General features: G+C 49.5%; 1 protein-coding gene and 1 pseudogene across 1 annotated transcript; one reads left to right on the top strand and one right to left on the bottom strand.

Annotated features, from left to right (window-relative positions):
• The first annotated feature begins 6,125 nt into the window (after positions 1-6,125).
• On the top strand, positions 6,126-38,966 carry CUNH1orf198 (chromosome unknown C1orf198 homolog). Its single transcript, XM_025850885.2, has 4 exons — positions 6,126-6,502; positions 21,351-21,401; positions 32,184-32,732; positions 36,015-38,966. The coding sequence occupies exons 1-4, from the start codon at positions 6,161-6,163 to the stop codon at positions 36,069-36,071; spliced, it is 999 nt and encodes a 332-aa protein (XP_025706670.1). The 5' UTR covers positions 6,126-6,160; the 3' UTR covers positions 36,072-38,966.
• A 7,255-nt stretch (positions 38,967-46,221) lies between these two features.
• Positions 46,222-57,562, bottom strand: LOC141370317 (ATP synthase peripheral stalk subunit d, mitochondrial pseudogene; annotated as a pseudogene).
• Positions 57,563-60,277: the final 2,715 nt, after the last annotated feature.

Below are 60,277 nucleotides of genomic sequence, written 5' to 3' on the forward strand. Positions count from 1 at the left end.
TATGTGGGGCTTGATCCCAGGACCCTGGGATCATGACCTGAGCTGAAGCCAGACGCTTAACCGACTGAGCCACCCAGGCGCTCCTGCCAGGCACTCTTTTTAAGGACTTTATGTACGTGGTTTCTCTCTTTTAACCCGAATACAAAGTTTCTGAAGTAGCTGATTCAGAATCATTATCTTCCCTGAACACATTTAGAAACTGAGGCACAGGGAGGAGATTGTCTGCATCACCCCATGTGTACAGTGATTTGAGCATTGGAATGCAGGCGGTCTGACTCCAGAGCCCACACCTGCCTCTGCAGAAACTCTTTCCCTCCCAGCCGGAGGGATGCACAGCCTTCTACCTGGGGAAAGATTGCCACCAAGGACGGGCAGCTCCCGCAGAACAAAAGCTCACTTGTCTTTCTCAATGCATTCAAAACTCCTAGGAAAAGCAGACAAGTTGATAACCAAGACGCTCTGGGTTTATTAGTACCAGGCTCCGTGTGTCTAGATGAGAAAGAGTTTTTGTTTGGTTCTGCGTCAGAAGTTTAGCTCTGCATGTTAGGAGGCCAACACTATGTACAGAGCTCGCGCTACAAGCCCAAGCATTGTCCCATGGCACTCTCCTTGGAGTCTCTTGGCTGTCCCTGGAGCCACTTGACCGTTGTCCTTATGCAGCAGTTACACCTACAGTATGCTTTCTACTATGCCAGTGGCCATGGATGCCAAAGCCACTAGTGTAGAGCGGATGTGGTGACCGCCATCCAGATGGCATTTAAGCCAAACGTTCAAGAGTCAGTAGAATTTGGATGGGTGGACACGAGGAAGAAGAGCTTTCCAACCGAATGGACTCAGGGACACAGAGCTAGAAGGGAGGACGGACCTGCTTATCTTTGGTGATGGCCTGGGAGGGAGGGAGGCCAGTGAAGGCCAGAGAGACTTTAGGCCTCAAGTGGTAACAAAAGGGGAGACTCCCAAGCAGGGGGTTTGTGAGGGAGGAGGAGGCTGGCAGGGACATGCAGGGTGGTTCGCAGGGAGTGGCCTGGAGGTGGGAAGGGCCGCCGCGCCAGGATGGACCGGAAGACCTGGCGTTGTATGGCGGCAGTGGTGGAAATGGACAACAGAGATTGTGAAGAGTATTACAAACATGATACAACTTGTTTCTCGCGTAGTCCTATAGCGGGAAGTGGTGAGCTGGATCACAACATGAAATGTGAAGGCCAAGTTATCGGCAAGAATCCCCCCTCCATCCACCTCTCATTTAAGAAGTATTTATTAAGGGCTCCCCTTGGGCGCTGGCCAGTGACTTTCATTTACTCAGAAGCGGGAGCCCTCGGAAGAGGTGCGAGCCCCCCTCCCTTCCCATCTGGAATTAGATAGGTGGCAGGTTCACTGACACCAACACACACAGTTTGTATTTTCAGTGTGCTGTAGCATCTCACCCTCTGGAGATGTGAATGACTCATGGCACTTGCCAATTTTAATGTTTCTATATTTTCACAGAATTTAAATCAATATTTTCACAGAAATTAAAACATAAAATACAATCGCAGAAATTTAACAGACAACTGTTTTCACTTTTCCATATTTGTTTCCATTTTTTTAGAGCATCTCGGTATTTCGATGGCATTTCAGGTTTGAGGGATTCAAGGACATAGATTCAATCCCGGCAGGGACCGTATAGTGAAAATATTACAGTAACCAGAAGCCTGTCTTTTTTATTGCACGAAGTTTTCACCAAGTCCCTGAGCTCTGGCTAATGATGAAAGAGGGAGCAGACTCGTGTCTCCTGCCAAGCAGAGAGCTCTAGTGGATTCCACTAAACTCCCCAAGACAGCTGGGATGACCATCTACATTCATAAAGTCAAGAGCCAAGAGCCCACTTAACAAATGTCAGGGCAGCCTGAAGAGAGGGACAGAAGGCAGGAAAATGCATTCCTCATCAAGGCGTGCTTAGAAGTCGAGAAGTGTTGAGAGGAGAGAGGAATTCCCTTGACTTCTCAGTCAATAAATCGTTGCCCATTTTTTCACACTCTCCTCTCCAGCGGCCACTTTTATCTGCGCCCCTTCCCATTCTCTCTCCCTCTAGCTACATTTATACACTCTTATTAAACCAAAGACTCGATATGAATTTGATGCCTTTTTGCAGATGGCTGCCTCCTCCCTCATGGGGTGAAGAGCAACAAGAGAGGCACACGATCTCCCATCTTCGTATGAAGGCCATGTACCATCGTGGGGGCCCCACCCTCATGACCTACTCACCTCCCAAGGGCCCTACCTCCAAGTGCCAGAGACTGGAGATTAGGGTTTTAACACATGAACTTGGTGGTAGTGGTAGAGGGGTGGGGGATGCAACATGTGGTCCATTGCACGCATGTGTAGTGCTAAAAATGTTGGCATCGTTCTTCCTGGGACACCGAAGTCTATCTGAGATCAAGTTATAAAGGAGATGAACTGTCTCTTTTGTGTCTACCTACTTCTTTTGAGCACGGGCAATCACAAGGACTTCATGGAGAAGGAGGCATTTGAGTTTTTAGGATGAGATTTCTATTTTTGGAGCTAGTGGGGTGGAAATTTCAGATGAAGGGAAAAAAGAATGAACAATTGCTTTTAGACTTACTCAGATTCTTATAGAGGGCTAGAAATCTCAGAGGCTTTTCTCCAAGTAAGTCTTCAGGCAAGTAGATGAGTTTCGGTGTTGTTTTCAAGAGGCCTTTTAGCATTTTTCACAGAGCAGTTAAGCCGGTTGTCTTTGCTACGTAAAATATGATGTCAACAGAGAAAGACCTACTTTTGAGTCTCATGTGGGTCATGTGGCTCTGCCCAGGAGTGCCTCACACCTGCCCCGACTTGGTGACAGACCATGGCTGTCTCAGCGAAAGTGCTTCCTCCCATTGGAAAAAAGAGCCCCTCCCCTCAAAATATTCAAAGCACATTTTCTGCCAAGAGAAGATTTGTAAATTCATCTCCTTCTCTTTCCCTGCTTTCTCTCTTGTCTTCGTCATGAACGCTGCCCTTCAATGGCCAGGGTCCCAGCCTTCTAAATAAACCAGGCTCACCCCTGGCCCATTGCCCAATCTCTCTGGGTGTGGGAGTGAATGGCAGAGAACAATCCTCTCGCAAGGCCGCAGCTGGAATAACCAGTAACAGATGTAGGAATGAATCATCGTGCTCAGGAAGCCTGCCTGCGTCCAGCTGAAAGCATCTGTAAGGACGGCCGGCTTTGTCCACCAGTACACTGGCCCATCGTGTTGTCAAAAGGATCCCTTCCCTAAACGGTCATCTGTTTGCCACAGTGTCTGGAATTTCACTATTAGGTTTGGCAACCGACTCACAAAATGTTACAGCTGGTCAATCAACTCTTAGAAGGAGGACTAGAACTCTTGCCCTGTGGTTTTCCAGTACCTTGCGGGGTATCTCTGTGGGGTGATTGCCCGCACAAATTACTTGTTTGGGACAACAAATTTCATTCAACAGACACTGTACTGAGAGCCTACTCGACATTCAGCTGTGTAGGAGGTACTTTGGGATGGGTGACAGAAACCAGCCCTGCCCTTACCCTCAAGTTAGATCAAAGTCCTGAAATAGCCATACATAAACACCAACGGAGCTTCTAGTTAGGTAAATGTGACAAATATAGCCATATATATATATGTGTATATATATATATATATATATAGAGAGAGAGAGAGAGAGAGAGAGAAAAATCAATCCCCCCCAATTTCAGTCAAGTCTCTGTCAGAGTGCTTTAATTCCCATGAGTTTCTTCTTATAATCTGGAAGAAGTTTTCTTTTAGTTACCCCTGATCACCCAGATCATGGACTTTACATACTTTGGCTGATGTCTCTGATTTATCTCATGTCATATTTAGGTTATGACTTCTCTGGCAATAAGTTATATTCGATCTGAAATATACTTAATCAGGTTGTGCTTTTTTAAAAGCAACATTTATTTTTGCAACTGCTTGGAAAACCACGTGGGACCAAGTTTCTAATAACACAGCACCCTTCCTTTGTGAATTTCAAAGCAAGTTAGAAGATGTTAGCTAAATTTCCAGAAGACATCTTTAAACAGGACCCATACCCATTATGAAACGAGGATTAAAAGGATAATAATGCAAACTACGTAACATTCATTTATTTATTCATGACTCATTCAACAGAGTCACTGAGCACTTACTCTGAACCAGGCACTCTTGTTCCCAGCCGGTAAACAAGACAGGTAAGGTTCAGGTTAGTGTCCTGAGCATATGTATAAGCATCGACTTAAATAGAGAATAATAATAAAAAACTCTTCTCAATGTGGTGGCTTCATAAATAGTCCTTCATACTGTGCAACCCAGGCTATTATCTGGTGGCTTTTCCCACTGCTTCAATATATTATGCTGATAACACTCTTGATAGCAGTATCTTTTCTTGTAGATCTTGTCACATTCATGACATTCCAAAAATATTTTCTTAGGATTTCTGGGCCAGAATATGAAAGGCTATCTCACATTTAAAACAAGTTACTCGCAAGTTATTTCTAGGACTGTGTTCAGAATTATCCAAGTGTTGCTTTAGAGGCAAAGACCGTAAGTAAAAGCTTGAAAGGCAAATTTTTTAAGAGCGGACATTCTCAACTGAGACCTAAAGAGCCTTGTTCAAAACAGCCAGATAGGGGCGCCTGGGTGGTTCAGTCGGTTAGGCGTCTGCCTTCAGCTGGGGTCATGATCCAGGAGTCCTGGGATGGAGCCCCCTGTGGGGGGGGGGGGTCTGCTTCTCCCTCTGCCCCTGCCCTCTCTCTCTTAAATAAATATATAAATGAAATTTTTTTTTAAAAAAACCAGCCTGATAGCAAGCAGATGGCTCTGTGTAGTTTTAATTTTTGTGGTCCGGGACATTCTTCAAAACGACAAACCTGGCCCCACTATTGTTGGGATGTTTCTTCTCTGCCTATTGAAAACTTTCTGCCCCTCTTCCGTTTGTTTGCAAACATCGAGCTGCTGAGAGAGTTCTTGTGATTTTTGAGATTCCAGAGTAAATCTTGTCGTTTCGTCTGCGGTTTGTGAGAAAGCCTAAGACCACGCAGTTGGCTTGGGGAAAACCTCTTCCCGTGCGCTGGCAAAACCAAGTCCGGGTGTGCGGGCCGCCGGCCCCTACGCCTGTCCTGCAGATCGTTTAGGGAAAAGCACTGTGAGCCACCCTGCACTTCATTTTACTCCTCTGTCCCTTTAGGAGGAGCGGGACTAATTTTCTGTGCACGGTCCCGACGTTAGTTCTCTCTCCCCACGCTCATCGGGGAAAGGGACAGGACGGGAATGAGGCGGCCGGTGGCTCGGTCCTGAAATCGGGCTTTCTCAGGCGCATCGGAGGGAGAAAAGTTTCCTTTGTCAAACAAGTGACCGCGTGGCGCTATGGCGGTCAGCACCAGCAACCCCGTCAGACCGCCGGGAGCGGACTTGGGGGCGCGCCCGCCACCTCCTGAGCCACCCAAGGGGAACCCTGAAAAGTGGGGGAGCGGATGGAACGCAAGAGAGCGACCAGGACGCGGGAGAGGAGCGTGGACGGTGGGGTTCTCGGCAGTGGGCGGGCTCGGGGGGCGGGATTCCAAGCGTGGGGGGCGCGGAGGGTGGGGTTACCGAGAGTGGGCGGGCTCTGAGTTGGGGGGGAGGGTTCCCGGGAGTGGGCGGGTTCGGGGGCGGGGTTCCCGTGGTTAGGCTCACTCGGTGGGCCGGATTCTCGGGGGTCGGGGTGCGGAGGGCAGGGTCGCGGGAGTACAGGCCGCGGGACTCCCTGGGGTGGGGAGGTTGCGGAGGGCGGGGTACTCGGGGTCGGGGTGCGCCGGGTTCCCGGAGTTGGGCGGGCGCGGAGGGCGGGGTTCCCGGGGTCGGGGTGCGGAGGGCGGAGTTCCCGGGGGTGGGCAGGCCCGGGAGGCAGGGTCCTCGGAGGTGTGGGGGAGGGCGGGGGTGCGGGCACGGAGGGTGATTCCCGGGGCCGTGGGGCGCGGGTCGGGCGGGCGTGGGGGCGGGGCTCGGGGGCGGAAGGGCGCCGCGCTCGGGGGCGGGGTGGGGGCGGGGCTCGCCGGGCGGGGCTTCGGGCTGCCGGGGGCGGAGCGGCGAGGGGAGCGGCGAGGGGAGGGGCGCGGGGAGGGGTGCGGGGAGGGGCGCGGGGAGGGGGAGCGGCGGGCAGGCCGGGCATGGCGTCGATGGCGGCGGCGATCGCGGCCTCGCGCTCGGCGGTCATGAGCGGGAACCGGCCTCTGGACGACCGGGAGCGGAAGCGCTTCACCTACTTCTCGTCGCTGAGCCCCATGGCCAGAAAGATCATGCAGGACAAAGAGAAGATCCGCGAGAAGTACGGGCCCGAGTGGGCGCGGCTGCCGCCCGCGCAGCAGGACGAGATCATCGACCGGTGCCTGGTGGGGCCGGGCGCCCCCGCGCCCCGCGCCCCCGGGGACTCGGGGGACTCCGAGGAGCTGGCGCGCTTCCCCGGCCTGCGCGGGCCCACGGGCCAGAAGGTGGTGCGCTTCGGGGACGAGGTAAGTGCGGGCGCGGCCGGCGACTCTCACCTCCCCGCGCCCCGAGGCGGCCCGGCCGGGTGGCCCCTGCTCGCGTGTAGTCGCCCCCGCCGCTCGCGGGGTGTAGAGGCTGGGAAGGAGAAGGCGCGGGGATGAGAGTGGGCGGGAGGGGCGTCCCGGGGCCGCCGCCGCGGGGCTAGGGGCTCCCCAGAGGGAGTTTGAGAATCGCCGTGAGGAGGAGGTCTTTAAAGACCCTCCATCTAGAGCTGCTCCGTTGCGCCGCACCGGAGCCAGAGAGTTCCCCCGCCGCTGAAGGCGGCTGCCCTCAAGCGAGGCCGAGCGGGGTGGAAACCGCAAGGGATTTTAAGCCAGCCAAGCCTAAATTCTAATCCACTCTGCCCCTTAGCTGTACGGCCACGGGTGACTTAACCTCTTAGAGCCTAAGTTTCTCTCCCGGCCCCTCTCCCCCGTCCCGGTGTAAACCGGAGATAATACTTCTCACCCCGTGCCTGCCCGGGAAGGCACTCAGAAAATTCTATGTATTAATAGTAATATTTGTGATGAACTGTATGGGACCAGTGAAATTGTCAAGAGAGAAGGAAGAGGTGTCTTCCAAGGTTAGGATGTTTCCCTAAGATGTTTTCCAGGTGAGCACGATGTGCAGCTTTGGTTTGGGGGTGAGCATGGAGCCCCGTTTTTCCATCAAAAAACTAATGGATGAATTTAAATGGGCGCCAGCACGCCTTTGCTACATATAAGGGCATGTCTGGATCTCTGATCTAGACGCCGTGCCCACACTTCTAGAGGGGAGAAACGCTGGAACTCTACAAGAAAAAACTCAGGGATGTCCCCTTATAAGTCACAAAGCCCTGAGTGTTCAGTACTGCTCAGAAACTTGGTCCTTTTCTCTTTTTTTGTTTCCCTGACACCCATTTGGTGCCATTAGAATCTGGTCTTTCACGCTTAACTTTCACTGTTGAAAGGGCAAAGTCAAAAGGAGCAAGAAGTCTACAGATGAAGTATACAGATGAAGGCTGCCCTCTGTTAACCCTGGGAGCCTGCAGGAGGGAGCTGGGCTTGGCGAGTTTTTCCCAGGGTCTTGTGGATTGTGGAAGGGATTCTAGTTAACCCTGAGTTTTTAAAGCTGATTTTCAGGCTTGGGTGTGCTGACACATTTATTAATACACAATGTTTGTGGTCATAAACCCACTTAAATGTGAGGGGTGTGTGAAGGACAGAAATATGCTGCCAACATCACCTTATTCTGACAGAATTCAAAGAAAAGTCTCTATTGGACTTTAAACTCTGAAGGCTCCGCCAGGAAAAACAAGGGTGTGGTAAACCAGGGGTGGTGGGGATGAAAATATAGGTTCAAAATGTACTTAAGAGCCAAAGCATTTTCAGTGTGAAAATCCGCATCTGTATAAAGACATTTGCACTGTTTGTGCTCAGATTTGGGTGCTGAAAAAGCAAGCAGTTCCTCTTTGGAAAAGTCATGAGTAAGTAAATGGGAGAGGAAGTAAACCTGTAAGTACTTACAGATGTTGGAGAGTGACTGTCATTTTTCCTTAGCTTGGTGTCCAGCTAAGAATATCCACATGCCTGCTCATCATCAGAAAGCTCTTGCCATATAAGGGCTCAGTATCACTGATAAGGAAAGATGTGGCCAAGTTAATTTTGTACTCAAATTCCTGAACTGGGTGCCAGACTGAGCTGTTTCTGGATCTGTAAGTCTGATGTGATTTAAAAGCAAATGGGACTCTTCACCTGCGGTACCTGCATGCCGTTCCAGGAGCAGACCAGCCCCGTTTTTCAGAACTGAACTCAGCTTTCCAAGAGGGCTGAGAGCATGTCTTGGGGTGCCTCTGGCCAACTTTAGCACAGATGGCAGAGAGGGGCCGAGGGCACTGCATTCGGGGAGAGGTACTTAGGAACATGGCCCGTGGTCTGTTTTTGCCTGAAGTGGCTGTGTGGTTTAATGGCATGAGGGAGTTTAAAATGCATTGCCCCAGACCTGGCAAGAGGTGGCACTGGAGTAGTTGGTGATCTCGTGCCCAGGGCTGTTCATGGAGGAGGGCTCGCTTCTGGACACAAGGTGATGGGTAAGGGCAGGGTGGGGGGTGACCCCCAGCGAGGCTGCTGGACAGAGTGACCCAGATAGGTGGCCCAGGTTTGTCCAAAAGGGCCCTAAGCCAGATGGAGTAGGGCCCTCTGTCCCTTCCTATGAGATCTGTCTTCTGATGTCCCAGGGGCCTCCACTGCCAATCATGGCATGGAGAATGCTCTCTGGGGGCCCTCCAGCTTGCCCACCCCCAGCAGCTACAGACAGACAGACCTCTGACGCCTGGGTGCTTCGGGTGAATCAGCTGTCTCTGGAGCCACTGTCTGATTCTAGAGGACGAGCAGGCGGCAGCCTCTTAAGTACTTCCAAGAAAGACCACCCCGTATCCTGGATCCTGAGGGCCTTTCCTAAGGCTATAGTAGGAGGAACCTGGGCTCTGTAGTCGCTCTTGGGTTTGAGTTTTGGCTCTGCCATCTACTGGCCTTTCGGCTGTGGCTAAATCACAAACCGCTCTGAGCTTCGGTTTTCTGGCCTCTGCGATGGGAATAGCATTAACAGGCTGCTGGTCGAGGGGCGCCTGGGTGGCTCAGTTGTTAAGCGTCTGCCTTCGGCTCAGGCCATGGTCCCATGGTCCCAGGGTCCTGGGATCAAGCCCCGCATCGGGCTCCCTGCTTGGCGGGAAGCCTGCTTCTCCCTCTCCCACTTCCCCTGTTCGTGTTCCTTCTCTCGCTGTCTCTCTCCCTCTCTCTGTCAAATAAATAAATAAAATCTTTAAAAAAAACCCAAAAAACAAAAAAAATAGGACACTGGTTGAGATCACATCCATGAGGGGCCTATGGGCTTAAAAGACGGTTATAGCCACTCCGGGTTAAGAATACCATTGACCCTTGAACAACACGGGTTTGAAGTGCACGAGTCCACTTATATGCAGATTTTTGGGGTGAGATATTGTACTGTCAATGTGTTTTCTCTTCCTTATGATTTTCTTTATAACATCTTCTTTTCTCTTGCTTACTTTATTGTAAGAATACAGTGAATACACATAACATACAAAATATGTGTTAATTGATTGCTTATCTTACTGGTAAGGCTTCTGGTCGACAGTAAGCTGTCAGTAAAGTTTCTGGGGAGCCCGAAGTGACATGTGGATTTTCAAGTGCACAGGTGTCCCTAACCCCTGTGTCGTTCAGGCGTCAAGTGCGTTATAAACTAATCTCTTCGTTTCCACTTGCAAAAATCATGATCATGAAATAAATACATTTCTGCTGTTGCTAAGCCTGGAGTTGGCCCGTCAGAGTTGTCCACGTGAGAAGGAACTCTGTCCTGGTGGCCTCTGGTGATGTGCCTTGGGGCACGTATTTGAAGCTTCGGTTTGTTCTGTCCACATTGTGGCCATGATGTGGCCTGTCTCCAGATCAGCAGTCTCATCAGCCTCAGATTATGTCCCCCCCCCGCCCCTTCAGCTACCCTGAAGGACAAGGACATCACTGTTTCTTTGAATACCCTCTCCCCCATCACCAGTAACATTTTTGTATCCCACATTTTAAGTCAGATCATGAAAATATAGCCTCCAAATGTGACCAGCATTTAGTCGTTCTTACGTGTTAAGGAACAAATAAGTAGAAACCTGATTGCATGTTGATGCTCATCCATCTTGTTGGCCATGAGCGTGGTCAGGGCTCCGTTCGCACATCACACTTGCCTCTGGTGGGACTGCTCTGCGTAGACAGGTGCGACATTGTGGCATCAGTGTTCATTTGTACCCTCGCTGTCTGTACAGCCAGAAGATCAAGGCGAAAAGATCAGACCCCCCCCCCTTGCTGGGATGACCAGCCTGGTGTGGAGGGAGACTGGCTTCCTTTGTACCATGAAGCCACAAGAGGACCTGTCCGTTTTCGGTTTTTACTTCCTTGGGAATCAATTCAGCGAATATCTCTCAAAGCCTATTACATTAGAAACTAGAGGCCTCCTAGCTTTAGGGCTACCTAGGCTGTCATAATCGTCACCAGCTCCTTTAATAATCACTGCCCCCCCATGAACATATGATCTTATTACAGATTCAACACAAGGCCACCAACCCCTCCTGCCCCCCATCATGTCCCCAAGCAACTCCTATGCAGAGAATCTGGAGCAGCTGCTGATGGAATATTTCTCTCTTAGTGAAAGAAGAGGAGCACCTGGGGTCCCCAGACCTGGCCTCCATTCCTGGCTGTGCCACCAGCAAGGCGCCACCTGCTCAGGGCGTAGGTCTCCCTCCGTGAAATGAGTGGCCCAGGAGGTTTCTCTGGTATTTGGTATGAACATGGAGGCATGTTTGCAAACAGATGCCTTTAGCGGTCTGAATTTCCCTGCCTTCTTCCTTCAGCAGTAAAGGTTTGGGAATGGCCTGCTCTGGGAGATGAGAGATTTTCTTTCTTTTTTTTTTTTTAATTAATTATTATTATCTTTTTTGAGATTTTCATTTTAGAAGGTTTTAGAGATCACTCCGTCTGCTTCTGCTGCTACCTGTTACCAAATAGGAAAAAAACCAACAACCCAAAGCTGAATTTTTAGGGATGTGTTACAGGCCATAAGCAGGTATCCCCAGAAATTCGGTGTGTTTACTTCTTACGGACCCACGCATCTCTCCCACCTCCCATAAAGTAGGTGAAGCTGGGCAGGAAGGGGGTTGCCATGTGCCATATGCCAGCCCCCAGGGACCCTGATCCGGATCTGGCATGCCACAGAACACGGAGTTTTTGGGCCTTGGAGCCAGACAGCTCCGCCCCCTCTTCAACAGCTTAGCATGACCAGCTGCTGTCGGAAGGCAGTGTCCCTCCTCAGGCGCCCTCCGCCTGCTGCAGGGATCTGGGGGCTGGCTGGCTGCCCCCTTGCTCCTCTCTACCTTCACCTCCTCCTCTGGGGCTGAGCCTCGGCCTCCCTGACTCCCCGACACCCTCTGCATGGCCTGAAGCCGGCCCTTCTTTCAGCAGGCCTCTGAGGGCCCGTGCCTTGGCCCAACCCCCACTGCCCGTCTGGCTCTTCCGGCTGAAGTGCCTTTCCCTGAGGTGATCTCAGGGTGCTCAGGAGGCTGGGGGGTCAGGTTGGAATTGCCCAGCTCCGCAAACCTTGCTAAGGTGCTGCCTCCGCTCAGCGCCCTTGGGGCTGCCTGCAAACCCCCTGCCTTTACCTCTCCCTCCGTAGGGCCCATGCCGGCCAGCCTAGATTTTTTTTTTTTAAGTTTAGTATTATTTTTTTTAGTAACCTCTACACCCAACATGAGGCTGGAACTCAATGATCCTGTGATCAAGAGTCCCACGCTCTTCTGACTGAGCCAGCCAGGCGCCCCTAGATTTTTTTGTTTTTTAATATTTTATTTATTTGACAGAGAGAGACAGCAAGAGAGGAAACACAAGCAGGGGGAGTGGGAGAGGGAGAAGCAGCCTTCCTGCAGGGCAGGGAGCCTGATGTGGGACCCTGGGATCATGACCTGAGCTGAAGGCAGACGCTTAACGACTGAGCCACCCAGGTGCCCCAAGATGTTTGTTTTTTAAAAATAAACTAATTAAATTGCTATAAGGTATATAACATAATACATCTGTATGTTACTGCTAAAAGATCCAAACAGTGCAGAAGCAGTATTGTGATGCAGTTGGTCATATCTTTCTGGAACTTTTCCTCCAGTGTTAATTCTTCGTTAGATTTGAGTTTGGTTGGCTTCATGGTGTCCTGACACAGGACCTGTCACACGTGAGGTCAGTTCTTCCCCTTCCATGGAAGCAGCTTGGCCTTCCCTTTCTTGAGCCCTTGGCAAGAAAATAAGGAGGGAATCTGAGAGTTACTTTCTCAGTATTTTGGATTTGTTTTTTAAGGAAAGTGGAATGTGTAATTACGAGTCCCACCTTCTGTCTGGTAGAGCCCTGCAGTTTTTAGAACAGATGAGTGGGTTCACGTGGCTTTTTGTGTCCTTTCATCTGGCCAGGAGTTGAGAACATGGCCACGAGCCCAGATCTGCTTCCACGGGCCTCGATGGGGAGGCTGCAGGGCCTCTCCCACAGGCTTCTCCTTTGGGACCAATGGTTCTTTGCCCAGAGTAGCACCTGGCCTGCTACCGCACATGGAGGATGAAGGGTGTTGGACAGGTGAGCCCTGGGAGCTCGGGCAGCCACACAAGCCCTCTCCCTGGCCCCTCTGGCGGGGGGGTGGTGGGGGGCGGTGACCCTGGGGCTGCCACGGAATGGGTTTTGGAAAGAAGTTTAATGATTTAGTCACTGTCACTCAGGGAGGGATGAGGCAGAGCTGAGAAGCATGTTGGCAGATCTGGGGCCCTTTCGTTGACGAGAATCACTTTCACACTCTTAAGCAAGAGTTCCCTGAATACCAGAGGAAAAAAATCCATTTTTCAAAAAAAAAATCAAATGAAGGCCAGGTCTGTTTAAACGTCCCACTCGTTTTCTGTTTGTTTTGGTAGAAGTCTCTTCCGCCTTCCCCCCTGCTCCTGTTAGTGGTGGCTTCCGCCGTGGCCTGGGGGCCAGGGCTCCTGAATTTGTACTCACGGTGGAACCTGCCCACTAGTTCAGTCCTAGCTGTTTTTCTCTTGTCGGTTTGCAGTTTTGTCCTTGCATTTATGGAAACCCTCCTAGCTCAGCAGAGTTAAATATATTACAAGTCAGAGGGAGAAGCATCGATTCCATAAATATATAAATAAAAGTCCCTAAAAAGAAGCAGTTGGTAAAAAAATAAAAAGGCATATTTTAATCATTCTTTTTCCTCACTTCCCTGCTTTATTTTTCAGTGAACTTTGGTTTTTAGAGCAGTTTTAGGTTAATAGCAAAACGGAGCAGAAAGTACAGAGATTTCTTGTATACTCCCTGTCCCCTAACACACACCGCCTCCCCCGCTACCCCCCCCCCCCGGCCCCAGAGTGGTGTATCCGTTAGAGTGGATGAAGCTACACTGGCACATCAGCCTCACCCAGAGTCCAAGGCCTGCATTAGGGTTCCCTCTTGGTGTGCGCATTCAGTGGGTCTGGACAAATGCATAACGATAGTATCCACCATTAGAATAGTTCACTGCCCTAAAAATTCTCTGTGCTCTGCGTCTTCATCCCTCCCATCCCCCACCCCTGGCAACTGCTGATCTACGTATTGTCTCCACAGTTGTGCCTTTTCCAGAATGCCATATAGTCGGAGCCGTGGAGTATGTAGCCTTTTCAGATTGGCTTCTGTCAGTTCGTAGTATGCACTCTTCTGTGTCTTTCCAGGGCTCGATGGCTCTTTCTTTCTAGTGCTGAATCATGCTCCGTTGTCTGTGTCTCCCGTCGTTTATTTATCCATTCACCTGCTGAAGGACATCTCGGTTGCTTCTAAGTCTTGGCAATTACGAGTGCTGTAAACATCAGGGTTTGGGGTGGATGTAAATTTTCAACTCGTTTGGTTAAGTACCAAGGTGTGGGATTGCCTCGCCTCTTCTTACTGCGCCACCGCATCTTCAAGGTAGAGACTTAACACCAAACAGCTCCCCAGGAAGAATGTGCTCCGTGCTGGATGGGCGGGGGAGTCCGAGTCACCTGACATCACTAGAGGGTCGGACAGTCAGCAACACAGGGGCCTTTTTCTCCCCTTTCCCAGGCTCTGCTGTCTGAGCCTGGTTTCTCTTACTTAACAGTATTCCCAATTTAAATTTCTTACCTTTTTTTTTTTTTTATTTTTAAAGTTTTTATGAGAGAGAGAGAGAGAGAGAGAGAGAGCACTAGCCAGGGGGAGGGGGAGGGCAGAGGCAGAAGGAGAAGCAGACTCCTTGCTGACGTGGGGCTTGATCCCAGGACCCTGGGATCACGACCTGAGCTGAAGGTCGTGAGCTGAAGGCAGATGCTTCACCAACTGAGCCACCAGGCACCCCTTAAGTTTCTGACCTTTAAGTCAAGATGCCACCATCTGTCAACTGGAAAGTCCTGTAATTTATGGACTTCAGGAGTACAGTGACAACTTAGGGTTCCAGTGAGCACCTTGCATTGTTCCAGGAACCTGACACTGCTTCTGAATTACTCAGATCTATGGCTGGGAGTGCTCCATGGTTGGGATTCCAACTGTTGTCAGCATTGAAATTTAGCAAACCGCACACTGTGTTCCGACATTCGGAGCACGTTGTGACCCTAGCAGGTAAGAATGTTGACTGTTCACGGTCGCATACTTATTGTAGTTCGGCAGCAGTGTTAGGAGAAATGCAGCTACGGCTGTCTTGTATGTAATCTTTGAATGGTGGGAGGAGTAAAGAAATAAACGTTTTGGGGCGCCTGGGCAGCTCCGTCAGTGAAGCGCCTGCCTTCGGCTCAGGTCACAATCCCAGGGTCCTGGGATGGAGCCCCTGTCGGGCTCCCTGCTCAGCAGGAAGCCTGCTTCTCCCTCTCCCTCTGCCTCTCCTCACTGCTCGTGCTCTCTCTCTCACAAATAAATAAATAAGATCTTAAAAAAAAAAAACAAAACGATTTTAAATGTGCTTCTCCTTATGCTGGAGCCTTGCAGCCTATTAGGAGACCGCGAATCCGCCTTGGCGGGTTATACTAATGCACAGAGCCGTGATCTTGCCCGCTCCAAAGTGGGGGAGAGTTGGCCCTGAAAACCTGGGGCTTCTCGTGAGAGCAGCCTGAACACTGCGTTGCTTTTCGTAGGAGTCCGTGTTTGGGGATGACGGGAGCCATCGAGCAGTATTGACCGAGGGCGCCTCTGCACGGGGGTTGGTTGGGCCGGACAGGCAGAGGTGGGTCCACGGGCGCAGGCAGCCCCAGTGTGGCCGTGTGGCCCCGTGCTCACTGCGTGCGGGGGGGGGGGGGCTGGCGTCGTGTGAGGGGCTGAGCTAGGGAAGCTGCCCAGAGGAAGGGCTACATCAGAATCACCCAGGGGGCTGTTGGTGCTGTAAAGCTAGGTCCGGTGGGGCCCACGGGTTCTGCCTGTTACCACCGCAGCCCAGGTGTTGCCGATGTACGGGCCCTCCCGAGAGAGCCTTGAGCCTGGTGTCCGGGAGCGGTGCCTGCGTGCACCCTGGACCAGTAAGCGCCCGGGAAGGGGCCATTCCCGTTGAATACCTGGGACAGGTGTGCCACAGAGAGGGCATCCACAGGGTAGGTACGATTTGTTCAGGCCAAGGTGGCGGGCGGGCCCGCAGCCTTCGGAGAGGCCCGGAGTGTAGGCTGGCCTTCCCACACGCTGCGGGGTCTCCCAGGGAAGTGCCTCAGATGTTGGCTGCTAGTGGCCTGGCTTTGGGTAGTGGGCGGTCAGAGGTCACCTCAGAAAGCCCATGCCTCTGGGTTGGCTTCTTTTCTGGGGCAGACCTGTGGGGGACCTATGGGGCAGACAGTGCTGTCCACGGGGGCTCTTGGTCCCCACTTGAGACGCAACCAAAAAATTCACTGGCTGGGCCTTGAAAGCGGAAAGAAAGTTATAAAAGAATAAATGCTCAGTAGTCTCCAATCCAGTTCATGAAGAGGGAAGGTTAGTATTTGTTAAATTTCACCATCTTTGAAATCAATTTGAAGTCCAGAGTTTCTCACTTTAGACTAAGTTTGGAAGAGTCATGACTGGTACAGAGGAACCGTAACCCATTACAGAGGAAGTTGCTTGTAACTAAATAATTTCAAAAGCAAAATGACCGAAATCACTTTAAAATTTAATTGCAACATTTACATGTAATGCCGAATGTGGTGAATTTCATTGTGTTCGATATTGGTCGCAGCCCTGGGTAACTGTTGAACATCTGGTTCCGGGGAGTGAGGCGAGCAGCCCTGACGGGGATCACTAGCTGATTACCTAGGGGCCCGTGGAGGAGCAGTTCTAGGTTCTCAGAAAACCCGAGCGGCAAACCCCTACCTCCACACGTGCCCAGCTTCCCCCCCTGTCAACATCGACCCCCAGAGTGGGACCTTTGTTACGGGGGATGAACCCGACTTTGACACATGGCTATTGCCCAAAGTCCATGGCTGACACTGGGGTTTACTCTTGATGTTGTACGTTCTGTGGGTTTTGAGAAAAGTGTCCATCACTACAGGAGGGTACAGAGTATTTTCATTGTCCTGAAATCCTCTGTGCTCTGCCCTCCCTTCAACTCTGGCAACCGCTGATCTTTGTACGGTCTCTATAATTTTGCCTTTTCCAGAATGTCGTACAGTTGGGCTCATGCAGTGTGTTGCCTTTTCAGATTCCTTTATTGTGGGAAAATATATATAACATGATATATACCATTCTAAGCAGTCTTTTTTTTTTTTAAAGATTTTATTTATCCATTTATTTGACAGAGAGAGACAGCGAGAGAGGGAACACAAGCAGGGGAAGTGGGCGAGGGAGAAGCAGGCTTCCCGCGGAGCAGGGAATCCGAAGCGGACTCGATCCCAGGACCCTGGGACCATGACCCGAGCCGAAGGCAGACGCTCAACGACTGCCAGGTGCCCCCCATTCTAAGCATTCTTAAGTAGACATCTAGTACATTCCCACTGCTGTGCAGCCATTACCATTGTCCGTTTCTAGAACTTTTCCATCACCTCAGCCGGAAACTCTGAATCCATTACACAGTAACTTCCCATTTCTCCCTCCCTGGTAAGCTCTATTCTGCTTTCTGTCTCCATGAATTTGCCTTAGTCTAGGCACCTCGGATAAGTGGAATCACATAATATTTGCCTGTTAGTGGCTGGCGTGTTCATTTAGCATGATGTCCTCAAGGTTCATTCCGGTTGTAGCTGCTGTCAGAATTCCCTTCCTTTTGAAGGCTGAGTAGGAGTCCATTGTATGGATTTGCCACTTTTGTTTATTCATCTGTTGATGGATGCCAGTGTCATTTTCACGTCTCTTCCAGTGCCGGCTTTCACTTCATATGGCTGCAGGTCCAGGAATGGAATTTCTGGATCAAATGGCAATTCTGTGTTTAATTTTTTTTTTGAGAAAATGCCACCCTGTTTCCCACATTCCCACCAGCCCCGCAGGAGGGCTCCAGGGGCTCCGATTTCCCCACATCCCTGCATAATAATAACTACCCTTGTGGGTATGGAGTGTATTACTTTTGTTCTTAAGACGTGTGTGTGTGTGTGTGTGTGTGTGTGTGTGTGTGTGTTTTAAAGATTTTATTTATTTATTTTGTTTGGGTGGGGGAGAGGGAGAGAGAGAATCTCAAGCAGATTCTGTGCTCAATGCACAGCCCCATGCGGGACTTGATCTCACGACCCTGAGATCATGACCTGAGCTGAAACCAAGAGTCTTAACCAACTGAGCCACCCAGGTGCCCCTAATGCAGTGTGTTTTAGTTGTGCTTATGTAACTTAATTTCTAACAATGGCTGTGTTTAACAGCAGGTTCAAAAAATGCCTAAACATTTCACAGTCCGCTTCCGAGAGTTGGTGCGAGCCCGATGCAGCACACCACTGGCTGCAGCCCCCCCACCAGAAGTACAAATTTCTGGGCCCCCAGAGATCTGAGAACACTCGGGCATCCGTTCTTTACCAAACAGTAAAGTAAATGCTGGAGATTTTGTGTGAATATGCATTCTGGTACTAGGGGCAGAGAACAGACTTTTTTTTTTTTTCTTTTTTAAGTACTTTTTCTGCTAGGAGGTGAACATATTTGTGTTGGGTGAGCATTTTCCAGCAAGAGGGAGTCAAGGTGTCCGGAATGTTAGAGGAAAGAAGACGTGGTGCCTGTCCACCCTGGAGTCCTTGGAGCCAGGGAAGAGCAGAGCCTCCCCCATGCTGTGCTGGCCTCTGCTGATTTCCAGGGGCTGTGTGTCCTGTGACTCTGCTTTTTGTCCTGCTCTGTTGGGATCTAGTGACTTCTCGGCTTCTTTCTGTGCTGGGCTCCAGAGAACAAATAATTTCCAGAGAGGTGCAGCATTGTCTCTGGTAGAGACGTCCCTTATGGAGAGGAGTTTGACTGGGAGGACTCTTGACCGAATCAGAGCCCACTCCCTGACATCCTATGGTCTCAGTAGCAGATGTGTTTTGGTGCCTCGACAGTTTCAGATCGTGGGCACCAGGACGGCAGGTGGGGGAGCCTTTCAGACCACCCTACAGAAAGCAGATGTGAGCATCCACAAGCATGTGCCTGGCCACGTTTTGGTTGCCTTCCGGTCATTGTGGGAGAAGGAGAAAGAGAACACTGTGTGTGCACGCTCTGCCACTTTGCAGTTCTGGTCCCAGTTTGCCTCCAGCTGCCTGGAGAGCCTGTTCCCAATGCTGGGGTGTGTGGCCACGGCTGACATCAGCACTCCAATAACATTTTTGCTTGGCATGTTTATTTTTGTTAAGTGTTTTATTATTTTTTATGAGCTCAGAATTGCAGAAATCTAAGGAATTTGCCCCTTGACTGAGTTTCTTGCTGGAGCAAACAAAAGACTATTGACTTGACACCAAGTTGGGGAGAAATCACAGTGTGACCCTCTCTCTGTTGGCGACCCCCTTGGAATGTTAGCGACTGTGGGTTGCCACCGCTGGTGACGTGCTCCAGACTCAGTCTCTGGTCCTCTGGGTCTCACACTCATTTTCCTTGCAAAGCCAAAAGCCTTAATTTAATTTTTGCCGATTTCAGCCATATAACTAATATTTAAGGACAGATCATATCACATGATAAGGGGATCCAGCTCCAGTGTGCCGTGGCCACTGGGTCTGCCCCCTCCCCTGTCTCCACCTGCCCAGTTAATCTCCACACACCTCTTCTGCCCACTGAGGTGGCCACTGGGCTGTCCCATGTCTGGATAGAAGGAGCACAGGGGCGCCTGGGTGGCCCAGTCGGTTAAGGTCATGATCTTAGGGTCCTGGGCTCGAGCCCCATGTCGGGCTCCCTGTTCAGTGGGGAGTCTGCTTCTCCCTCTCCCTCTGCTTCTCCCCCTGCTTGTGTGCATGCGTGCTCTCTCTTTTCAATAAATTAATAAAATATTTTTTTTGTTTCTTTTTTTAAATGTTTTTTTTTAAGATTTTATTTATTTGAGAGAGAGAGAATGAGAGATAGAGAGCACGAGAGGGAAGAGGGTCAGAGGGAGAAGCAGACTCCCTGCTGAGCAAGGAACCTGATGTGGGACTCGATCCCGGGACTCCAGGATCATGACCTGAGCCGAAGGCAGTCGCTCAACCAACTGAGCCACCCAGGCGCCCCTGTTTCTTTTTTTTTTTAAAGATTTTATTTATCTGACAGAGACAGCAAGAGAGGGAACACAAGCAAGGCGAGTGGGAGAGGGGGAAACAGGCTTCCTGTGGAGCAGGTAGCCGGATTCGAGGCTCCATCCCAGGACCCTGGGATCATGACCTGAGCCGAAGGCAGACACTTAACGACTGAGCCACCCAGGCACCCCAATACAATCTTTTTTAAGAGGGCACATTTGCCAGTTGATTTCTCTTTTTCCCCACAGATCCAAATCTAGAATAAATGATACATATATGTCATTAGGCTCCCTCACTTTCCCCACGTGGAAACAAAGTCCTTCTTGTTTTATGATTCTGAAAGGAACTTAGAGGGCCCTGAGCTCATAGAGTTTTAGAGACTCTCAGGTCATTTAGCCTGGCGCTCTGCCCCCACGTCCCCCAGCACACACACGGCCCGGACAGGACCCAGGAGCCCCCACAGCTGAGGCTGGGCCGATGGCCTCCCTCTTGTCACAAGGGCTCCTTGGCTCACATTCCTGCAGGCAGCGCACATCCCTTCCATTTTTGGAGGGACAGAGATTGTAAATTGAGAAGTACCTTGGGTTTAGCTGGAATTCCTAACGGGAGGGTGATGGCCCACATTCCCTCTCGTTTGTAGGGTTTCCAAGCAGCCAGGAGCAAAGGGGCCGAGGCAGGCAGTTCAAAGGCTAAGGTGGGGCCTGCGTGGGCTCTGAGAGCCGGCCTTCTGCAGCCCCGGGTGCCTTACAGAGGAGGGCAGAGCCTGATCCCCTTCCTCTGGGGACGGGGAGCACCTCTGAAGGGAGGACCTCACTTCCCCGGGCTGCTCTGTGGAAGGACCGTCTCAGTTCAAAATACCTTAACCCGTGTTCAGTCCATGTCGTCCAGTATGTCCCAACTGTGGGTTCAGAAAATATCCCCAGTAGAAGCGAGGCACAGCTGAGAGACATTTGCTGGCACAGGGCGACGGCTGGGGGCTTGGAGTTGGTAGCCAAGAAGAGGCGATTTTCCCCGTCATCGTTCAGGCCAGTGAGCACAACGTAGCAGAGCGGCGGTCAGATGCCTGGTTACCATTGGAAGGGCTCTTCCCATCGCGTTCTGGCGCGATGTTAGAGCTCTTGCTCTAAGTGGGCACTAGCATTAAATGGCTGTTCTTCAGTGACTTCACCAGCAGCACCTTTCAGATCTCTGGGGGGCTCGCGGAGCCGGGGGGGCTCCACTGCCTTGGCATTGGCTGGAGGATTATCACCTGACATTCTCTTCGTTCCTTCACTTAACCGTCACCACAGCCCTGCAAGGGAAGTACGATTCTCCTCTTACAGATCAGGGAAACTGAGGCTTGGAGGGCTGCGTCCTCCTCCCATGAGGGCCTCCCGTGCAGTCGCTGGTAGAGCTGAGGCCCAGGCCTGGAAAGCCCCTTTCCCTTTCTGCTCACATCCCCGCCATCAAGTCCCTGCGGGGCCTCCCACACGGTCACTGAGTGTCCTTCTGGCCGGGACGCCTCCGCTGGAAAGGTGAGGGCGAAGCCAGACTGAGGAGGTCAGCACGTTCTACGCGGAGCAAGCATCAGGCTTGCTCCGAGCCAGGAGCCGGGATGAGTTCTAAGTTCGGGTTCCCCCGTGGCCTTGGGTGGATGTTTGTATGGGGTATGTTTGGGTTTGGGTTTCACATTTATTCTTGAATTTTTATTTCAGGACATAACTTGGCAAGATGAGCACTCTGCCCCTTTCTCCTGGGAAACAAGGGTAAGTTGGATTAAATTTAGATTTGTTTGTCCTTTTAAAAAGGAATTGCGTGGTTCTTTTTCTTGCAGCACTTGATGGACTTCTGAGTTTACTTCTGAGTTTACTGTCATCATCATCATCATCATCATTATTGATTATTATTATTGCCAGAGTTGCATAACAGTATCAAGCTTGACTGATTTTAATTCATTTCCCTTAGCCTCCCTAGTTGCAAAGGTGCAGAAGGACCAAAAGGCAGGCGTCTGTCACCCAAGGAAAAGAAGGAAAAAGACCACAATTCTAGAACATGCCCTGCTGTCGGAGGGCTCTTCCCGTAATAGGGGGGATGAAGACAGCAGTGTACCTGGAATAGGGCTTCAACTTGAGGTCAGATTAGGGGTTTGAAGGGCCAAGGCTTGCACTTGGTTTTCCACTGAGCCCACATCGTTCGTCCCAGCGGAAGTGGGCATCCGGGGGGCCTGTGGGGACGGTGGGTCCGAGTGAGGGCAAAGCAGTGAGGGGGTCTGCAAGACACCTGAGACACCCTCACATGGGGGCCTTTGTCTTAAAATGAAATATTTGACAAGGTTCAGATGGATGAGGGCCGTGCTTGGTGAGTAACTGCTGATGGCACCAAGTGACCCGAGCTGTCCTGGGGACAGGGAAGGGCATGACATGGTCCTCACGGGAGAGCTGGGAGGTGGCTTTGAGAGAATGCGGCATTAATGCAGATGCACATGTTTATCGGGCGGGCACGGATTCCTCCTGCATCCAGTGTGCCGTCACGTGGGGTCCTGAACACCCTACAGTGAAGATGCAAACACCTTGTTGCACACGTGTCATTTTTTATCTGGGTCTGTGCAGAGGGCAGGGTGAGAGAAATGGTGTGCCTGGAAGCTGGGGTTTCCCTGGGGATCTGGATGCTGCTGAAGGTTATCAAGGAAATATAGGAGCCCCTACAACCAACAAGGACCCCCCCCATCCCCAGTCTAGCCACCCCGGAAGGGAAGCTGTGGGTGGTTAGGGAGAACGTCAGCATGCTGGCAGTCAGCAGGGGCCTCAGGCTTCTTAGATGGGCTGCCAGAGGGTAACTGAGAAGCACTAACCCTGTAGGTGATCCCTAGTGGTAAGAGGCAGATAGACCCTCTGCAGGTTGGGACCGAACAGGCTGGGATGCAGTGTACCAGAAAGTGGCACAGATTTTCCTGGCCTGGGTCCTCTGTTTGATGGTATCACAGTGATAAAGCCACGGAGGTCAAAAGAGTTAGAACGTCCTAAGCTCTAAATCCATCTTGTGCCCCATGAGAATATCTGCTCTATTAAGAATTTACCTTGTGAAATGTTCCTGGAGCTGCTATTTGTGAGATGGGACATTCCATCTATTATTAACTTTCTGCAGATGACATTCTGGGACAAGGATGGGCAGTGGCTGGGGTGGGTGCCGAGACGGGGCTCAGCCACTTGGGGCCAGCTTTGGGCACAGGTGTCTCTAGAACAAGGACAGCTAACAGGATCAAGGATCACACCTGTGCTGGTGCTAGGTGTCTGCGGTTGCGAACCGCATCCCTTAGGGACTGGGTCAGTTGAGAAGCCTCCAGAAGTTAATAGGTGTTGCCCACTTAGCAGAGAACCAACTTACTTCACCAACTGGCAGGCTCACTCGGGGTCCTCACCTTTTAGGTTGATCTCTTGAGGTCGGACTTACGTAGTTGAGAGTTAGAACCTTGTAGAGGCAAAATAGCATTCGAGAGAGCAGAGAGGCTTGTCCCTAGTCTGTCTTTACAAGTCAAGGTCGAGTTCTAGAAGGAACCACCGCTCGCCTCCCCAGCCGTGACTCAGAGTGCCCTGCCTCCCTGGCTCTGTCACACTCTGCCCGAGGACCTCCAGACTGGTGAGAACCTCTTTGGAGAGCTGCAAACAGGAGGTGGCTTTAGGCAGGGCGGGGCGGCCCTGATGTCCAGGTGCAGGATTCGGGGCCAGACACGGATTCTTGCTGTCCCCCGTTTGACACCTTCGCCTCTGCGTCGGTTATCTGTTGATGCATAACAGACCACCCCACAGCTTCATGATTCTGGGGCTCAGCGGTGTGGGCAGGGCTCAGCAGCTGTTCTTCGGCTGGCCTTGGCTGGGATGGCTCACCTGTCACCTGACGGCGTCTGGTGGGAGCTGGCAGCTCTAGGATAACCTCCCTTCTCTGTGCAGCTGGTACTGGCTGTCGACGGGGCCCCGAGTTGCCAGCGAGCCAGCCTGGGCTGCTTCATGTGGTGGTGGGGGAGTCCCCTGGGGCGAGGGCAGAAGCCTGCAGGGCTTCCTGAGGCTTAGGCTAGGAGATCGCCCTGTGTCCCTTCTGCTTTGTTCTGCTGGTCATATCGAGGCACGGTCCAGCCTGCATTCAAGGTGTGAGGAAATGGATCGCAGCTCTTGATGGTGAGTTGCAGAGAATTTGTAGCTGTTTATTTATTATTTTAACAGTTTTTGAATTTGAGTGTAGTTGACATGTAGGCATTTTCCAGCTAGGATTTTATACCCTGGCAGCCGTGACACTGGGTCCTTTCATTCAGTTGTTGATCCATTGTCTATTTTTTTATTTTTAATTTTTAATTGTAAACTACACAGAACATTTACCATCTTAGCCATTTTTTGGTGGACAGTTCCGTGGCATTAAGTACACTCACATTGTCGTGCAACTGTCACCACCCTCTAGCCACGGAACGCTTCCGTCTTGCAAAAGTGAAACTCTGTCCCCTTTAAGCAGCCCCTCTTCCCTCCCCCAGCCCCTGGCAGCCTCCGTTCTCCAGTCTCTATGACATCATTCATTGATTTTTCCGAAATTCAGAGGACATTTATTATACATCTCATCTTTGTCAGACATCTACTTAAGGCTCAGAGATGAGTAAACACTTCTGCACTCAAAAAACAGTCCAGTGAGTGGATGGCTTCCTTTGGTGGCAAAACTCATGCAGGAGAAAAGCTTTAGCACCACATTCCTTCTGTCATTTTTCCCCGTTCCCGTAACATGTATGTGTACACGTGTTGGTAGGTACAAGCTCCTGCCTTCCTCTGTCTGTTCAGTTCAACTGTCTTTCCTCCCTCCCTCCCAGCCTCCCTTCCTAAGATTTATTTATTTTAGAGAGAGAGCACACACGCGCTTGAGCAGAGGGAAGGGCAGAGGCCAGGGGAGGGGAAGGAGCAGGTTCCCTGCTGAACTGAAGCCCACGGTGGGGCTCGATCCCACAACCCTGAGATCGTGACCTGAGCTGACGTCAAGAGTCAGACACTCAACCCGCTGAGCCAGCCGTGTGCTCCCAGTTCATCGGACGTTCAGCGTGTGCCTGCTAAGTGCCGAGCTCTTCCTCTGCTCTGACTTCTTAGCCCCCGAGAGATCAACTGAGGCCAGGGTACGCCTGACCCAAGGTCATGACTGTTGGCAGAACCGCGAATGCCAGGGATTTGGGGGTTCTTGGCTGATTCTTGTACCTCTGTGTGGGCTCCTTCCTTTAGGCCAGCTCACGGTGGTCCCGCCTACAGACAATGAGCTGGCACTGTGCTTGGGACCTGGGGCCGCTGCCCCAGCGAGACGCAGCAGCTCTGATCAGGAGAGCCCCCGAGGGCTCTGTAACAGCTGTTCACCCACTTCTCCGAATCCTGCTTCGTTTTCCAGCCCAGCCCTCCCCACCTGGGTCACCTCCGTCGGAGGCTGACCTGCCCGGAGCCCCTGTCTCTCTGCCCTCTTCCATCACGGGAGGGAGGCTCAGAGGGACAGCTGCCCACCCCAGCTGGGGGGGAGTGGTGGTCATCTTTCCCACTCATCTATCAGCTTAGTGGGTGAGCTGGGGGTGGGGGGCGCGGTGCCTGTGGGCCCCACGGTGGATTCCTCTCTCATGCTACTGATGTTTCAGGAGGAAAAAACTCAGCACTTGGAATGCTCCAGAGAGGGAGGCAGGGAGCAGGGAGGATTCTTGACATTCCCCAGTGGGTCTGGGCTGGGGAATTTAGAGGAGATGCCTGCAGAGGCAGGTCAGGCCCTGGCTCTCACTGGGTCACTGGGCTCTAGGGACACCCTCCCCCCCGACTGTGCCTCCCCTTCCCCTGCCTGGGCGGTCTGGCTTCTTTCTGTCCCTCTTGCCCTCCTCCCAGTGCGCACTGCCTATTTGGGGATGGCAAGTTGGCTGGTGGGGATCGGTTCCTTGATTCCTTTCATATCACAAGGTCTCTGAGGGCCAATATAGACCATTCCCAGAGTAGGGAGGCCTTCCAGCCCCTCCCAGCCTCTTCCAGCCCCTTCCAGCCCCTTCCTTCGGAAGAAGAGTAAGCACTTTTGAGCCTTTGTGTTGAATTTTTGAAAAATCAACGAACGATGTCACACCTCCTGTGCACTGTACCCTGAGTCAGGCATTGGCACACACGTCAAATTCTTCCAGCCCTGGGAGTTGGTGTCACTGGTCCTGCTGTGGGTCAGGATTCTGGTAGGGGCTCAGAGAAGACAGTAACTGGCAGGCAGCTTGAATCAACGGAGAGAGAGTGGAGCTCGGGTCTGGCCGGCTTGCAGGTGGCTCCTGCCCGTGGTGGGACAGAAGCGCATTCCGTCAGAATGTTCTGTGCATGGGGAAGGCCCTGGCTTCCAAACTATGGCTCTGCTTGGCTGTCTCTCCTCACTGCTGGCCAGAGTTGGAGAAGCACGGTCACACAGAGCCACCCCATGCCCCCATCACCGCCTAACTCCTCCTCAACCCCCACCCCCTGTGTTGTCCCTAGCTCACCTTCCCAAGACCCAGAGCTGATCCCTGTGGCGCCCTGACCTTTCCCAGGTCTCTGTGTGGAGTGATGTGTCTGTTCCCTCAGCCCAGCGGCCCCAGCCCTGTGCCTCTGGCCCCTGGGGTCTTTCCTGCTCCTATGGCCTATGCCCCTCAGCCCTGTCCCCCAGGCACTGTGCTCTCCTGCCTCAGCTCAACCCCCACCCCAACCATTTGTGAAGATCCAGCCTGGTCTCCAGACCTGCTGCAAACTCAGGCTCCTACAAATTTCCCCATCATAGTGGTGGGGAGCGGCTCCCATGCCCGCATGTGTGCTGGGCACCTTTGGTGCCTTCCCACGTGTGAGCCTCCCTGCAGCCCTGTTTTACCGATGAGGAAATCAAGGCGTGAGGCGAGGGGTGTGGACTAGGCATCCGAACCCGTGTGCATCACTTGTGTTGTAGCCCCCACACTGCCTCTTCAATGAAACACAGCATAACTGTTGTCCCTGTGAGAGAACAAACCCCTGGAGGGCAGAGGCCACGATTCGTCCCTGAACCTTATAACCTCGGCCCCTGGGGCCCCTGTGCACCCACCACCTGTTGGGCCTCCGTGGGGTTTTCCCCAGGCTCCCTCTCCCAGACATACGGTCACTGTGGACCCGAGCAGGATCCTTCCACGTGTCTGTAGGTCCCCCTTGCTCCCTGGGAAGAGTATAGGAGGATGTTACTTAGCCCCTGGTCCAAGCCGGTGCCTTGGGATTGAGGGCAGGGAGCCCACCGGGCCCTGCCACCCCCCGCTTGCCTGGAGGGTCTGACATTCCCAGTGTCCGGTGGCCAAGTCATGCTGTGTCTTTCCTCTCAGGCTGTCACTTCTACGAGTTTTGTGATTCAAAAAGGTTTGCGTATCTTCCCCTTCGCGTCCTTTTTTGGAGGAGGAAGTGGGGAGATTAGATGCTAAATGGGTTGTGGATTTATTCAGATTTGCTCCAGTAAACTATTACATTTCCTGACAACGTTTCTGTAGGCTTTGTCTCAACAATTTAGATGTGTCGGAGGCTGCCAAGCCAAACAGTTAGTTTTGGCGGCCTGCACTCCCCCTTTACTGAAATATTACACATTCCTGTCCAGTGAGTGGGGTGTAAAAATAGATACTGGGCTCGGTTGTGGTCTTTCTGTTTTTAGAACGGACGTGGCCAGCTGAGACCCAGTTCCCCACACGGGGTGACTGACGCCCAGTCCCCGCTTGGCGCGTCCGCCCCAGGGCTTTGGCTGGTGCCGGGGACGCTGGGGTGGGCTGTCGCCATGACTCCCCCACGTCCCCGTCTCAAGGATTGTGTGAGACTGCGGAGTCGGATTCCCCCACCCCGACTTCCTGTCTGAGCCCTCCGCGGCCCTTCACACACAGCGCCCTTCTGCTGGGCCCCAGCTCAGTGTCGCTCAGCGCCGGGGGATGGGGCTGGCACCACCTCCCTTCCCAAGAGCGCTTTCAGCCTTTTTTCTAGAAAGGAGAAAACGGGATCTGGACCTCCATTGTCTTTTCACTTTGCAGTGCTCATTGCAGGGTCCAGAAGTGGCCCCCCACTAGACCTGTCGGTTCGTGAGGCAGGGCTGTCCCCATCCCCGCTCACTGATCTCTCCCAGAGTCAGAAGGACACCCCTCACACCCGTCTCTCAGGGCCTCTGGTGTGGCGTGACCTTCACGGACATGGTGGCTGGCCAGGGGGACGGAGTCTCCACAGTCCCAGAACCGTGGGACGGGACAGGGGCTTGGCCATAATACTTGTAGGGAGCTTTGCAGCCCCGACTCCGTGGCCTGACACTGGGCACTCAACATGGGGGCTCCCAAGCAGCATTCACCCCGGCTCTGCTATTCCGGCATAGACGCTACCTGCAGCTCTGGGCAACAGGCACCACAGCCCGTGCCCCTGGCGACCAGAGGAAGGCGTGAGAGGATCCAGAGCCCGGAGGGGACCCACTGGGACTATTGCTGACGCCCCACGCAGGACTGAGAAGGGCAAAGGAGCTTGTGTTTACTGAGCACTTACTGTGCACCAGGTGCTCGTCTAAGATGCAAACCCTCACGGGCATCTGCTTGTTTAATCTCCCTGGCAGTCTAGCAAGGCAAGGATGGTGATTTTCCCCTTTTTACCGATAAAGAAAAAAGCCCGGGTTCAGGGTTAGGGAGCTGGCGGGTGGTTTTGGCGTGTCCTGAGGAGGAGCAGGTTGGAGGGCAGGTGACCGCTTTAGGATGGGGGTGGGGGGGTGGGCAGTGCCCGTCAGCGTCTTGGTTGGGTGTCCGGCCACAGCACGACTTTGGAGTCCAGAAGCATTGTTCCCTCTGTCTCGGAGCCCCATTGGCAACTAAGCCCCAGGGCAGGATGAGCAACCCCGGAGGGGGACCCGGTCCTGGGAGGAACGGCCGTGTTCTCCCCTACACCCCGATCCGCTCCAGTCTCGCCGGAGTCCCTGGAGTTTTGGAGTCAAGTGAGATGAGGTCTGGACTGGCGGGAGGCGGGGGGAGACCCTTTGCTCCTTTCCTCTTTTCCGCCCTGCCCCTTCCCAACAGATGTGGGTTTGGAATATAAACAAGGAACCTTTTTCCCGCTGGGTGAAGACCCAGCCCCAGGGCCGTTGATCAGGGAGGACTGTTTTTTAGAAGGAGAATGTAGTCCTGTTTTCTTTGCAAAACTAAAAACAGTGTATACCCGGGAAAAAAGGCTTGGAAGCAAATGTGCTAGAAGTTTTTTTCCCTCTATGTTGTTTTCCCCATTTCGCCCCAAAACCCCTAAACCAAGCAGCCGCTAATGTCAGCATAGCCATCTCTTCTGACCAGACGACACTGTCCCCTGAGGAGTGCCACATGGCCTCCGATTGCCCAAGGAGCCGCGGCACAGCCTCTGTGGTTTCAGTCTGTTCAGGGCTGTCGCGTCCGGCCACTGCTGCTTGGGGGCCCTGCCAGCGATGGCCCAAAGCAGCCTGGGAACCACTGGGACCGCCTCCTCTCCGCAGCACCCCTGGCTCAGTCCATGGCTGCCCTCCACGTCCACAAGTGCTCAGCCTGGCCTTCCAGAGGCTTCTGAGCAGAGATCCCACTGGAGAAATTGCTGATCCTAAAAAAGCTGGGGCTTGACAAAGTGCTCAGTTTTAAGTGCCTTCCTTACATTGCAATTTCCAGATCAAAGTCAGCTCCGTTCTAAGCCTTGGTCTCCACTTCCGTGGTATCTTTAGCAACTTGCTTATTTAAAGAAAGCATCATCTCTTATGCCCGCGATCCCCTTGTGTTCTGTTGTGGAATCTGGAAATATACAGAGTACGGAGAGTGGCTCATTCAGAAACAGCCCTTTAAAAATCAAATCAGATCATTAACGTACTTACCCAAATCCTGCCATGTACAGGATGTTCTGGTGTTTATGTGGATGTCGTCCCTGGTGGCCAGTGGTTTTTATACGTGGCCTGATGCCCAGCACAGCTTCAGGCCTGGAATCACTGGATCTAGTGGAAATCCAGCTGCATCTAATGGGCTAGTGACCTAGGACAGTTTGCTCGGATTGCTCCAGATCTCCATTTCCTCATTTGTAAGAGCGAACATTTTTCTATAAAACCCGGCCCAGCAGCAAGGGAAAGTGCCCGATGCGTGAGATGCACTCAGGATGCCACGGTCCGCGGAGACGGACCTATGATGTCTTCTCCCTGGTGTTGTCTTTACAACAGCGAGCAGACTGTGCCCAGGATTTGAACTTAGTGTCTCGTGCTCCCATCCCATCCTGTCTTCTGAGCCTTGAGGAGAGACCTCCGGCCGTCAGGGTCCAGGCTTTAGGAGAAGTCTCAGGCTGAGAGCACGTCCCGCTCTCTGGGTTCAGGGCCTGCAGTTTGCTCGGGAAAAGCCATGTTTTCATCCTCCCCTAACAAACACGTCTTTGCCCATCGGTGAGTCTGGGCAAGCGCTCTGTGTAAAACGGAGTGAAGGAATATGCATTAAAGTCATAAAGAACCATGTTTTGTATATTAAGTTAGCACAGTTTTTGAAACAGTAACTGAAAATACACTCTGCTCTATCGCTGGTGGTGGTAGAAAATGGGGCAGCTCTGGAGAACAGATCGGCTAGTATGCATCTAGAACCATAAAAAAGGAAAGGTTTTAAACTTTGCATTTTGACATTTCACTTCTGGAAAGATACCTGAAGAAATTAGTTCCACACAGGGAAGAGCTGTATGCAGGAAGACGGTGGCGGCAGCCTTAATTAGAACAGCACAGAGTAGAAACAGCCGATTATTTGTTAGGAAGATGATGGGTTAAGGAGCTGGTGGGACAGCTCCTCGATGAACTAGCTTGTACCCAGGACAGGTGATTGTTCTAAAGACCATGTAACACCATGGATGGTGCTTAGGACTAAGTGAAAAAAACAATACCCCAAATTATTTACTGATTTATTTGGTTCTTTAGAGAGAGAGGGGAGAAGGGGGCGGGAGGGGCAGAGGGAGAGAGAGAATCTTGAGCAGACTCCATGCTCAGTGTGGAGCCCGACACAGGCCTGGATCCCTAGCATCGTGACCTGTGACCTGAGCCGAAATCAAGGGTCGGATGCTCGACCAACTACACCACCGAGGCCCCCCAGCATTACTCCAAATTATATGCCTAACAGAATCGCAACCTCGTAAAATATGTGTATGAAAACAGCGACACAAAAATACAAAGGTAGTGGTTACGGAAGAAGGAAAGCTAATGAATGACTTCTTTTCTAATTCCCAAACTCTCTGTATTGTAGTTTTATTACTTTTCTTTAAAAAAGAAGAAGAAGAAGGGGGTCTGAGGGAGAGGTAGGAGAGGAACGTTCAAGAGGGGTGGTAGAAGTGGTTGCAGCCACGCATCGCTTGCCGTGCAGAGCCTGGGAGACGGCATCCCCCAGCGTGCTCTGCACTGGAGCAGGGACCGAGGTGTCCTTCCCTGTCCCGATGTGTCCTCCGGCACAGCACAGCGCTGGCCTTCTTGGAGGTCGCCGCGCTGAGCAGCCTGAGATCGAGCAAAGCATTTCTGGGACACTCGGGCGTGGTGTGGGTCCTGCGCTGGCCTTGGAGCCTGCGGTCTCCCGTGGGGGACGGCATCTGGGCTTTGGGACTGGGGTCAAGGTCAGAGGTGCCGAGCACTACTGAGTGGGAGCGTTGTCTCCCCCGAGTACCCCTCCGCATGACACAGTGTCTTGCTCAGCCTGTGCTGCCGTAACAAAGACCACAGACTGGGGGGTTAAACAACACACATTCATTTCTCACAGTTGTGCAGGCTGGAAAGTCAGGGTGCTGCGGTTCCCGGCTGCAGGCGGCCTCCCGCTGACCGTGTTCTTGGATGGTGGGAGAGAGATCATTGCTCCTGTGTCTCTCATGAGGACTCTAGTCCCATCTTGGTGGCCCCACTGTCATGACCTGACCCCTCCCAGAGGCCCCACCTCCTCGTACATCACTCCGGGAGGTAGGGCTTCCACGTGTGAATTCGAGGGGCACACAGACACGCAGCTGTGAAGATGGTGTGTCCGGCAGGGGTGGGTGGGTAGGTCGGGTCTCCATGGCTGTTTAGTCCAGGAAACAGGCTCTGGCTCCGTTGGCTTCATTCACCCTTGTCCACCACCCGCCGCCGTAGGTGGGGAGCGATGGGCCTGGGTGCTGGGGCTGGGTGCCGACCCTCACTGCAGGGCGGTGTTGTGCGGAGCCGTGCACCTTCTTCATCACCTTCCAGGGAGGGTGGTCACCGCCAGACAGCCCCTTCTCCGGAAGGTGCTGGATTCACTCTTGAGGAGACAGGTGGGTGCTCTGCTTACCAGGCAGAGGCCAGAGTCCTCAGCGAGTCCGCGTCTCTGCACTGTTGGTGGCCTGGAGTGTGGCAGGGCCTTCGTGTCCGAGCTTCTGCTGTGGTGGGTGCGTGGACCGCCGTCCTGAAGATAAGCCCTCAGGACAGAAAGTTGCAGCAAATGGATGACAGCCGGTGTTACCACTGTCAGGCGGGCGGAGGTGTGACCTGCACGCCCGTTGCGGTGGATTGTAAGGCTTCTTCTTTTCTCCTCTGTGTCCCTGCTGTAGAGTCAGATGGAGTTCAGTGTCTGTTCTTTATCCATCCAAGAGCCAGGCAGCGGCATGGCCAGCGAGCCGAGACAGCTGTCGAAAGCCTCCCAGGGCTCACAGGCCCTCCGGCCCTCCCAGGGCAGCAAGTCCTCCAGCCTCGACGCCCTGGGTCCTGCTCGGAAGGAAGAGGAAGCTTCCTTCTGGAAGATCAATGCAGAGCGGTCCCGGGGAGAGGGGCCCGAGGCTGAGTTCCAGTCGCTGACCCCCAGCCAGATCAAGTCCATGGAGAAAGGTGAAAAGGTCCTGCCCGCCTGTTATCGGCAGGACCCTGCCCTGAAGGACAGGGAGGCCAAGGTGGAAAGGCCCAGCACCCTCCGCCAGGAGCAGCGTGCCCTTCCCTGCGTCAGCGTCGAGCACGAGAGACCCCAGCCTGTCCAGGCCTGCACCAGCACGGTGAAGGAAGCCACCCCGTCCGAGCCCGTGGGGAAGCTGCCCTCTCCTGAGGACCAGCAGGAGGATGTGGAGGATGTGGAGGACCCTCTGTTCTCGGAACCCATGCCGACACAGGTGGGTGGCCCCTCCCTCCAGGAGTGACCCGGGGAGACCTCCCACAAGATGGGTGGTCCACGGATGCCCTCGCTTTCTTCTTCTCCTTCCCCTTCTTTCTCTTGCCCATTCCTTGGGGGGACTTTGGAGATCAGGAGAGCTGGGTTGCTCCCCAGCTCAGCGACTGACACATGTGCAAGGAGAAACGTCTCATGGTTCTGTCTCAGTGCCATGATTTGTTTGCCTGTTACACGTAGATGTCGCAGATGCCCGCTGCCCTTCCCCAGGTGTGTGAGGGCAGGTAAGCGAGGGCCGGTAGCGGGGCAGTGAGCGCAGGAACTCGCAGGGAGAGGGCAGTCAGTTTGGGAGGGATGTGGGGGCCCACTCAACCGATAGGTCCGTAAATTCGGGCTGGGGTGTTGGGGAGGAAGGAAGCAGGCGGGACCGCCGAGCCTCCTCCAGGAGCGGCCATGCTCGTTCTCAGGGACCACAGGAGACTCTGGCTTCAAGGAGTGATTGGCAGCTACTCGTTTCCAAACAGGATAGCGTTACGTGTCTGGGAGGAATCCTAAGAAAGGAGTTCTTTTTGGGGGGAAGCAAAAGAAAGATCTGAAAGGTTCACTGGGTGAAGAGGAATGCATCCTGAAGAAAGGGACGGTGCCGGAGAATAGGGTGCGTGGCTTCTGAGTGCTTTCCCATTTCTTTGTGGGAGCCTCGACCATCGTCTGTGCCAGTTGGTCTGCATTGCTTTTAAGAGACTAAGACAGTGAAAAGAAAACAAAATGCTTGGTAATGAATTTAAATGGAACCAGTGTTGGAGGATTGCATGAAAACAAAATAAACCAGCTCAAAAGTCATTATAGTTCAGAGGGAGGCCTTGGTTTTGAGACATTGCTTTATGATGAAGAAAGCAGTAGTTTGGATACAGGCATGTCAGAGCACCATTTCTGGAGGAGATCGTGGATTGCTCTTGCACCTGGGTGAGAACGTGAACAAGGTCCATCTTAGAGTCGGACGGCCCTTCCCTGAATGCTTCCTGACATTCAGCCATTTTCTGCGTGGCTGGGAGGGATGAGTCCTGAGGCGGGGAGGGAAGGAGGGATGGAGAGGGGCCACCTGCTCACAAAAGAGGATGGCCAGAGGGAGGAAAAATGGGGTCTTTAGGTTTGGGTCTGGGTTTTGGAGCCCGGGCAAGTTACCTATTGGCAAGGCCGGCAGGCACACTTGAGGGGTACTGCCCACCCCCCACACTCCTCTGTGTGTGTCTTGCTGGTTTTCTCCACGTTAGCACCATCCAGACTTTCTGGTTGTGCTTTTTTTTTTTTTTTTTTTCCTTTTAACACATATTTTAAAAAGTGTGTGTTGTGGTTAAATATATATAACATAAAATGTGCCTCCATACTGAGTATACAGCCCTGTGGTAGTAGATCCGTTCAGTGTTATGCAACCATCACCACCATCCATCCACAGAATTCTTTCATCTTGAAAAATGAAATCTATGCCCATTAAACAACTCTCTGTTCTCCCCCCCGACTCCTGGCAGCCACCATCCTACTTGTCATCTCTGTGCATTTAACGCTCTTAATATCTCATATAAGTAGAATCCTGCAGGTCTCCATCTTTTCATGTCTGGCTTCTCTCACTCGGCTTAATGTCCTCAGGTTCATCCACTGGTAGCATGTGGCAGAATTGCCTTCCTTTTTGAGGCTGAATAATAATACTCCACTGTATGGATTTACCACATTTCGTTTATCCGTCCACCTGTTGGTGGCCACGTGGGTGACTTCCACTTCTCAGCTCCTGTGACCAATGCTGCCGTGAGCAAGGCTGTACAAAAACCTGTTCGGGTCCCTGCTTTCCGTTCTTGGGGATATGCAGCCGGCAGAGGAATGTTTGCATCACATGGTGATTCTGTGTCTAACTTTCTGAGGAACCGCCATACTGTTTCCATTTTACGTTCCCTCAGCAGCGCGCAAGAGGGCCAGTTTCTCCACATCCTGCCAACTCTGGTTTTCTTTCTTCTTTGATCATAGCCATCCTGATGGCTGGGAGACAATACCTTAGGTCTCATCGCGGTTTCGATTTGCTGGTCTCCAGTGGTTAGGGATGTTGACTGTCTTTTCATGTTGTTTATCGACCACTTGTACATCTTTTTTGGACGAATGTCTGTTCGGATCCCTTGTCCAGTTTTAACAGTTGAGTTTTGTGTTGTTGAGCTGTGGTCATCGTCTGGGCATCTCCTGGAATGGGGTTCCGGGTGCTTCCACTCCTCTCCCAGCAGATGACCTCGTGAGTTGTCCTCCTGAAGAAGGGGAGCCCTGTGACAGGAACTCCATCTGCCCCCCATCAGCGGCCCCGCGGCTTTCCAGCCTGTCCTTGGCGCCTCCCTGTCCTGCCCTCGGTGGCCCCCTGCCCCGTGTCTTTGCTCTCTTCTGTGTCTCTAACCTTCCCGTCCACCTGCTCCTTCTTACAGACCTGCCAGGCTCGCCGATGAGCCTCCCTAGTGATCTTTCTCCGCTACTTGGCACCTGGGTCTTCCTCTGAAGGAAGCTGTTACATAAATCACGTGAGAGTCCTGATTGTAAAGAGACACAGGCAAGTGTGTGTAGGGGGAGTGGGCAGTCGGAGAGAGCACATGAACTCCTCTGAGAGAACAGATTTCCAGGTGCAGAGCAGAGCGAAATGCCAGCCTCATTGAAGAAACCCGTAGAGAAGCCGAGAGAGGACCGCTTGCCTGACTTTGGGTCTTCCTGTTTTGGCTCACCAGCTTCGAGGGAACTTGCTTTAGTCTGTGGGTGTCATCGTCTCCACGGAAGGGTTTTTGCCCTTTGCCAGCTCCGTGGAGGGCGGGGCGTCAGAGCCTCCTTCCCGAAGGCTGCAGCCTGCCAGGTGGATGCGCCAGGTGGATGCACGTGCTGGTGTGAGAGAGCCGCAGAAAGACTTTGTTCTTTGTTCTCTTCCTGTGATGACTGCATTTCAGCACGCCTGTCGGTGCACACATAGAAGAGATACATTTGTTTCCTTTTCTCTGTGAGCTGCTTGCAGACTTGCCCGGGGACAGAGCGGGGAAAGCGCGGGATCCTGGCAGAGTGTGGCTCTCAGTGAAGTCTCTTTCATTTTCTGGTTCCAGGCACCGAGGCAAATTGAGGTCAGGGAGCCTCCAACATGGAAGCGAGCGATTTCATTTGGGTCAATTTAAATGAGATGCTGTTTTTAGATTATGCGTAACTGGAAAAAAAAAAAAAAAGAAAGAAAAGAAAGAAAGAAACCCGTGTCTTACTTTGGTGTTTGTCTCTTCTACAGGTCACCTCAAGTAATGTCGTCTTGAAGACAGGATTTGATTTTCTGGACAACTGGTAAAATGTATTAGACCAAAAAAAATATTAAAACCAAGAACCCCTAAGTGTTTTCCAAAGTGGTGTGGCGGAGGAGGATAAAATGGGCAATATTTCCCTGTGTATTTTCCTGGTTTCTGTACACTTTTTTCTTAATCATTTGGAAACTGGTAAATATTGCCTTGTCCAGATTTCCAGATTTTTCTCTTTTTGGTAAGGCCAGATATATATATGCTATTTTCAATGATTTGATAACAGAAGTTTTGCATTTGGAATTTTTTAAGACTTAAGGAATTCCGTTGATCTTGTACATAAAGCTTCTGTTCCCAGTTCCACCCAATTCTCCCTCCACTCAGAGAAGGAGGTTTCTCATCGTGTCACAAAAATCGTAAAAACGACTTCCATCTCTTTCCCCTTTAGCCTCTCCCCTTTTTATTAATCAGGTGGGTTTTGTTGGGTGGCTGTTGGTGATTCCTCAGCAGTAGTGACATCAGCACTCTGGCTGGCTGTGACCACAGAAACATGACCCCCTCCCCCCCCCGCCCCCAATTCCCACCCAGCGTTCCCAGCTGTCCAGGGCTTCCTGAAGCCACCCTTCTCTCATCGTGTGCCACCCTCCACCCTCACGACGTTTCCAGGAAACAGACTGTTGGCACATAGCAGAGATGCTCTTTCAGCCGCCCTGTTACGTATTCAAACTATTCATCATTGTTTAAGAAGAGTTGCATGTTTTAAAAAGTTTTGTATTAACTTTTCATTATTTTGTATCTAGATAGAGACGTTGTAGGGCTACCACTTTCCTTGGGTGTGTACTGGTTTCTTTTTGGAAGTTCTTTGCTACTTATGTGGCCTGGTGGATGTTTCCTATCCCGGGCATCTATCTGCAGAAGTTAAGGGCGGATGGCAGGATGGCAACTAATCTTCTCCTGATTAGTTGTGCTAGAACCTCGCAGCATGAGACTGGGAGGGGCAGTGGGCGTCCTTCGTCCCGAGGACTGGTCAAACTCTCCGGGTGGATCTCCCTCTGCATTCCTGACCACCAGCGGAAGTGGGAGAGTCAAGCTTCTGCAGCGCCCCGCAGCGCCCCCTGGAGACCTTTGTGGTCATAGCCATGGCATCTCGGAGGGAGACTTGGCTTCCCACTCTGCTGCTCAGGTGGAGGCAGCTCCCAGGCTACCCAGGGGAGCGAGGTGGCCCATGCCCCCGAGGTGTGTGGGGCAGGGCGAGGAGGAGCGGGGGCCTTAGCCTGGGAAGCCTGTGCCCTGACCCGTGGCCCTGAGCTGCGAGAGCCTGCCGGACATGCCCACGTGTGATCTACACATTGCCTCTCACTATGTTCTCACCCGAAGCCTTAACCCCTACGAGTCCGACCAGTGAGCGCCTGGTTTCAGTATCAAAGTGTGTCTTTTTAGAAATGCATTTCTGTTTCGTACGACCTTAAGTGATTTCCAGAGTATCTTATCTGGCTCCAAGGTGAAGCACATGGCAACTTTTTTTTTTTTTTTTTTTTTCTGAGAACGTTTCTGCCAAAGTTGTGGCCTAGCCAACTTTTGATTTGGTTTCTGCCAATTGCATTATGTCCCTAAACCTCATTTGGCCCCTTAGGGTGGTGGATATGACCTTCCTGCTTTGGTGACTGTATTATGGCAAATATAGGTTCTTCTTGTACCCTTTAAGGATAGTTGACACATGCCAGGGAAAAAAGGTTTCTAGCATGGTGGGGAGGGAAAAGAGCAATCCCAGCTGAAACAGCACAGCAAGGTGCCAGCTCCTCGGGTCAGCCGCTGAGCCTCCGAGCCTGGCTTACCACCTGCCCCCCCTTTTAGCCTGGAGGGCAGTGGGCTGTTCTAGAACCCGTGCTTGAAAACAGGGTTTCTTAAAAGAGAGGGAGATGTACAGGTGTGAGTTTGTATTCCTTGGTGCTGAGGTAGCAGGGAGGACTGAACGACATCCGGGAACAGTTAGCCCAAGGTGATCTGCCTGTTCTCCGGGGAGATGGTTCTCATTTCTTGCCGACTTTCTCATAAAGCCCAGTTATTCCTTTCATGTCCTTCTGGCAGCTGAGGGGGTGCGGGGATGGTTGAAAGTCTGCCTCCCCGGGTGTCACCTGGGGTCCTCCCCTAGAGGTGGTCGGTTATCTCTCAGGACAGCGTTTAAGGTTTCGTAACCGAGGGCCTCCTGAGATTAAATGTAAAGTCAAAACTTGGGAAATCCTAGAGTCGTGTTGCTTGGCCCTGCTTTCAGAAGTAAGGGACTGTGCGAGGGAGAAGTGAAGGGCTGGAGGACACAGGCTGGTGGTGGGTGTCCATCCTGCCTGACCAGCAGATCCTCTTCACCCCGAGGTCTGTGTAAGAGATGGTTCCGGCCCTGCCCTCTGGGGAGCCTGTGTTTGGTGTGTCCAAGTACGGACAAATGAAGCTCTTAGGTTTGCTGCCTCACTCCCCCCGCCCCCCCCGCCAGTGTATCAGGGTAGAGTTTCTAGAACCAGAAGTTTGTATTTATTATTTTTAAAAATACACACTTTTCAACTGAAGCCTGTATTTGGTTTTGGGGGTCTCCCCCACCCCACCCCCGTTCTGTGCACCTGGGATTCAGCTCAAGGATTTAGTGTCTTACTTTGGGTGACTGTGTTTTGCAAACTCCCCCAGGAAGTCAGAAACCAGTTTCAGTTCTTTCCTTCGGGGGTCCCTGCCCCGCTGTCTGGGTTTGGGAGTGCTGCCCCCTTGGGGACAGCTGGGGTCTGTCATCCAGCCCTCGCTGTGCACCCCACGGGGATGTCAGAGCCACCTGCCTTTCTTTGCGCCTCCCTTTCTTTGATACACGTTTTCCAAAAAAAAAAAAAAAAGAAACATTCTTACTGACGACTTGTAACTTGGTTGTATTTTATATTAATAGCCTTTAATAAAGCCGTTTAAAATATGCCAGGTGTGTCTATTTGGGGCCTCTGCTGGAGTCGGGAAGCCCATCAGGATGATTGCTGTTGAGCACAGAGGAGAAGGATTTGTACTAGTTAAGCAAGTGTGAAACCTTCTGGAAGCCTGCTCTGCGTGGGCCTGACTTTGCGCCCCATGCAGGTTTGGGGGGGTGGTGGCCCAGGTGCCCGGGGCCCCAGCAGGAGGGGTGGGACGGATCCTGGAGGGCACTTCTTCCCAGAGACAAGCTTATTGCATCTAGTGACTGACTCAGAAGAGCAGATACAATCTCCCTGAAAGCTTTCACCTTGAATCTGGGTGAAGTGGATTTTTCTTGGAAGAAATACAAGCTTAAGTATGGCCGGTCAGTCCTGTTCCATCCATTAAAGTGCAGGTGGTAAGTTACCAGCCATGGATGGAAGGGAATTTGTAGATGTCAATTTTCCATATCAAAAAAGCTTTTAAAACTAATACCTCTCAGGACAATGGTGGTTCAGACTGACAGACTTCTAACTTCTCAGCCTGCACAGTGGGACCTTGCTGCCTTGGGCACCGAAGATTCCTGGGTGAGCAAGTGATGGTACTTGCTGACTTGCTGGTGTGCAGCGGTTGTGAGGAAGGTTCTGAGACCACAAGCATTTGGATTAATGTATTGACACATTATGAGAGGAGGCAGAATAGCTCCCAAGCTCATAGGTTTAACAACTTATGGTCTCTCAGTATGTGGTACAAATACACACATATATCTATGCATAGTTTCCACGCAAGAAGGAGCCATCAACCTAGAGGCAAAATCTACCTGGGTGCATTATGCAGCCAGGGAGGAAGATGCTGCGTCGGGGGGGGGCGTGGCAAGAATACCCTCTGTTGTGGAGTGGGGGTATTCATGGTGCTTTTTTTTTTTTAAAGATTTTATTTATTTATTAGAGAGCGAGTGAGAGAGAAACAGCATGAGAGGGGAAAAGGTCAGAGGGAGAAGCAGGCTCCCTGCCGAGCCGGGAGCCCGATGTGGGACTCGATCCCAGGACCCCGGGATCATGACCTGAGCCGAAGGCAGTCGCTTAACCAACTGAGCCACCCAGGCGCCCCATGGTGCTTTTTTTTAAAAGATTTTATTTATTTATTTTTTTGACAGAGACTCAGTGAGAGCAGGAACACAAGCAAGGGGAGTGGGAGAGGGAGAAGCAGACTCCCCGCCGAGCAGGGAGCCCGATGTGGGGCTCGATCCCAGGACCCTGGGATCATGACCCGAGCCGAAGGCAGACGCTTCACGACAGAGCCACCCAGGCGCCCCTCATGGTGCTTTTCTAGCATTTTCTTTGGTCTGATCCTCTGCTTATATGCAATTTTCTAATGAACTTATCAGCCTAAAAGGTAAAAGTGTAAAGCTAATAGAGGGAAATATCTTGTGACCCAGACTAAGGAAGGACTTCTTGAATAAAAGTTCAAAAGTCCAAACCATAAAGCAAAATATTGATGAATCTCATACACGAAAATTAGGATTTCTGTCAGTAAAGCACACCGTGGAGAGAGTTAATGAGCTGGAAGGATGGGAGATCACTGCTATGTCAGTTCCAATAAAGAAGCATCAAGAAGGTACCTGGCATTCCTGCAAAGCAAGAGGCCAGCAACCTCAACAGAGAATTAACATTAGAGAAAATCTTTACAAACTATCAAACATATGAAAAGGTAACCAGGGGAAAAAAAACAGCTGGCTAATGCCAAGTGTCGGCAGAAACGAGATAGAGCAGTGGTTCTCAACTGGGGGCGATTTTGCCCCCTGGGGGCAGTTGCTAGTGTTGGGAGACTTTTTTTTATCATCACAACCGAGGGAGGGCATGCTGTTGGCCTCTAGAGGGTAGAGGCCAGAGATGCTGCCAACACCGTATGTGCACAGGACAGCCCCTCACAACAAAGAATAATTTGGTCCAAAATTCCAGTAGTGCCAGGGCTGGGAAACTAGGTTAGGGAAACCGTACAGTGATTGTGTCAAGAGTAATCTGGCAGTATTTTGCCACGTGTATGTGTTATCTGTGACCCCACGATTCCCCTCCAGGATATATGTCTCGGGGAAAGTCTCACACAGGCACTGAGGGGAACGTATACAGGGCTGTTTGTTGCAAGCTGGAGGCAAGCTGGATGTCTGTCATTGGGAAGATGGCTAGATAAAGTGTGATGTGGCACTTAAAAGCAAATTAGGGGCGCCTCGGTGGCTCAGTTAAGTGTCCGACTTGATTTCCGCTCAGGTCATGATCTCAGGATTGTGAGATAGAGCCCCAAGTCGGGTTTCACGCTGGGTGTGGAGCCTGCTTAAGATTGTCTCTCTCCCCCTCCCTCTGCCCCTTCCCGCCTTAAAAAAAAAAGCGGCAGGGGCTCCTGGGTGGCCCAGTTGGTTAAGTGTCTGCCTTCGGCTCAGGTCATGATCTCAGGGTCCTGGGATCCAGCCCCACATGGGGCTCCCTGCTCAGCCGGGAGTCTGCTGCTGCCCCCACCTCCTCCTTTACCCTTCCCCAACTTCTGCACACATGTGCAACCTCTCTCAAATAAATAGTCTTTTTTTTTTTTTAAGTAGCAAATTAAATGCACACATGGCAACGTGGATGGAACTGAGCAAATATATTAGTGGAAGAAAGCAAGAAACTAAATGAAATACAGAACAATACTATTAGCATAAATTTAAAACATATGCACATAAAACGACATATTTGACAATGGGATGCCTATGGGAGGACAAGAGGTGGAAGTAAGGGTGGTGGGAGGAAATCCAGCAGACCTGGAACGCACCAACAGTGACTGCATTGCCAGTGGGCGCCCACTTGCAAGGCCTTCGATATCTCTCATAGTCTAGGTCTGTTCTGATCTCTCACTTCAGACAGGAGACTCGTTTGTTTAGCTGGTGTGTTAGGTGAGAGGTGGCCCTTGGCCAGCATCGGTTAGAACACTTGTGGCTTGTCTCTGTTCGGTTGCAATTTGTGTGACTACAGTTGCACATCAGCCAACATCTCTAAAGCCTCCTGGATCAATCCAGGCACTTCTGTAACAGCAGCTGGGGACTGAGCAGATTGGGTGGAGAGTGAGGGTAGGAGTTCATGATACCTGATGCCCTTTTCCTCGGGGAACAGAAATCACACAGGCTGTGTGACACTGGGAGGGCACTCTGCAGAGATGATTCTTAATCACTTGGCTGCCTTTACCATAGCCACCTGAAGTTTACCCAACTAAAGATTTGTTAGGCAATAAAATCATTGACAATAATATGTGTGAGGATCTTTAAAAATTATTTAAAATATTCCAACTACATTACAGAAGGTGTGGAAAATATAGTCTACTGCCTTAACACAAAATGAGCATTTGGAAGCATTTATTGCCAGTCTTTTATTGTGAAAATGTCCAGGTCCAAGTGGAAAGCCTGTGTCACACGGACAGTCTTGACTGGAAATGAGATCCAAATGCAAGTCTGGCAACCACATGGGTCCTGGCAGTTCTCTTTGCACCCTGTGCTCCATTTCCCTCCCTCCACCCCCTCATTTTGTCTCCCTCCACTGATTCATGCTGACACCTAGCCCCAAGGTTCCAATAATATATATATTTTTTCATAGATCTTACTGTGTTGCAATCTGGTGCTAGGCACTAGGCATTCAGTAGCACAGTCGCTACCCTCCTGGGGCTTTCATTCTAGAGGAGGATTCAGCCTAGACATATGACCACACAAACCATTTTATAGTTGAAACTGTTAAAAAGTAAACAATATTTCTGCTTTGAGTCATGATACAGTAATCCGGATTAGACTTAACCCTCTTGTTAGAAACGACTAGAAACTTGGAGAAAATATGTGCAACAACAATATATAGACTTTGGACAGGAGGCATTATTGCAGGACTGTGATTCCAAAAGAAAGGAAACAAGTGAAGCAAGCCTTATGATTGTCCTGGCTTTCTAACTTGAGGCATTTTCTAGACCATGCTCACCGAGCTGAAGAGAAAGTGTTTGGGGAGGAATATAGATGGTTGGAATTTGCAGGAGGGAACTGCGCAGAGAAAAAGCTCCGGAAATATGCCTAGGATTCCCCTTGAGTATGTTGGAGACAATTTCTGGACTGCAGCACAGGGAGGGGGAATCCAAACAGAGCCTGGCAATCTCACTGAGGTGAAGAGAATGAAGTTGGGGAGGCCAAGGGAGCTAGAACTGAAAGGGCAGAGTTTCAGAAGGAAGATCTTCAGAGATCTGCATAGGGCTTCCCTTAAGTCTTTGGCTAAAGCCAACCCGCACGTGTATGGAGTGAAAGCTGGGCAAGAACAACCAGGGAAATAGTAGTTATTGATAAGATAAACAATTCCCAGAGTTCACACAAGGCCGGGAATTACTCAGGTTCCCTCCAGCCAGAGTGCAGGCCATGTTGAATATGTGGGGTCCTCATCAGAGATCCTAGAAGTATGCACTAGAGACAGAGTTAAATTAGCCTTAGAATAAAGGCTACTCAAGATCTGCCCTGAAGGAGTTCTAAAACAGACATGAAAGGATCAAACCAACTCACAAATAGCTGCCCACCAGAGTATGTCCACCACTCTTTATAGGAAGGTTACCAAATCTAGTGGTAAAATTCACAATGTTCAGCAAGCAATCAAAAATTACTAGACATACAAATAAGCAGGGAAATGTGACTCATCCACAGAAGGAAAATCAGTCAAAAGACAAACTCAGAAATGACAGAGATGATGCAGTTAGCAGACAGGATTTTAAAATGGCTATTATAAATATGATTTATATACTCAAGAATGTAAAGGAAAGAAATGGAACTTAGAGATAAAACTCTGAAATGAAAATTTCACTGGAGTAGAATAAAATTAGACAATACACTGTGGTAAATAAGCGAACGGGAAGAAAGCAGTAGAGTCTATCCAAAATGGAAGACAGCTGTGCCCACCACTATATCACCAACGTGAGTCTATCCAAAATGGAAGGCAGCTGTGCCCACCACTATATCACCAACGTGAATCTATCCAAAATGGAAGGCAGCTGTGCCCACCACTATATCACCAACGTGAGTCTATCCAAAATGGAAGGCAGCTGTGCCCACCACTATATCACCAACGTGAGTCTATCCAAAACGAAGCAAAGATTGGGGAAAAAATGAACTGCAGAGCCTCAGTGTCATGTGGGAAAATATTAAGTGATCCAATTATAAGTAAGCAAAATTCCAAAAGGAGAAGAGAGGAATGGAAAAAAATATTTGAAGAAATAATGGCCAAAACTTCCCAGATTTGAGAAAAGCTACAAACCCCCCAGATTCAAGGAGTTTTACAAGCCCCAAGTAGGGCTTATTAAACACACAACACTCCACAAATAGCTGAAAATCAGTAGTAAAGAGAAAACTTGTAAAAAACAGAAGAGAAAAAAAGACTTCCAATCCCAAAATATGCAAGCTTGAAGTAAATGGAACAACATTTTTAAAGTGCTGAAAAGAAAAATAGAGCTATCAACCTAGAATTTAATATCCAGCAAAAAAAGTCCTTTAAAACTGAAGGCAAAATAAATAGACACACACACACACAAACACACACACACACACACACACAAGCTGAGAAAATTTATCACCCACTGGCCTGCATTACAAGAAATATTAAACGAAGTTCTGTAGGCAAAAGGAAGAAAATACTAGGCAGAAGCTTGAATCTGCACAAAGGAATGAGAGTGCAGAAAATGGTAAATATGTGGGTAAATATGTCTTTTTTTCAGATTTAAAAACGTTTGGGAAGATAATTGTTTAAAGCAAAAATAATAACAATGTGTTGTGGCATCTATAACATGGAGAAGTAAAATGTATGCGAATAATTGAAAAGGTAGGAGGGAGAAAGGGAAGTATACTACTACTGTGAAGATCTTACATAATACATAAAGTGATGTAATATTATTTAAAGTCAGACTGATAAACATACAAATTGCAAACTGCATAGAAACTGCTAAAAATTATAGGTGTTATATGCAACTGATGAATTACTGAACTCTACATCTGAAACTAATGATGTACTCTAGGTTGGCTAATTGAATTTAAATTAAAAAAAAGAAAGCTAAAAATTAAAGGAAAGATGTATAGATAATAAGTTAATTGTGGAAGTAAAATGGGATGCTAAAATTTATAAGAGCAGGAAGAGAGGAAAAATAGAAACAAAGAACAAATGGGACAAATATAAGACAAATAGCAAGATGGTAGATATATGCACAACTATATTGATAATTATGTTAAATGCAAACGGCCTAAGAACTCCAATTAAAAAGCAAAAATTGTTAGACTGGATGAAAAAGCAAGCCCAACTAGATGACAAGAAATGCACTTTAATACAAAGGCACAGATAGGTTAAAAGTAAAAGGACAGAAAAGAATATACCATGCAGCTACTAATCAAAGGAAAGTTGAAGTGGATATATTTTTATCAGACAAATTAGACTTAGTACAATGAATATTGTCAGGGGTAAAAAGTACATTTTATAATTAAAAGAGGATCAATTAATCAACACATAGCAGTCTTTAATTGGGTATACAGCTAACAACAGAGCTTCAAAATACATGAAGCAAAGCTGAAAGAACTGAAAAGAGAAATAGACAACACATATAGTTTGAGGTTACAACACTTTCCGTAATTGATAGAACAAGTAGATGGAAAATCAGTGAGGACATAAAAGATTATCACTACCACCAACTTGACATAACTGACATTTGTAGAACGCTCTACCCAACAACCACAGAATACAATGTTTTGTAGAACACTCTACCCAACAACCACAGAATACAATGTTTTGTAGAACACTCTACCCAACAACCACAGAATACAATGTTTTTTCAAGTGTATGTGAAAAATTCACCAAGATACAATATGTACTGGGTCATATAAGTCAATAAAATTAGGAGGAATGAAATTATCCAGAGTATGGTCTCTGATTGAAATGCATTAAATTAGAGATTTAGAACTGGAAGATAGCTGGAAAATCCTAACATACTTAGATATTAAACATTACATTTTTAAAAATTTAATTTAATTTTATTATGTTATGTTAGTCACCATACATTACATCATTAGTTTTTGATGTAGTGATCCATGATTCATTGTTTTCGTATAACACCCAGTGCTCCATGCAGTAAAATAACTCATGGGCCAAATAAGAAATCACAAAGAAAACTTAGAAAACATTTTTTTTTAACCATATCATTATTTTTAATGTCCAGCATTTACAATACGAGGGCCAGAGCTTTCTCCCCAACTCAAGTTTACAAATTCTCAATTGGCTTGTGAGGCCAATGGGGATACTTCTTCTTGTCTAATCTGGTTTCTGGGAAGACTTCATTCAGGTCCTCAATGGTCGTCTGATCAAATGGAATTATGTTCCTCATCTTCTCCAGCTCTTTTTCATATTCCTCAATCCTGGCCTTTGAGAGAGACAAAAACTCAGCACAACTTTTCACATCTTCTTTTTCTTCAGCATCCACCTGAACAGTATATTTATCCTCTGGCACAGGAACCTTCAGGGCATTAAACTTCTTCTCAAAGTCATCTACCAAACCAGCCTTTGTCACATTGGCCTTGTAGTAAGCCCAGTCGATAGCAGGTGGTTTCTCAGGGAGAGTAGCCAACCTGGAGGAAAGTGTCTTATTCCGGGATTTCAGGGAGTTAGTAATGGCCTTCTGGTTTCGGGGTATGATCTCCCCAAAAGCTACCCAGTCAATGGTTTTTAGAGCAAGTTTTCACGCAGCTCTCTTGAGATCCTTCACCGACCCCGGCGGCCTAGAGTCCACAGCAGCCAAGGAACAGAACTGGGTCCAGAAAACATTTTGAACTGAAAATACAGCATGTCAAAATTAGTGATATGCAACTGAAGCAGTGCTGAGAGGGAAAACTATAGCTTAAAATGCTTACATTAGAAAAGAAAAAAGATCTAAAAAGTTAATTATCTAAGCTTTTAGAAACTAGAAGAACAACTTAAGCAAAGGAAAGAAATAATAAAGAGTAGAAATCAATTAAACAGAAAACGGTCCAGCAATGGTAAAATAGTTGATATTTCAAAAGCTGGATCTTTGAGAAAAATTAGTAAAATGGATAAAGTGCTAGGTAGGCTAATTAAAAAAGAAAGACACCTCATTTACACACACACTCAATGAAGCATGAACTAGTAATATCAGGAATGAAAAAGGGACATCACTATAGATCCTTCAGATATTAAAAGGACAATAAAAGAGCGTTATAAACAATCTTATGCCAAATCATATAAGTTAAATGGAATGGACCACTTCACTGAAAGACACAACCTATTAAAATTGACCCAAAAGGAAACAGAAGCCCTGAATATCCCTAAGAAATTGATGTCATAATTTGAAATCTTCCCCTGAAAAAACTTGAGGGCTTAGATGGTTTCACTGGTGAGTTGTATTAAAATACCAAAAATACTAATTAATCATACCAATATTGCATAAGAGAGAAGAATCCTGATCCACTTATGTCATGAGGCCAACACTACCTGGTACCAAAATCAGACAAAGACATTATTTAAAAAAATATAAAGGAAAAAAGCTATAGATCAGTATCGTCCATGAAAACAAATGCAAAACTACCTAAAAATATTAGGAAATAAAATCCAGTAGCATTTTAAAATAATAATGCATCATGGTCAAGTGGGATTTATGCCAAGGATCTTGGGTAAGTGTAGTAGTTAATTTTTTGTAATCTTGACTAGGCTATAGATACTACCCTGTGATATAATCACTGTGAAGATCTTTTAGAAATGTGTTTAACATCCAATCCGTTGAAAGGTCTTAAGAGCAAAAACAGTTTTCCCAGAGAAGAAATTCTGCCTCAAGACTGCAATATCACATCTTGCCTGAGTCTACCCTTCAGATTTCAGATTTGTCAACCCCCCAATTATGTGAGCCAGTTCCTTAAAATAATCTATATACCTCTATTCTATCTTATCCTTTCTATCATCTATCATCTATCTATTGATATATAAAATCTTCCAATCTGTCTATATCTATATCTAATCTTCTGTTAGTTCTATTTCTCTGGAGAATGCTGACACAAAAAATTTGTTTAGCATTTTAAATTCAAAGTAATTTGCCATATTAACAGAATAAAGGAGAAAAGCCATTTGATAATTTCAGTAGATGCAGAAAAAGTATTGGACAAAATTCAACACCCAATCATGATAAAAATTCTTAGCAGACTAGAAATAAAAAGGAACTTTCTCAACCTCTTAAAGGCATCTATGAAAATCATACAGCTAACATATTTAAGGGGAAAGACTGAATGCTTTTCCCCTAAGATTAGGAATAAGCAAGGATATCTGCCTTCACCACTTCTACTCAACATTATGTTGGCAGTCCTAGGCAGCTCACTAGGAGAAGAGATAGGAAGAAGTGGCATGAAACTGAAAAAAGTAAAGCTCTATTTATTTGCAGTTAACATGATCAGATACATAGGATATAAACGTGGACGCCTAAGGAATCTACAAAAAAGCTACTAGAAAAAATATACAAATTTAGAAATGTCACAGCAAAGAAGGTCAATATACAAAAACCAATTGTGTTTCTATATACTAGCAATGAATTGGAAAATAAATTTTTAAAATGTCCTTTACAAGATTATAAAAAAACATGGAACGATAGTTCAGTATATGTAAGATCTATATGTTAAAAACTACAAAACATTGCTGAAATTTAAAAATACCCAAATAAAGAAATAGACTATATTCATCCTTTGGAAGATTAATGTGTTAAGATACTCTTTCCAGATTGATATGTATGTAGAGATTCAGTGCCATCCAAATGAAATCCTAGCAGGTTTTTTGTTTTTGTTTTTGTAGAAATTGACAAGCCAATTCTAATATGTATATGAAAATTGTTGAGAAGAACAAAGTTGGAGGACTTAGTCTGATTTAAGACTTACTATAAATCCACAGTAATAAGATGGTGTGGTATGGAAAGTCCAAAAATAGCCCCAGACATATAGAGTTGAATTTTTTTGGACAAATATGCCAAAATAATTCAGTGAGGAAAGGACAGACTTTTCAACAGGTGCTAGAAGAATATCCATTTGGGAAAAAAAATTATCTTGACTCTTACCTCATGCCATATACAAATATTAACTTCACATGGACCATAAATGCAAACAGAAAAACTAAAACTATGTCTAGAAGAAAACATAGGAGGAACGGTAGTGTATGTACTGGAAGAACCCACCAGAACCCACCACCGTGTCATGGGGAGAGCGAACAAGTTGGCCTGGGGAGGGTCAGGAACCAGGCAGCTCAGTAGGCCTCTGCCATGAAGACCTGGGAGCTTCTTCCTAGGATGCGGGAGAAAGTGCACAGCACCACCTGTGAAGTAGCCTGCCCCCAGCCCCCAAGAATTTAAATCTGAATCTAAACAAACCTGTAGAGCTAACCTTCATCAATAGGAAAAACAAGAGGGCAGAGAAACAAGATTCATGTCACCACAAAAAAGCAAATGGACAAGTCTAGAATATGGAGCATTCCAGGGGTATCAGCTTTGGTCCTCTGAAAAGAGACTCCAAGATGGGATGAGATGTGTAAGAGAAGTCCTGGGGGAAACATCTGCGAGGGAAAATGAGAAGGGGCTGGTCTGGGAGAGCTACTGGAGAGTAGTGCAGTTCTAACCTCTGCAGAGCAAAGAGGGAAGCAAAGGAGGTTGGGTCAGAAAAATCTTAGGGTATAGTTAAGCTTGTAGTCATCTGCATAGTCATTCTCTAGGATGTTGGCCAGAGTGGCCTTGGCTCCAACCGCCTTTCAACCAGTTAGCAAATTCTGGGGAGAGAGAGAGAGAAGAGAGATTATGATCCATATGGCCAGGGGAAATAGCAATGTGCCCAGATTCATGACCCACCCCCCACCCAGGGCAGGTGGTCCACTCTGGTCTGTGCAGCTTCTCAATCCGTGTCAACTTTCAGCAGGAGAGTGTCGGGACAGATCACTCCAGCATCTCTGTGGAGAGGGGCAGGGTAGGGATAGAGTTGGGTTGGAGCGACACCATTTAGGAAGCATTACAAAAGGTACTTTGCAATTTAACACCGGAATATTTTCCGATCACCTCAAGATAAATAGGTTCACTCACCTTGAGCTACAGTGCCTGATTGGGATGGGGTTGATTTTATTTAGCTCTTTGTAACACTACTTGTCACTCATGCTTCCCTAGAACTTCATGGGGCTCACCCTTGGGCAGACCCTGATCTCAGAAATCTCTCCAAAAGCCTGAAAGGGAACATGAAAAAAGGAAGTTTTAAGTTGATCCTAGCACATAATAATGGCAGTTGAATTTTTCCCAGCTCCTAGAAGGCTGGTCCCAGCTGGATGGACCTGGTGAATGGAAAGAAAGCTCCTGGTTGTTGAAGTGCGTGCGTTAAGCAGGGGCTGCTTCCTGGGCTCCAGGAACTGAACCAGCCTGGTGTGGATCCACTTAAGGCAGGCTGATGGATGCAGTGGCCTATCAGGACCCTTCCTCCTTATATTTCAGATAAATTGAATGTGAATAGACTGATTTGTTAGGCCAGACGTTCTGAAGCCAATTTGATGATAGACCTTTTGATTTTGAAGTAGCTATTTGGACAAAGCTGCATGAAAATGTCTGTATTACTATGAAAATTGCCATTTATTGTTGGTAAGAAGTGTGCACAATTCTTGGGTTATATGTCTTCCAGGCACCTCACCCCATCTCTCACTCCCAATCCTCACCCCTAAGGTGGGCATCTGCAGTGGGGTGAGGCCCATGAATAGGCTAAGGATATGTATTGGTTTTCTAGTGATGCTGTAAAAATTACCACAAACTTGGTGCTTTGAATTTACTATCTTACACTTTTGTAGGTAAGAAGTCTAATACGTATCTCACTGAGCTAAAATCAAGGTGTTATTAGTGCTTCATTCCTTTCTGGAGGCTCTAAGGGAGAATCTATCCTTCCCCTTCCTGCGTTCTGAAGGCTGCCCCCTTCCTTGGCTCCCGACCCCCTGCCTACATCTTCAAAGCCAGCAACATTGCATTTCTCTGACTGTTCTTCCATATTTCAGTCCCTCTGACTCTCCTTTTCTGCTTCCTTCGTCTACTTCTAAGGCCCTTTTTGATTACATGAGGCCCACTCGGAAAATTCAGGATAAGTCTCCCTACCTTAAGGTCAGCCCATCAACAGCCTTAATTCCATCTGCAAGCTTCCTTCCCTTTTGCCATATAACAGTCACAAATTCCAGGGCCTGGGATGGGACATGTTAGGGGGGGCGGTGGTGGCATTAGTCTGCCTACCACAGGACTTGTTTTTAATTACCTGGTAAGATCACCAGAATGTCTCCAAGGAAGGGACATTTAAACCAGGAGAGTAGTTGGAAAACTATTGCAATGAATAGTTCAGGCAAGAAGTAATGATGATGTGGCCCAGATGGGCAGCAGTGGAGAGATGGGGGAAAAACAGATTTAAGAGCCATTTGGGAAGCAGCTTGACAGAGCGGGTCGCCACTCCAGAGCAATGGAATCTATTATCATCCTGACACAAGCACAGATGAGACCCACAGTTTTGATTGGGAGGAGATAATGTCTGGATTAATGCCGACCAGATCCCCCAGAGTCAAGGCCAGACGAGAAATAGAACCATTTCATCAGGAATAGGCTCTTCCTAAGCCAATCTTGGGTGTTACGGTCAGTTTTAATCCTGTATGTTATTTACCTCTTAAACACGTGCACTTAATGGATTGTTTGCAAAGATGGCCTCCAGAAATTCCTTCCATCCCTGATCACAAGCATCACTCCTCCTAGCAAGAGGGAGAGTCCATTTCCCTTCCCTTTGGATCGGGGCTGGCCCCAGACTTGCTTTGGCTAAAAGAATGTGGTGGAAGTTATGTTGTGTGACTTCTAAGCTTCAGTCACCTGAAGCCGGGCTACCAATACTCTTGCTCTCTTGAAATGCTTCTCTGTACAGAGAGGTGGTCTGGCCTTCTGGTGGATGGGCGGCTTTGGAAGAGAGCTGAGTTGGTAGACCAAGCCAACTGCCAGATGTGTGAGCAAGGACATTGGGGCCAGCCAGTCTCCTGCTTGCTGTTTTAGCTCAGGATGCCATAATACATTAGCATTGACTGGGGCGGTATGAACCACAGGCTTTTCTTTCTTGCAGTCCCAGAGCCTGGAGGTCCAAGATCAGGGTTACTAGCATGGCTTAGTTCTGGTGAAGGTTATCTTCCCACCATGGGAAGAAAGAGGGCTAGCTCTCCTCCAGTTCTTATAAGGACACCAATCCATCACAGGAGCTCCTCTCGTATGACCATCCTATTGGGAGTTAGGTTTCAACGTATGAATTTGGGGAGGATACAAACATGCTGTCCATAACACCAACCGAGTACAAACAGGTGAAGAAGCCCAGCCGACAACACAAGGAACTGAGAGGAACCATCACAGCCGACCCCTGCCCAAACACCAACCCACAGGGGCAGGAGCAAATAAATGGTGGCTATTGTAAGCCAGTGAGTTTTGGTGTGGCTTGATGGACAGCAAGAGGACTCATATGCCTTTCCCACTGCTCCCCCTCACCAAAAACCTACAAGGGATTTCTGTTATGAAAAGGGCAGAATACCCAAATGAATAAATAGCAAAGAGCAAAAGAAACCTTGTCTAGCCAAATAAATGCCTTGTGCAATAGAAGCACTCAATGATTATTTGCACTCTTTGCTTCATTTAGTCACAATGAATGGATAGATGCACAGCCTGCCTTACCTTTGGAGGGCCTTGGCCATTTACAAGGCACTGTCACTTGCTTGCATTCTCTCTCCATTACTGAGATGACAGATGGCGCCCACCTGGGCTGTAAGTAGAAGAGGAGCCCTGGGATGATGAGGAAGACCCCAATAGGGTTCCTGGGGGCTGGCAAGAGAGTGCTGAGGACAAGAACTGAAGGGAGACTCTCCCATGATGGCTTGTGCCCCTTCTCCATGCTAAGGTGGTTAGTGGACCAGCAGGTGCACACGTCTTCCAGCGCTAGGACCCTGGTGGAATGTAAAGATGCATAAAAGTATTCTCACTGCTCCCAGGAAGTCTTGTTGGGGAGGCAAAGTGAGCTACTGCTGAAAAGTGTTTACTGTTCCTCTCTCTTTGACTGTAAGGCACTCTAAGTTGCCAACCTATACCTATCAGGACTTGAGATCTAGAGAAGAGTCACAGAAGGGAGAACAGGGGTGTGTTTGTGTGTGTGTGTGGGGGGGGGCTTCCACAGAAGAAACAGAAGAAGTAGCTTTCTTTGCTACTTTGACCTGCCACCTCTCAGACGGAACTGCCTCGGGAGGCAAGTTGGCATGTTCCCCCCGGCTATAGAACGGTGTGTACGTCTCATCCTTTGTGGTTGAGACAGCAAGGGCTCTCTGGTATATCTGAATTGCTATTACAAGAATTATCATTTATTAAACATCTAACCTGTGCCAACTGGCATACCCAATGTTTGATTTTGTGTCATTTAATCCTTACAATACCACCTACGAGGTAGGTATTGTTCTTAATCCCATTTACAGACCAGGAAACCGAGGCTCAGATGGGTTAAATCACTTCTTGGCTATGTAACTTGTCCAAGCTCACACAGCTAGTGAGTGACCAAACCGGGATTCAAGCCCCTGTTCATCTGACTTCCAGTCACTTGCACGACCACTTTGCAAAGGCCATACGTAGTCATTTCCTAAAAAAGAAATCAATTTACCCCAAAACATCTTGATGCTTCCTCTTTTATAACATCAAATTCACTGAGCTGTGGTTCATAAAGCTTTTATGTCCTTTCTCTTTGCAGAGTGCAAAAGCTACCAAGACCTAATTTTCCTGAACATGACACTGGTCCTTCTCTTCGTATGTTTATTTATTATAAAGTGAAAAATTAACTCGGTCACTTTAACACCCAACTTATTTGTCTAATGTTGCTGATCTTTTTTCTCTTTTAAATAAAAGCTGTTGTTCCCTTGTGCACCATGTGGCCCTGAGTGCCCACAATGTCTGTCACAGAGAGAGAGGACCTGTATCTCCAGAACGCCATCTCCGGGAGGAGAAAACACCATCTCCTCTTGGGGACGAGCAAGCCAGCTCGGGAGGGCAGTCACCAAAACATGCAGCAGCAGGAGTGGGCCAGCCTGGACCCACCCTCATCCTGGCTTTCAGAACTTTGTCCAATCATCTTGTCTCTCTGAGCTTCATTACCCTTCCCTCCAAATTAGCGTGAGCATGTTATAACATTTTTGAACTTTCTGACACAAAATAGTAACCCAGTAATTGTTAGATGAATCCACATTTTTTCATAGCATGGTTTCAGGCCTATAGGTGCGTTTAAATATGCCCCTCACAAAATATACCTATGAGACATTTAAAAATATATTTCTAAGATGTCTAGTGCTTTAGACACTACAGAGCAAATGTATTTATTTCAAAGCCTGGATTACACAGCCTAGGAAGCGTGTCAGAAACTTGCACATCTTCAAACTTCAGAACTCTGAATATCCTGAAGGATGCCGTGGCCGGGCCCATATTTAGACTCCTGACTGTGAGAGATGTCCGGGGCTGAGGTGGCAGTCCAGTGGGAAGCTCATGGGCTCCTGAGGCAGACAGGTGGATGTGTGCATGATCTGGAGCAAGTAACTTTTCTCTCCACCTCAGCTTCCTCCTCTGCAAAACGAGTCAAAATCATTGTGCAATGAGGCTTTGTAAGTGCAGGTTTGCAAACTCCAGGCCCTCGGTGGGCGTCAGCACTCGCCACCTGGCCCTGCAGGTGCTGGAGGGGAGGTTGGATAGCTACGCAGTCGTGCCACTGAGTCATGGCCACGTCTGGGGTAGAGCGGGGGGCTGGCCTCCTTCGGCAGTTTGTAATCGGTGATATTTGAATTCTTACATCTCCAAGGGAGTGCCTCAGGATAACACCCTGAATAGGCTTGTTGGTTAGTCTGATTCCTTCAGCCAGGGAGCTCTGATTTGATCTCTTTGTTACACTGAAGCTTTGAATCAGATCTTTGTTGTGGAAAAGGTTCCAGTGAAAAAAGTCAGGGTTGGAGACCACTGGATAGTGTAAGTGTTTGGGTTGCTTTGGCTTCTCATTCTCAGCCCCGCTGAGCTGCCTTCTGTAAGCTCATGACTGCCCTGGATTAGACACAGAAGGTACTTGTCCCACTGTTGGGTAGAGCTGAGCTGTCTTAGATTAGCCAGGGGCCACATGTGGCTACTGAGCACTGGGAATGGGCCTGTGCTAGTTGAGATGTGCTGGAAGTACAGGGTATATACCGGATCTGGAAGGCTTTGTACAAAACAAAGAAGGTAAACTATTTCACTGATAATCTTGTTATATTGATTACATGTTGAAATAATATTTTGGATATATAAGGTTAACAAAATACAACATTTGAATCACTTTTGTCTGTTTATTTTTACATTTTCAAATGTAGTTACCAGAAAAAAGGTTTTCCAGAGAAGACATCCAGGCCGACAGGTACACGAAAAGGTGTTCAATATCACTAATTATCAGAGGAATGCAAATCAAAACCACAATGAGATATCGCCTTATGCCTGTTAGAATGGCTAAAATCAAGAAGACAAGAAACAGCAAGTGTTGGAGAAGATCTGGAGAGAGAAGAACCCTCATGCACTGTTGGGGGAAATGTAAATTGGTACGGGCACTGAGAAAAACAGCATGGAGTTCTTCAAAAAATTAAAAAAGAACCACCGTATGATCCAGTAATTCCACTTTTGGGTATTTATCCAAAGGAAACAAAATCACTCTCTCAAAAACATGCACCCTCATGTTCACTGTAGTAGTAGTATTTATAATAGTCAAGCCATAGAAACAACCCAAGTGTCCGTTGACGGATGAATGGATCGAGAAAACGTGGCATACATATACAATGGGATATTATTCGGCCACACAAAATGAGGAGATCCTGCCATTTGGGACAACATGGATGAAACGTGAAGGGATTATGCTCAGTGAAATAAGTCAGATGTTTAAAAGACAGATACTATATGATCTCACTCATATGTGGAATCTGAAAAATACTGAACTCACAGTTATAGAGAACAGATTGGTAGTTGCCAGAGGTGGGGGGGGGGTGCCAAATGGGTGAAGGTGATCAAAAAGTATAAACTTCTAGTTGTAGGATTTTTAAAAACTTACATCTGTGGCTCACATTATATTTCTATTGGGCAGCATAGTATAGAGCTTCCTTGCCTCCCAAGTGCCTTCCTGGACCTTTTTCCGTCTGCCTCATACAATAGTTTTGTGCTAAGGTTGGTGTGTCCTAGGTGCCCAGGAGTCATGTGGACAGAAAGCTGAGATTTCGTCCTGCTTATGATCTCAGTGACTTTGACCAAGTCTGTTTCCTTCTCTGTAAAATGGGGGTTGCCGGCAGCCACACACGGGCTCTTGGAAGGCTCAGACTAAACGATGTGCAGGACGCTCAAGTGGTAGAGTGGGTGTCATTATCCTTATCGTGATGAGGATGAGAAAACCCCGCCCAGAGAAGCAAAATGGTTTTTCCCCTCTACTGGGCCAGCTCTCCTTCCCCTCTCTCCTATGGGAAGTCCACCACTAACTTCAAGGTTATACATCTGTTCCCTCCTAACCTGATGCTCCAGTGAGTTGTCAGATTAATTTGAGAGGAGAGGGCCCCTGCAAAGGGCAGGTTTGCCCTTTGGCCCATCCCAACCTTTTGGGATTTCAAGCCAGGAAGATAAACAAAACTGACCTCAAAGAACTGTACAAAATAGGCCCTGGGTCAAGCAGCTTGTTCATGCAGCAGCTTTTCTTGCAAGTAACCAGTGGGTTTTGAATCTTTACCAGGCCATTCTTTACAATGACTCTTTCACCCGCAGAAGATGGTGTCCCTCGTTCTCTGTGTTCAGCGGGAAAACAGAGTGTTCCTGTTGAACACAGAGATTGAGTGTTCTATTTCAAGACATCCAACCAAACAATGGCAGAGGCTACAGCAGTATCCAGGGGCTGGGGGAGCAAGGAGGTGAGGTGAGAAGGAGGGCTGTAGTTGCGAGACAGAGGCGGAGTAACGGGCCACGGGCAGCCCGGGAAGGAGGCAGCATGGAGAAGTGGCCATGACATTCACACTCCAGGGATGAGTGGTCTCTTAAACACAGATGGGTTGGACACATTCTCTGTTTTGGAGAAGAGTCAGCGGTCCTTCTCCCGGGTGAGATGACCTGGGGCCATGGTGCTACACTCAGGCTTCTCCCCCGTCTAGTGGGAGTGCCAATGTTGGGGCCCAGAGGGTCCACCCCAGATGGCCTTGCTGGAGTCTTCTGTGGCTTTGATTGTTGGATAGCAGGGTAGCGCCAACCAGGGAGGAGCCACACCCTCTAAAATGCAGCCACAAATGCATCCCTGAGTGCTCAGGGTTGGGTGGGGAAGGTATGGACCCGAGAGGATGGAGAGGTGCTGTTAATGCCCTGCACCTGGCAGTTCGTAGCAGTTGACGCAGGCAAGCAGCGGGAGAAGGGGCCAAGGGGGGGGCGTGGCCGGTCCTCCTGGCGCCGGGAAAGCCTTCCACACAGCTAGCCGTATTCCTGGCCTTCTCATGGCTGCCATCTCCAAGGCAACGCCCATCCCCTCTAGAGGGCATGATGTCGTTTTGTGACTCGGTTCCAGTTTGCAGGCTGCTCTCGGTGGGCACTTTCCTTGGCTTTCTCCTGCATGCCACCTTGCTGGGCAGGCTCCCTGCAGCGGGATTGACACCTGCCCTGCCATTTTCCTGACTCCCAAAGGCTGCCTCTAGAGAGGGGGTGTCAGGTGCCTGCTCGGGGCCAGGATGAGTGCCCCTCAACGTGTCAGCTCCCACCCTCCAGCGCCCTGTCTGCTCAGCTCCTCCCCTGGGTGCATTCCGTGCCTGGCAGGGGCCAGAGGTAGGGGTGGGGCCCAGCACTGGTCCCAGTGGGCTGGACCCACAGACTCTGGTTTCTGCCTTCCAGCTCTGGCACATCAGCTCTGGTCACCCCAAGCTTTGGCTCTCTTTCAGCTTGGGGTCCGCTTCACGGTAGCAAGCAGAACAATGATCGCTTGTGGAATCATTCACCTTGCATACCCTGCCTCCCAAACCCAGCCAGGGTCCATGCAGGGGGCCTGGGGACAAGTGGGGGCTCTGCAGGCCTGCACTTCCAGACAGCTTCTCCGTTCTCCCTCTCATTGCAAGCACCCCAAGTCCCATGGGACCCTCAGCCATGTAGTACCATTTAGGAGACTGTGCTATTCCACAAATGACCTGCTTTCTAGAACCAGACCACTCACCAAAAGTCCCTCATGCCTTCACTTATTTCCCCTGTCAGGGGAGCCATTGTGAATTGCTCCCATGACCTACAGCAACGAATTTGGGTTTCTAAGTGGCTTCTTACTAGTATATCACATGGGACACATTACTTAACTTTTCTGTTCTCCAGGTCCCTCATGTAGAATATGGGTAAGATAATAGTTCCGGGAGGACTGAGTAGAAATGTGAAGCCAACAGGCAACCACCTGACACGTGTTGCTGCTCTGAGTGAGCTAGTGTGGAAGCAGCCTGAGAGTGAGCTCCCTGAGACTTTCTTGCCCTTTTTTTTTTTTTAAGATTTTTAATTATTTATTTGACAGAGAGGGACACAGCGAGAGAGGGAACACAAGCAGGGGGAGTGGGAGAGGGAGAAGCAGGCTTCCTGCTGAGCAGGGAGCCCGATGTGGGGCTCGATCCCAGGACCGTGGGATCATGACCTGAGCTGAAGGCAAACGCTTAACGACTGAGCCACCCAGGCGCCCCGTGTGATATCTGTATTCTACAGCTTAGATTGCTGCTCACAGTTTCACTCTATCAGGATTTATCTTATGTAGCAAATGCAAACCCAAACCATGGACAGGTGTTGGCTACGCTTCCGGTGCTAGGTTTGTGAGGTGTCCGTTTTTCCCCTCACAGCCTGATGTTCTTCACTCGGCCCCCTGCCGTCTTCCCTGAAATGCAGTTCTGATAGGTGACTCCTTCTCAAATTGTCTGGATTCAACTTCAGTAAACCTTGGCATGAGTGGGAGTCTCTGCTCTCCGTGGTTTTAATAATCGTGTCATATCTCAAAGGAAATTTCCCTTCCCGCTACCAGTTAAAAGCATCCTTTACTGGTGGGTTCCCTAGACTCCAAGCTCCTTAGAGGCAGGAAGCGGGTCGGGCTTGCAGACTCTGTGGCCTCCAGGGCTGGCGCCTGTTGTGCCTGCCTCTCTGCTGACGGGCTGCGCCAGGTCTTCACTTCCTGCTCCCGCTCACCCATCAGTGCCCAGCATGGCAGCGGGCGGCCGGCACAGTCTCTGAGGCAGAATGGAAAGCAATAGCAGGAGCAACTTGCACTCCCATCACCTGGAGCACAGAAGGGCCTCCCTGGGCCACGTGTGCCCTCAGACAGGAGCTCAGCTTGAGCTGGATATTAGTGCCACAAAGTGAGTCACTGTCCCTAAGCAGGCCATCGGAAATGTTGGAGAGCTCATCCATGGAAGGGAAGAGTGATTTGACGTTGGTGGTATACTGTCTCCTTGTGACTTCCTTGGGTCCCTTATGGCCAGTTCGAAATGAGACCTCATGGGGGAGACCTGCTGCACACCGAGCCCAGCTCCCTCGAGGACACAGGGGCTCCTAGACAAGCCTGCTGATGTCCGAGCCCCAGTTGACCCAGAGCTGCCTACCTGGGGGCTTGGGACTTCGAGCCATTAATGAAAGTCATAAAGGTGGGAGGGGTGGCAGGGCCTAACAGGAGTTTTTGAGACAGGTGTGGAAGAGGTCAGGGTTAGCCGGGAGCCAGGGAAGCTCCAGTCCTCCAAGGAAGGGCCACGGGACCTCCAAAGGCTCTGAAATCCATCAGGCAGATAGATGCAGTGGGAAAAGAAAAGAAGGCTCTGGGTTGGGTTACTGAGCCTGGTCCTGCTCTGCAAGTAATCAGTCACGCCTCAAGCTATATCTACAACTCAAGGAAAACAGAAGAGACAAGGGCTTTAGCCTGCTGTCCATAATGAGGCTTCAGAGAACCTGTGAACTCTAAAGGGATAGGCCTTTTTTGTGGGCCCATGATATTCTTTTCAGATTCTCAAAAGGGTCCCTGACCCCCCAAAATAAGAATCACTATACAGTGTGATCACTGGGGCTCTTTCCATCACATACATTCTAGATTTCTGAATTACAGATGTTTGGTCCCGTCCACAGGTTTCTAACATTGATAGAGGTATTGTCTCAATCTGGCCCCAGGCAATATGACTCTCATTGGACCTGGAGGTGTGACTCTGAGGGGCCCTGGGGGTGTGACTCTGAGGGGCCCTGG

This window comes from Callorhinus ursinus, unplaced genomic scaffold (genome assembly GCF_003265705.2).
Source record: "Callorhinus ursinus isolate GAN/ISIS: 27379988/994484 unplaced genomic scaffold, GSC_fseal_2.0 scaffold32, whole genome shotgun sequence".
Taxonomy (NCBI): domain Eukaryota; kingdom Metazoa; phylum Chordata; class Mammalia; order Carnivora; family Otariidae; genus Callorhinus; species Callorhinus ursinus.

Coding starts and splice junctions, on each gene's coding strand:
- CUNH1orf198 (XM_025850885.2), top strand. CDS start 6,161: ATGGCGTCGATGGCGGCGGCGATCGCGGCCTCGCGCTCGGCGGTCATG. Junction 6,503..21,350: donor TGGTGCGCTTCGGGGACGAG/GTAAGTGCGGGC, acceptor TTTTTATTTCAG/GACATAACTTGGCAAGATGA. Junction 32,733..36,014: donor CGGAACCCATGCCGACACAG/GTGGGTGGCCCC, acceptor TCTCTTCTACAG/GTCACCTCAAGTAATGTCGT.